Source organism: Ascaphus truei, chromosome 3, assembly GCF_040206685.1.
Source record: "Ascaphus truei isolate aAscTru1 chromosome 3, aAscTru1.hap1, whole genome shotgun sequence".
In the NCBI taxonomy this organism is placed as follows: Eukaryota; Metazoa; Chordata; class Amphibia; order Anura; family Ascaphidae; genus Ascaphus; species Ascaphus truei.
The window spans coordinates 330,003,457-330,075,545 of record NC_134485.1 but is presented as its reverse complement, the minus strand read 5'-3'; the positions used below and the strand labels follow the sequence as shown (position 1 = coordinate 330,075,545).

At 42.6% G+C, this 72,089-nt stretch overlaps 1 protein-coding gene across 2 annotated transcripts; it reads left to right on the top strand.

The window, feature by feature from the left end:
- Nucleotides 1-22,794: 22,794 nt before the first annotated feature.
- Nucleotides 22,795-60,927, top strand: TAC3 (tachykinin precursor 3). 2 transcript variants are annotated; one of them, XM_075591478.1, is made up of 7 exons: nt 22,795-22,884; nt 28,202-28,384; nt 50,029-50,128; nt 52,377-52,409; nt 52,932-52,985; nt 57,237-57,300; nt 59,827-60,927. In XM_075591478.1, the coding sequence occupies exons 2-7, from the start codon at nt 28,274-28,276 to the stop codon at nt 59,843-59,845; spliced, it is 381 nt and encodes a 126-aa protein (XP_075447593.1). In that variant the 5' UTR covers nt 22,795-22,884; nt 28,202-28,273; the 3' UTR covers nt 59,846-60,927. The 2 variants fall into 2 exon arrangements, with proteins under 2 accessions (XP_075447593.1, XP_075447592.1); XM_075591477.1 differs by having other exon boundaries at nt 50,026-50,128.
- The last annotated feature ends 11,162 nt before the right edge of the window (nt 60,928-72,089 follow it).

Below are 72,089 nucleotides of genomic sequence, written 5' to 3'. Positions count from 1 at the left end.
TAAAGTAACCAGCTACTCAGTGCACCTCTCTGCCCATTGTTTTCTCTGTCTTTGTGAGACCCTGCAAAGGAGGTCACTCTATTTAGGGGGTTGTGGAGTCCCCTTGGCAGACGGCTGCAAGAGGGCTGAATTTACACAGTACAACATTGTGACGCACCAACGCGGAGCAACATTTCTTCTACTTTTGTGTATATCAATGTGTTTATGATGGGCATGTATCAGTGTATGTGTTTATATGTGAATGTATATACAGTATGTGTGTGTCAGTGTTTATATATGAGTTCATCAGCCTATACATTTGAGTGTAGAGTAAATATGTGTGCATGAGAGGGGAGGCGTGTATAAATGTGTGCATTTAGGGGATATATCTGAACACCTGTGTATAATAACGGATATACAGTATGTGTGTAAATGTGTATCTGTCTATATATTTATTTTGGAACCTCTTACAAATACACCACGACATATTTTTATGATGAAATATACAAAAACAAATAAAATCAGTAAGACACTGTCCTCCTGGGTAGTTATGGGCTGTCAATGAGGTGACTACAGCCTGTGACTCCTCGTTGCGGTGTCTCGCAGATTTGAGTGCCCCAGGTTGACTTTTCTGTTTGGATCTTGTGTTGTTTTCTGACAACTTTACCACAGTGAACTCCTGATAAATGAATCTCAATTGGTAATAAAATTAATAATAAGCTTAAGTAATTTTTTAACATTTTTTTTTTAAACTGGTTGCTTGTACTAAACATTGGTAAAAGTGTGCACATCACTGGCGAAAAATATCTGAAACCACAAACTTGCGAATATTTTATTTATCATAACGTATATGTGTGTAAACTTTCACCAGTATTTTGTGGAGAATGTTCAGAGAATATTGGTAAATATTGGCAATTGTTACACATTTTTGCATAAATAAATTGATAATTGCACATGTTTGGACCCAGTATATTAGAAAATAGACGTTGATTGAATGTTTCATGGTTTGGCGAATCTTATAAAAATAAATACAGGAGCCATTTGCACATCCCTAGCCTTGACCTTGGAGCCTACGAGGAAGCGCCCCCTTCCCCCCTCCCCCCGTACACCGCTGTAACGTTACATATAAATAAATAAACACACAATGTAGGTCTGGAGGTACAAAGGCCACGGCTTTTTATTAAAACAGATGCTGTACCCCAATAAGTGCCAACCCTGCCAGCATGCTCAAGGTAAAGGCAGATGGTACCAAACCATGACCTGCAAGACCCAACGAGCCGGGGACCTCACCGGTCTGACCATTAACGAGACTGGGCCCCAGAGAATCACGCACAAATGAGCCCTGCCCACTCGCCACGCCCAGCCACCACAGGGCTTTTCTGCACCATAGAGTTCCTGTCTGGCGAGGTTAAAGAGCACTTACTCCCCCCAACAGCTGCCACGATAAAGGCAACAACATGGCCTGAAATGCCCACCTCAAACATGCGAGACATCAAAGTCTTTCCTGCATTTCTTTCTCTTTTTTTTTTTAAACATCAAATACAAACATGAACAGTATAACAGTAACAGTATCACACATAAAAAAAGGGACGGGTGAGCGGGAACTGTTCTGGCAGGGAGTGGACTGTTTTCCCCGCTCCTGTCCATGATTTAAATAGACTCCCCCGGTCCCTCCCCATCACCCACTGACGCGGTGAGGGGAGAGGGGAGAGGGGGGAGGCAGAACGTGGACCAGGCAGCAGGGATAAAGGTGAGGGGGGAGCCTAGCCCCAGCGGTCATGTGCCCTGTCGCTTACGGAGTTCAGGACTGCTTTCCATCTATTATATTGTGAAATCCGGTATCAGTATTCCTATTTTAGAGATATTCCCACTGTAAATAAATGATAATGATAAAATAAAGAAACACACAAAATCCCAGCAAGCTCAAGAAACCCCAAAACCCACCACATTATATATATATATATATATATATATATATATATATATATATATATATATATATATATATATACCATAATATTGAGTTAAGTTATGGTGAGTAAAAAAAGTGACAAAAACCCTCCACAGGAAAGCAAATATGCAAATACAAATGTATGCTCATATATATATATATAAAACAAACAAATTGGAGTAGTGCCTTAGGAAGCTTGATTAGGATAAATCAGTTGTGTAAATCATATAGAGTTAGCAAGGCTATTGACCAAAGAATCCCCAAAAAGGCGTTTCCCGCAGGATTGGGCTTTTCTGTCTTTTGTTCTATTTATTCAGCCACATTCAGTAGCACACACACACGCACGCACGCACGCAGGCACACAAACACACACACACACACAATGTGGTGGGTTTCGGGGTTTCTTGAGCTTGCTGGGACCAAATAGAGGTAAATAAGAATTTTAATCAGAATTTTAATTAGGTAGTGTTAGGACCTGCTACTTGTCATGCCGTGATGTGGCTTGCAGGCTTATAATGCTTTGGCCAAAGGGTTTAACTAAATGACCCTTTTTCAAGAGAATATATAAGTATTTTCACTGTGTATTTTTAACGGGTGCTCGCCACAAACAGGACAAAATCGCAAGGCTGAGGTGGGGATTTAGAATAGACCAATCTGCAGCTGCAAGACTGCGTCTGGTGTGTAGATCCGTAGTCGTGTGGCCAGGTCAGGGTAGGACAAGTAGGATAGTGTTGATACTTGCCCGTGGTCTAGGGTTGAAGATGTAGAATAGTCGATGTGCGTAGCCGAGGTCGAGGTATAGAGATGGTGGGAGTCTAGGTAGAAGCCAAGGTCGTGGATAAGAGAAGGCGGGGGTCCAGGTACAAGCCGAGGTTATGGATACGAGAAGGCGGGGGTCCAGGTACAAGCCAAGGTCGTGGATAAGAGAAGGCGGGGGTCCTGGTACAAGCCAAGGTCATGGATAAGAGAAGGCGGGGGTCCAGGTACAAGCCAAGGTCGTGGATAAGAGAAGGCGGGGGTCCAGGTACAAGCCAAGGTCGTGGATAAGAGAAGGCGGGGGTCCAGGTACAAGCCAAGGTCGTGGATAAGAGAAGGTGGGGGTCCAGGTACAAGCCAAGGTCGTGGATAAGAGAAGGCGGGGGTCCAGGTACAAGCCGAGGTTGTGGATACGAGAAGGCGGGGGTCCAGGTACAAGCCGAAGTCGAGGATACTAGGAGACAAGATAAGGTTTGCAGAATTGCACAAGGCAAAGCAGGACACAGCAAGCTGGGTGCTTGTAGTTAGCGCTTCGTCGCAGGTTAAGACTACTATGCTTAGCCAATTAGGAGCAGGGATCGGTGAGCGTATAAAGGACTGAAAGCCAATCAGGGGAAAGGCACAAGGCTGAAAGTCTCTGATAGCAGAACCAATCCATGCTCAGTTGTACGGCTGTGATTGCTGATTGCCATCCGCCCACTCAATCTATAGGGGGCGGAGTAAGCACTGCAGGTAAAGTAGATGAGATGGTTATCCTGCTGTCAGTGTTAACACCTGGTTGAGTCCTTTGCCTGACAACAGTAGAACGACACCTATGCACAATCCTGTCAGTGTGAGGCACATCATCAGTGGCATCATGGGGCACGTCACAGAGGCAGGACTTAAGACCGATCCTAAAAGTACCCCCCCACCCTTCAGAAGCGACCTCCGGGCGCATCAAGTATGGCTTTGAGGGATACCTCCGGTGGAATGCCCGGACAAGCCTAGGGGTGTGTAGTTTGTCTCTGGAGATCTAGGAACGCTCTTCAGGGCCGAAACCTCTCCAGTGGACCAGGTACAGGAGCTTCCCTCATCAACCTGGAATCCAGGATGTTCTGAACCTCAATTTCCTGTTGTCCTTCTACTAGGACAGGTTCAGGAGGGAATACAATGAAGCAGGAGACAAAGAATCCTGTACAAATGGTATGAGAAGGGAAGTGTGACATACTGATGGAATTCTCATGGATACTGTCAGACGTAGCCGGTAGGCCACCGGATTGACCTTCTCAATGATGGTAAACGGACCAATCTATCTAGGTGCCAGTTTTGCTGTGGGTGTCTTTAGTCGGATATTTTTTATGGACAGCCATACTTTTTCACCTGGATTGTATGCTGGTGTTTCACGACGATCCCAGTATGCCTGTTCTTTCTACATAGTCACTGCTTTTCAGAGATTCTCACTAACTATTTCCCATGACTCCTGCAGCTGTTGAATCCTGCTATTCAGTGCTGGAACCCCAGATCTGGGTCCTGTAGCAGGAAGGGTGAAACCCATAATTAGTAAAGAATAGTTATTCCTGTACTGACTCACTTCGCAGATTAATGTGCAAGAGTTCGGCCCCAGGCAAAAGCTCTGTCCAGTTGTCCTCAGTGTCTGAAATGAAACATCAGATGAATTGTTCCAGTGACTGATTTGTTGCGCCGTCTGACCATTCATTTGTGGATGATAAGCGGAAGAGAAGTGAAGAGATACTCCCAATTGCTGACAAAAGGGCCACCAGAATGTGGAGATACATTGGGACCCCCGCTCTGATACAATAACTTGTGGAACTCCATGAAGTCGAAATACTTCTTTAATGAATATCTCCGATAACTTGACGGCATTAGGTAGTCCCTTAATGAGAATGAAATGTGCTTGTTTCGAAAACCGGTCCACAACCACCAGGATGGTGTTCATACCTTTGGATACTGGAAACTCTACAAACAAATCAATAGATACTGTATGTACGTCCATGGCCGATCTAGGATCGGAAGTGGTTGCAGCAACCCTGTGGGCCTATTACGGGGAGTTTTATTTTAAGCACATATTGGACATGCTGTGACAAAATCTTTTACCTCATTTCGCATCTTTGGCCACCAAAATGTCAGTTCCAGAAGATCGATAGTTCTTCTTCTACCAGGATGTCCAGAGCTTTTGGAACAGTGACCCCAATCCAGTACCTTCCTTCAATATGCTGGTGCTGTGAATAGGTGTCCTTCCGGAACCTCGAGACCCTCTTCTGACCTTGCAAGATGTCCTCAAAGAAATCGAATGTTGCAGCGGAGATTATACGAGATGGAGGAAGTATGGTTTCCTCTCGGCCCTCAGTTTTGTCCTCTACCAGGAATTGTCGTGAAAGGGCGTCCGCCTTCACATTCTTAGAACCTGGTATATAAGAAATAACAAAATTATACTGAGAGAAAAATAATGATCACGCGTTTGTCGTGACCCTAAATGTTGAGCGCCCTCAATATATAGGAGGTTCTTGTGTTATTTTAGGATGGCAACTGGGTTTTCGGTACCCTCGAACAAATGTCTCCATTCCTCTAATGCCATTTTGATGGCCAAAAGTTCACGGTTGCCTACATCGTAATTTTGTTCGGCTGACGAGAATTTTGTAGAAAAAAAAAGCACACGGATTTAGCTTGGTTTTAGAATCCTTCCTTTGGGACAATACTGCTCCTGCCCTGACGTCCAAACCGTCCACCTCAAGGGTAAATGGTAATCCAAGATCAGGATGCACCAGAACGCGAGCTGAAACAAAGGCTGTTTTAAGACTTTCAAATGCCTGAATAAACTCTGGAGACCGCAGGTAATAGGACACAGTGTTCCCAGGTTTAATGCTCAGCTGTGGGGAATCAGTATCAACATAAATATAACGATGTCTTGAGTAATAAATCAAAGTGATAATGAACCTTTTGGAATCCACTCTCTTGAGTAATACTTAATCCAATGTCTCAATGATACACTCCTAAAATGTGGGGGACCTGTGTTGAAAGGTGTGGGTCAGCTATAAATGCCTGACCCCCTAATGTCACAGTAATGAACGTCCCCCTGGAGAAAGACACGATTGATAATGAAGACCCAATCCGTAATGTTCGGAGTGGGGTACTCACGGTTGAGAGCTGGTAGGTCCGTTGGCATGCATCACGTATAGCAGGCCTGCACAACTCGTAACGTGAGAAAGGCCGAACTGTTCCAAGGAAAAAAAATTGGGCCACACGGGTAAAATCATCATCATCATCATCATCATCATCATCTCTCCTCCAGCACCTCATCATCATCATCCTCATATATCTCCCCCAGCACCCCTCATCATCATCCTCATATCTCCCCCAGAACCCCTCACTATCAACCTTTGCGATACTCCCTACCTATCTCTCGTACCCCCATCTCTCCCCCTCACCAACACACATAGTACTCCCCCTCCACATCAAACACACAATACCCCCCTGCACACCACACATATCCCACCCTTCCTGCACCTCACATCACTCTCCCCCCCTGCACCTCACATCACTCTCCCCCCCTGCACCTCACATCAACTCCCCCTGCACCTCACATCAGGTACTGGACATTTCCCACGTACCAGATAAATATTATTTCTTTCAGCGAATCCCTGATTAATGAAATTCCCACCTGACCCGGAATAGAGAAAGGCCTGTGTAGTGGTTTTGAAGGTTTCACCGGTTAATATGACTCCCCCAAAGCAAGGAGAACAAACCCTCATATAAATACATGGAGAGCTTTATTTGACAAAGGAAATATATATTTTTGTAATTGTTTTTATCAAATTAATTATTAATTATTAAAAAATTTTTTTTATTTTTTTTAACTATTTATATTTATATTATCTGTTATTTATTCGATTACCACATGTATTACTACTGTGAAGCGCTATATACATTAATGGCGCTATATAAATAAAGACATACATACATACATAGATATTTAGACCCTCGTTGGCATTTTAAGACGAGAAGAAAGTAATGTTCCCAGTGTGATTCTCCCGGTTCTCACTGGGTTTTTGCATTTCCTGATTTATTGGGGCAAACAAGTACCTTGTGTCCAGCGTTACCGTAATACAGGCAGAGTCCGGAATTGGGTCTGCATTGTATTTCTCTGACCGATAGCTTGTTGCCTCCGAGCTGCATGGCTTCTTCAGGTTCCGGAGGTGGAGGGGTGTCTGTGTAATGATTATGAAGAGACTGCATAGCTTGCTTGTGCTGAGTTTCTTCGGCTTTTCTCTCCTGTAATCTCTGATCCATCCAACTGCATAAGATGATGGGACGATCCTGCGCGGCAAGTTCGTCTTTAAGATTTTCAGTCAGGCCTTGCCAGAATACTGCTACCAACGCCTTATCATTCCATCTGGCTTCAGAAGCTACCGTCCGAAATTCGACCGCATGCCGGGCCACTGTATGACTATCTTGGGATATATGTCGAAGCGAGGAAGAAGAAGTTACCTTGCGTCCGGGTGTGTCGAATACTCTGCGGAACTCCTTGGTGAATTGTGCTATGTTGCTGGTGAGGTCCGGTCTTTGTTCCCAGATGGATGAAGCCCACGCCAAAGCGTCATCAATCAACACAGATACAATCTATGCCACCTTAGATCGCTGTGATACAAAATGGGACGGAGTCATTTCAAATTGTATAAAGCATTAGTTAAGGAACCCGAGGCAGCCAAGAGGATCACTGCTGTATCGATTGGGTGTAGGAAGTCACGGTTCTGAAGCTGCGGTTATTGGAATAGGTTCTGGGACAGCCACAGCTGGGGAAACTTAAATTAAATGAGGTACGCTGTGCCTGATCTGTGGTGGATTGAACCGTCACTTGGAGTTACTAGGAGACAAGATAAGGTTAGCAGAATTGCACAAGGCAAAGCAGGACATGGCAAGCTGGGTGCTTGTGGTAAGCCCTTCGTCGCAGGTTTGGATTAATATGCTCAGACGATTAGGAGCAGGGATCGTTGAGCATATAAAGGACTGTAAGATAATCAGGGGAAAGGTACAAGGCTGAAAATTATGATTGTCTCTGATAGCAGAACCAATCCACACTGACTTGTATGGCTGTGAATGCTGATTGCCATCCGCGCAATCAATCGTCAGGGGGCGGAGTAAATAACGCAGGTGAAGTAGATGAGATGGTTATCCTGCTGTCAGTGAATACTCCTGGTTGAGTCTTTGCCTGACAACAGTAGAATGATGCCTATGCACAATCCTGTCAGTATGAGGTGCGTCACCAATGGCGTCATGAGGCACATCACGGAGGCGGGACCTAAGACCGATCCTCACAGTATTTTTGTCACATTGGATGTAGCATTGGGCTTTTCTGTCTTTTGTTGTACAATTATAAAATAATAACAATTTCCCAAATAAATATAGATATTTTCAGAAATCAAGGATGACCTATTGTTTTATTAACAGTTTTTCCAATCTCCACTTATGTATTACATTGGTATCACTGCAGTATTTCCCTTGCTAGTTATGAGCCTAGAATGAAGAAGCTATATGATAGATATAGTCCAGAAGTGTTTTTTATCATCTACAGTATGTCTTCGTTGGCGAACTTCAGATGGGCAGCAATGTTCTTTTTAGAAAGCAGTGGATTCCTCCTGGCTATCCTCCCATAAACACCATTCCTGTACAGTTTGTTTTGATTGAGTCATTAACACGCACATTAGCCAATGTGAGAGTAGCCTGCAAATCCTTGGATGTCACCCAGGGGTTCTTTGTGACTTCCTGGATGATTTGCTGGTTTGTTCATGGAGAGACTTTGGTAAGACGACCACTCCTGGGCATGGCCACAGACAGCTTTCCCGGGGCCCAGGAGTAACATTTTCACCAGTGCCCCCCACCTACGTGTCGGCGGCCTTGCGAGAACCACCTCCCCCACTATTTTCTCTTACACTCGCTCCTTCTCACACGCCTCCTCACTCTCACCCCTGTCACCCTTTCCTTTCCCCCCAATATTATAATGTATTAGTCACGAGAATGTCACGGCTGCTCACCATAAACCAGAATGGACCGCGAGGCCGAGGTGGGGATACAGGTAAACCACCGTCCTACAGCCGTGTGGGCGGGTCCAGTAAGCAGAGTAGTTGTGGATAGCCTGGGTAAGGGTAAGAGAGTGTCGGATCGTAGAGGTACTTGCCGGTATCAAGGTTGGAGAGGTCAAGAGTAGTTGAAGTCCAATGCCAGGGGTCGAGGAGAGGAGAAGGTAGAAGTCCGATAAGCGAGCCAGGGTTCAAGGGTGCCAGAAGTCAGGAGTCTGGATACAGAGCAGGAGCTAGTAGAAGGAGACAGGAACAGACTGCGAAGTGGCTTGTAGCAAGCACAACCAAAGACTGACTATGCTCAGCAACCAGCTCAGGGCTGATTGCACTATATACTGAGAAGAGCCAATGGGGAACTACCAGCAGTGAGGTCAGACGTAGGTAGAGCGCTGGTAGGCTGAGACTGGGTGTAGAAGAAGTGTGAGAGGCTGCAGGTAATTGGAAACCACAGGGATGGCCATACACGCGGGCGAGCGACACCCGCCGGGGGCGGGATTGTGATGCAGCGTGAAATAGGAAAAAGGAGAAAAAGTAGAGCACTGCCAGTGAGAAGGCGGCTGACAGGCGTCGGCGCGCGTGGGGGTCTGCCCCGGCGGCGTGCACGACCTGCAGGAGATGCACGTGCAGCCGTACGGAGAGAGAGGGAGATGCGGGACCGGGTGCTGTGTGCCTCGGCGGTGGAAGTGGTGAGCAGCGGGGAGCCGTGACGGGACGCCGCGGGAGGTTGGAGACGCGGCCTCCTTACAGTATTATATAATAATACAAAAAACTATATAATAATAAATAAATATAAATATATATATCTTTTGAACATGGCAAGACGTGTTTCCATTCAGCTGTGTGGTCTAACTACAAACCTGTCTATCGGGCTTATTCAACATACAGTAGTCCAGAGCAGCTGATCACACTGTGATCGGCTGAAAACTCCTTTTCAAGTCAATGGAAGTTTTCATTTCAGACTATGTAGAATTAGCCCTTATATCCTTTAAAATATTCAGTTGAGTCCAGAGCCCCAATTGTAACATAAATGATTCCTTAGGCTTACACAGTTTATATGAATATGTATCAATACAATTTGCTCTTTCAATAGGTGCAAGCATTTTCTTGTGTGTTAATGTATGCCGGGGTTAAATGTATCTAACGTGTTTTTGCATATAATCCTGGCGCAGAGGTTAATGCAAATTTAATGACGCACAAAAAGCAGTTTCCAAATGCCATTATTTTTGTATTATCTAGACAGATGCTGCAGTCTTACTTTTTTGTAACTGGGAATTACAGGAACAATTCAGGTGTGTGGGAAATGTAAATGATTTGGAATGTTGCTGTAACATGCCGCATCCCTGTGTTGATAGCTGGTGCCGATCAGTGCCCACTTTTATTCCTAAACTGAGGGATCACTAGTTACAGGAAACAGTTGTTGTGCTCTGTAGGATCCCCCAGTTCAAGTAAGAATAATATACTGTATATTTATTTCTTTTTTATCGTGCTGGGGAATACTTCTTTAAAAGGTGTAGTCTATGAAAAATACAGTTTCTCCCTCTCTTAGTGCTTCCAACTAATGGGTATGAATGACTGTATAACTCTCAACATATTCTCCCTTATTCGCTAAGTCATTACAATCCTATCTGAAATATCTCAGTTGCCCCCATAGACTTCAACATATCACCCTGTATTTGACAGGACCATTCTTTTACATGTTTCAATTGTTCCCAAACGATGGCGTAGCAGTTATGTATGCGTCATATTTGCATTAGATTTACAAGAAATGCTTTCGATTCAAGAGAAAAGTAATGTAATTGCTGAAAAAAGAGCCACGAACTCCTAAACTGTGACACACATTTGCTATAAGAAAAGATGCAAATGATATATATATGCATTTGTAGGACTTCAACCCCTATCCCCCATTCTGACATTTTATTGCCATTCACAAGAGCACCTACGAGAGCATATCAGAGAAAGTACATTTGAACATAAAATAAGGGACCATCTCTAGAAACTAATTGATGATTGGATGCCAACAGCTGGTGTGAGGTGTTTATGCTGATATGCGGGTGTTTGGTTTTCGCCAAACGTGGCGCTGTGCATTATGGCCAAACATCTTCACTTTGTTCTCGCCTGTCCAAAGGACATTGTTCCAGAAATCTTGTGGTTTGTTCAGATGCAATTTTGCAAACCTAAACCGTGCTACCATGTACCAACACACACCTGAATGCTCCAGATCAGCAAACTGCTAAAACTTCGCTACTTAGCATCTTAATTCCTATGGAAGCAGTACGGGTGTACTTAGTTTTTCACACATAGCTTCTCTATTTTGGCTTTATTTTTGTTAAATAAATCATGACACGGTGTAATATGTCATGTGTTGTTGTTCATCTGTTGTTCATGTGTTGTTGTTCATGTATTTACCTAATTTTAAGACATGCTAAGGAACAGATGATTGTTATTATGTCCTGATATATAAAACCATGGAATTCAAAGAGGATGTACAGTACTTCCTTTTTCACACTGTACGTGCCATTTTTGTATATTCAATACTACAGTATTTCTATTATGACGTGACTTGATGTAACCAATGTAAAGATACATTTCTTATGTACTTTATACATGTATTAAAAATCAGTGTTCATCAATGATCTTCCTAAAGCTTGTAAGGGAGCTTCAATACACCTGTATGCAGATGGCACAATCTTGTATGTACACAGCCCTAGCCTCTCCGACCTTCAACACATACTTCAATCTGACTTTTTGAGACTTGAAAATTGGATTTCACAAAACAAACTGTTTTTAAACACTGACAAGACTGTAACAATGGTATTTGGGACCAAGGCTAAATTTCTAAAGCTTCCAATGACTGAGCTCCAGATCAGAACCAACGCTAATACAACCCTAGCCCTTGCTACTAGTATTAAATACTTGGGCATATGGTTTGACTCCCATTTAACATTTGGGATGCACATTGATACCCTGACATCCAAAACCTATGCCAAACAAGGTGTACTTTATAGGAACAAATCCTCCCTAAGTCTGCTGGTCAGAAAGAGTATCGCACAGCAGATTCTAATGCCAATTATCGGCTATGGGGACATAGTGCACGGCTTGACACCCCAAACCCACCTTAGCAAACTTGATATCCTCTACAATTCAATATGCCATTTTGTTTTCCAATGCAACTATAACACACATCACTGCGAAATGCTCAAAGAACTAGCTTCGTCATCACTTGAGTCTCGGCGCAATGTTCATCTCTACTGTCTTGCCTTCAAATACTTTCTGGGCAAACTACCCATCTATCTGAACAAGCTCCTCACCCCTACCACATGCAGCACTTATCATCTGAGATCTGACTCCAAAAGACTGTTCATGGTCCCAAGGTTCAACAAAGTATCCGGATGCCCCTCCTTCTCTTACCGTGCACCCCATAACTGGAACAATCTACCGGAGACTCACATCCACCACCAGTCTAAGTTCTTTCAAAACTAAAGCTGTCTCACATTTTAATCTGGTCTGTAACTGTTATATACGCCTATAATATATATTATCTTTAACTGTGCATGCAATGTCTTGTATACAGTATAATGTATACCCTGTTCACTTAATGTAACTATGTATTTGTAACCATGTACTATTTGTCATCGTAACTCTGTGCCCAGGACATGCTTGAAAATGAGAGGCAGGGCCATTTTAAGACCTTCGTAGGCCCTAGGCACTTTTATTTCTAGAGGCCCGTGTGTCCGATATTTGTACTCATTTTTAAGCTAATTTCATCGTTTGCTTGTTTCTTTAGATACTAACGATATTTGGCATCGATATTTAAAGGTATCGATACTTCGAAGGCATTTTAAATGAAAATTTGCTGTTTTCTCTTATTTTGTGATTTTCTTTGTTTAGGTATTTTTTCAAGTGAAATATTGTAGGCCCTAGGCCCTAGGCACTGTGCCTAGTCGGCCTAATGTATAAAGCGACCATGACGAGAGGTACGTAACTCTCAATGTATTACTTCCTGGTAAAACATTTTATAAATAAAGAAATAAAATAAAATGAGATTTAAAACAATGTATCTTCTGTGGGTTCACATTGAAAACAGTATTGGAAAAGGCCATTAAAAGAGTACTTGGCAGTGTGTCTGATTTCAGGAACGGCTTTTGGGCTCTATTAAAAAAAATTGTTAAGTCCTAGTTATACATTGTAGTTATATGTTTCTTTACAAATTATGTAAATGTATTGGTCTGTACATTAAACACAGTAGGGGAACAGTATGAAACCTTTCGACGCCAGAATGGGACCTTTTGCCACGGCCGTCGCTACTCCGCTACTCCACTTCAGCCGTCAAGGACAGTCAGACATGGGCCGTTTCACATCCAAGATCAGCAATAAGCATTAGGGGTTAACTTTAAGGGTTTTAGGGTAAGGGGTTAAGCTTTTTAAGGTAAGAGGCAAGGTTAGGGGGTTAGCGTAAGGGGTTAAGGTTAGGGGTTTTAGGGTAAGGGGTTAATGGCTGAGGGTAATGAGTTAAGGTTAGGGGGTTTTAGGGTAAGATTAGGGGGTTACAGTATACATTACCTTGGGACTAAAATGTCCATTGGCTAAATGTCCCGGTGATTAAACAGCGACGGATAAACAGCGACGGGAGAGTGCCTGGGGTGAAAGGTCCCAGACACTGCCCCATCAAACCATAAAATACTATGAGAAGTCATGACGAAGCTAAAATACAATTACTGTGCTCAAGTGCATGAAAAACGTAGGATCTGTGTGTTAAACCATGAGGTAGTTGGGAGAGTGGAACAAGCTTTGAAGTGTCGGTGATAATCCTAAAAAAAAATGTTTTTACAGACTTTCATCTAACGTCGCCTCAAACATCATTAAATCCTCTCCTCTACTAGCATTACAGAGGAAAGATTTTCTGACTTCTCTACATTTTATAATACTACTGTATCTTTTTATATCTATATTTATGTTTTCAAGTTTTCCTTGCTTTCAGGGTAGAGGAGGGAAGGTGGGGTGGGGGGCAGAGGGGCAATACCCCGCATCATACATGTAATAGAAACCTATATTAAATTATTTAATCATTGTGGGTTCAAAACAATTAATGGCAAATTCTGAAAGCTGCGAGATCGCTGAACAGTGTCAGACTGTATGGAAGTCCCAATAACTTCAATGAGGTTTGCCTGTCAGACCACACCGATCAGGGATTTCAGAGTTGATAGAATACTAGCTGATATACCCGGCGTTGCCCGGGATGTAAATCCGTAATAGGTATTATTAGTTATAAATAGGGGAACAATAGGTTGACTATTTGGTGGAAAGGTTGTATAATGATGTTGAAAAGAAACATGGAAGAAAATGTAATACGATGTTGTTGTTTAAAAATGGTTTATTGTAAGCACACCACAGTACAATGTATATTTTGGTGACATAAGTGATGTAAAAATGTGAAGTGTGTGTCCCGCTAGGGTGTAAGCGGGTGTGAAGCGGCGGGTGGGTGTTCAGTACGGGTGGCGGGTGGGTAGTGAGTGCTGACTTTGGGTGGGGCTCCCGCTAGGGTGTGAGCGGGTGTGAGGCGGCGGGTGTCTGGTGAGTGCATGCGGCGGCTGGTCAGTGATGTCGGTGCGTAGGGGCGGGAGGCGGCAGGTGTGTGTCGAGTGTGGCGGGTGGATGAGAGGCAGCAGGTGTCTGTTGAGTACGAGCGGCGGCTGTGGGGCGCAGGGGTGTGAGGCGGCGGGTGGGTGAAAGGGGGAGGCGGCGGGAGTGCGGGCAGCGGGTGGGTGAAAGGCAGAGGCGGATGGTGGCGGGTGGGTGAAAGGCAGAGGCGAGAGGGCAGGCGTCGGGTGGGTGAAAGGCAAAGGTGGGTGGGTTAGGGGCGGCAGGTGGTGAAAGGCATGTGCAGGGGGGGGAAAGGCAGGTACGGGGGAGAGGCAAGGGCGGGGGGGAAGGCAGGGGCAGGGGTGGAGGGGAAGTCAGGGGTTGGGGGAGGGAAGGCGTGGGGGAAGGCGCGGGTGGGGGGGGGGAAGGCAGGATCGGGGGGAAAGGCAGGGGCGGGGGGAAAGGGGGGAAAGGAAGGGGTGGGGGGAAATGGGGGGGAAAGGAAGGGGCAGGGGGAATGGGGGGGGAAGGCAGGGGCGGAAGGGGGGTGTCAGTGTGTGTGTCACTGTGTGTATCAGTGTGTCTGTCACTATGTGTGTCACTGTGTCTGTCACTATGTGTGTGTCACTGTGTCTGTCACTGTGTGTGTGTCACTGTGTCTATCACTGTGTGTGTGTGTGTGTGTGTTTGGGGGGGGTCAAAAACGGAGCTGGGGGGGAGGGGCAAAAACGGAGATGGGGGGTCAAAAACGGAGCTGGGGGGGTCAAAAACGGAGCTGGGGGGGAGGGGCAAAAATGGAGCTGGGGGGAAGGGCAAAAACGGAGCTGGGGCGGACAGCCGTTGAGGAGGGCCTGAGGGTGATAGTGGGGGAGGGGGGGCAAGTCCGGAGGGGTGAGAGGGGGGAGTGTTGTACTTACTTTTGGTGTCGTGGTCAGCATCTCCAGGGGTGTGTGTGTGTGTTTGTTACAGATGTAATCCGTAGGGTAGGCTCACAAATCTCAGGGCTCACACAGTATGAGGAAGCTTCTGGGGTGTGAGCTGTCTACACGGGCGGTAGAGAGTGTGGTGTGTGAGTGGAACAGTGGCTTAGAGTAGATCGGCCAATGAGAGCCGTGGGGGGGCGGCCATCGGGGGGGGAGGGCGAGACACCGGCCAATGAGAGCCGTGGGAGGGCGGGCGGACCGACAGACCAATCAAATGGTCTCCAGACACTCACAACCAAGATTTTCAAATTTATATATATATATATAGATACACCTTAATGATAGAACATGATACATTATTCTCAGGTGGAAGTTCAGTTGACTGAAGACCCATAAAATGTTAAACCGTCTTTTTGTAGTTAATTTTAATTTAAGTACTAATTAGGATTACAAATTCATACAACTGATGGAAATAAGGACCTGATCTGATTTCCATAGCACAATACAGGACTTGTGCATTAAACATAGTGACTCCAAACGGTTGCATCTCCAGGTAGCCCAGGGGTGCACTAACTAGGGGGCGCGCGGCACTTAAGGAGGCCCTACGCTCTTCCCCACAATATTTAAATAATATGCTGGGGGAGTGCGCGAGGCCTCTGTACTCTATGTCTCTTATCTTCTCTCCTGCGGCTCCTAGCGACACGATGCCATTGCATAACAACGTCTTATGATGCCAGAGGAAAGGTAAGGGGTCGTCGAGCATGAGCAGGCAGGGGGTGCAAACAAAAAAGTTTGTGCACCCCTGATGTTGCCCAACAGTTATTCAATGCTCCCTCCTCTAGCATTTGAACCAAACCAAGTCTCTTAGAAAGGCATGTTTAACAACCTCCACCAGTCATATCACACAAGAAGAGAAATGATGGCTAGAAACACAGAGAATTATGCATACCAAATGTATTGCAAGAGTCCCCTCTCCTACATTTTAGCTATTTACATTGTGCATGGAGGAGACATGCGCAGAAGTACAACCAGGGAGACAGATTTGGGGAAATTAAACCATGGCTTTTATTCAGTCCGTCACTTTAAACACTACAGTTTAAGGAAACATTAAAATAAATAAACATCCGATCCCTTTGTAAGCGGTAACTCACTTTCCCAGTCCCTATCTGCAGGGCTGGGAGGAAAAGCCTCTTTCCAACCTATGACCCAAAGTCCAAAGAAGTACTGTACCTGTCAGCAGGGGGCACTTTATGTCAGCCTCTGGGCCTGGATTGGGGTCCGTTGAGGGGCCACCTTCTGGTGGGTTCCAGGGTCAGCTGTGCCCTGGAATAGATGTCTGATTCCTGACGTCTGACAGGCAGCACAGTCCTGTGCTCAAGACAATGTTTCTGTGAATCTCTTTCTGGTAACACAGTTTCCTCTATGCTCAAGAGATCCCCTGTAGTTCAAGTATGTTGCTTTTTTACCTGTCTGATGAGCCAGGTGGAGACTGGTTAATTGTCTCTAGCTGCAATAAACCAGCTCCCTGCTGGATTCCTAAGACCAATACAGACATTCTATTGAAGCCCTTTTAGACAGTGGTTAAGGCCCTGTTACAGAGAATGCAAGCTAGGGTAGTACAACCAAGACCAGTGCAAATTCCCCTAAATATCAATGTTAGATCTTTGCTCTTATAAAATATTGCTTTGATATCATTTTGTTCAAATCCTGGAACAACAACGTGCCCAGCCTAAGAGCTTTAGACATGAGCGTATCAGAGGGCTTGACCGTCTACAAACACTTATACAAATAACAAGGATTGTTACCAGGAGGTGCATGAGTAATATGGGAGAGAAAACCATAAATAATCTTTTCATGGTGGTTTGTGAGGAAAATATAGGATATCTCTTCATCTTCCATTGACTTACATCATGAAGACAAAATATTTTTTTCCAGCAAATTATGAGGGAGTCTTAAATACAAAAAAGATAGAGTTTGCTAGTGTGAAGTTTAAAAGGAAGTTCAAAAGAAGTGAAGAAGTGAACACCCCAACTGGCCCTGATTCCTGCATTTGAACTACGCTGGAAAGGAGGAAATCATCTATACCAGAATGCATCATTACTGCTGTGATGCTGCCTTTACCATTTATATTTGCTGTGACTTCACTTCTTCTCAAAGTATGCACTTCTTTCTACCAGCCTCAGTATGTCTCAAACTCTATTCATATATCTCCATCTCTCCTTCCTTCCCCACTTCTCAGTTCACATGAACTCCTTTCTTACCTGCGTCCTCTGACACCACACAGCTATATCCCCTGCACTAAAAAACACCCCTACAAATCATCCTCACACATCCTCTTTCTATCCATGCTTCTCCTCCTTGCTTCTGGGGATATCTCTCCCAATCCTGGTCCCTGCCTTATTCATACATGTGCTCGTCCTCGCCTGCCAAATGCAACCTCTACTCCTTCTGGTGTCAACCCCTCCAACCTCATACCCATCCCCTGCCACCCTCCCTCCTCTCTCCCTTTCTCCTGTGCCCTTTGGAATGCTCGCTCCCTTTCTAACAAGTTCCTCTCTGTACATGACTTTTTTCTCTCTCACTCTCTGCTCCTATTTGCTATAACTGAGACCTGGCTCACTCAGTCTGACACTGCTCTGGAAGCTGCCCTCTCCTATGGTGGCCTTTCCTTCTCCCACACTCCGCGCACTGATGGCAGGGGTGGAGGCGTGGGGCTCCTGCTCTCCCCCCTCTGCCGTTACCGAACCCTTCCTATTCCTCCATCTCTTGCTTTTCCCTCCTTTGAGGCTCACACTGTCCAGATCTTCTCTCCTCTCCCTGTCCATGTGGCGGTCATCTATCACCCACCTACCTCTACTCATCCCCCTTCTGCCTTTCTCACTTTGAATCCTGGCTTTCTTTTTTCTCTCCTCAGACTCCCCTGTTCTTCTCCTTGGGGACTTCAATTGCCACATTGATGACCCCTCTCTCCCTTCGGCTTCCCGCTTTCTTTCTCTAACCTCTTCTTTTGGCCTTCAACAGTGGACTGCAGCCAGCACCCACAAGGATGGCCACTACTTAGACTTGGTTTACACTAAAAACTTCTCTCTCTCCAATTTCTCCATTTCCCCTTTTCCTCTCTCTGACCATCATCTCATCTCATTCTCCCTATCTCGCTTCTCCCCTTCTCCACCTCCATCTACCCCCCGGTTCTGCAGAAACCTGCGCTCTATTCACTTACCTGACTTTGAGTCCACTTTAAGCTCCTCCCTCTCCTCTCTCAGCTCTGCTACAGACCCTGACAACCTGGTCAGGAACTACAACTCTGTCTTCTCCTCGTCTCTTGATCTACATGCCCCGCTTTCTCTCTGCCGCACTCGCCCTTCTAACCTTAGACCCTGGCTAAATTCCCACACGTGCATGCTGCGTTCCTCCACTCGTTCCTCTTACACTCTCGCAGACTTCCTTCACTAAAAATTTATGCTATCCTGTTTCAACTCTGCCCTCTTGCAAGCAAAACAAGCCTACTTTTCTTCACTAATCAACATGCACAAGTCTAACCCACGCTGACTGTTCTCTGTCTTTGATACTCTACTCAAACCACCCTCAGCTGCCTCTCCTTCCTCCATCTCCGCTCAGGACTTTGCTGACTATTTTAAGGAAAAGGTGGAATCCATACGGCAGAACATCCCCTCTGTTTCTTCCTCCCATCCTACACCTCTTCCTAACTCTCCTCCTGCCTTCCTTGACTCTTTTTCCACTGTCTCAGAGGAGGATGTGTCACTGTAGATCGCCTCTTCTCCCTCTACCACTTGCCCTCTTGATCCCATTCCCTCCCATCTACTAAAACCTTTTGCTCCTACTATAATCCCAACGCTCACACACATTTTTAACTCCTCCCTCTGCTCTGGAACCTTTCCATCCTCCTTCAAACATGCAACAGTCATACCATTACTCAAAAACAGCAAGCTTGACCCTACCTGTCTTTCTAACTATCGACCTGTCTCCCTCCTGCCTTTTGCCTCAAAACTCCTTGAACGTCTTGTATTCTCTCGCTTGCTCCATTTTCTCAACACCTATTCTCTCCTAGACCCTCTACAATCTGGCTTCTGCACTGCTCACTCCACGGAGCAGCCCTCACTAAAATAACTGACGACCTCCATGCTGCCAAAGACAGAGGTCATTACACTCTGCTCATATTACGCGACCTCTCTGCAGCATTTGACACAGTGGACCACCCTCTTCTCCTCCACAATCTCCATACTCTTGGTATTCGTATATCCCATCGTACTTTCAGTGTCTCTTCTGCTAACACCTCCTCCTCTATTGATCTCTCTGTGGGGGTACCCCAGGGCTCTGTCCTGGGACCTCTTCTCTTTTCTCTGTACACACTCTCTCTAGGGGACCTAATAACATATTTTGGGTTTATTATCACCTCTATGCCGACGACACACAAATATACTTTTCAACACCTGACCTTACACCTGCTGTACAAACCAAAGTTTCTGAATATCTCTCTGCTATATCATCCTGGATGGCCCTCCGACGCCTTAAACTCAACATGGCTAAAACAGAGCTCCTCATACTTCCTCCCAAACCTGGCCCTACTACCTCCTTCCACATTACTGTTGGAACTACAATCATTCACCCAGTAGCCCAAGCACGCTGCCTAGGGGTCACACTCGACTCCTCTCTCGCATTCGTCCCTCACATTCAAAACATTTCTAAAACTTGTCGCTTTTTCCTTCCGCAATATAACAAAGATACGCCCTTTCCTCTGTTGCTCGACTGCTAAAACTCTGACTCAGGCCCTCATTCTCTCCCGTCTTGATTACTGTAACCTCCTGCTGTCCGGCCTTCCTGCCTCTCACCTGTCTCCCCTACAATCTATCCTAAATGCTGTTGCCAGAATCACTCTACTCTTTCCTAGATCTGTCTCAGCATCTCCCCTCATGAAATCCCTCTCCTGGCTTCCGATCAAATCCCGCATCTCACACTACATTCTTCTACTCACTTTTAAAGCTTTACATTCTTCTGCCCCTCCTGACATCTCATCCCTAATTTCTAGTTATGCACCATCCAGACTCTTGCGTTCTTCTCAAGGATGTCTTCTTTCTACCCCCTTTGTATCTAAAGCCCTCTCCCGCCTTAAACCTTTTTCACTGACTGCCCCACACCTCTGGAATGCCCTTCCCCTCAGTACCCGACTTGCACCCTCTCTATCCACCTTTAAGACCCAATTTAAGACACACTTGCTTAAAGAAGCATATGAATAGCACTGTGGATATTCTGAACACATGATACATAAAGCTTGCCCCCCTGCAGAAGCACTTACCAGAACTCCCTCCTACTGTCTCTGTACGTTCTACCTACCTACCAATTAGACTGTAAGCTCCTCGGGGCAAAAGTAAAATGTTACTTTTATGTCTAAAGCACTTATTCCCATGATCTGTTATTTATATTATTTGTTATTTATTTGATTACCACATGTATTACTACTGTGAAGCGCTATGTACATTAATGGCGCTATATAAATAAAGACATACAATACAATACAATGATGGGGAGATATCAGGTATATTAGAGTGAGGTGAGAAATTCTGGAAGAGATATGCATTTCAAGTTCTAGACTCTAGAGTGTTCATCATTTATTGTCACACAATGCACTTACTCAACCTCTCAGTGGTCTCAAGCTCCCATTGCTTTCTATAACTGAGGTATTCGTTGTCCCATCAAAGTATAATTAGAGCTGTACTGTAAGAGTAATAAAAAAAAGTGGTGGCTTGCTTGGTTGTAGAAAAACAGTCACTTTAAACAAGAGGACGACTATTTTAGGATGTTTAGAGTGCATTTCTGTTAGGATAAAAAAAATGAGAGACTGATTCCTCCAAGTTGAAAAGTAGGCTTGCAAATAGAAAAACAGTGATATTCTACTTGTTTTATCTTATTCTGTCTCAAGCTGTAAACCTAGAGAGGGAGTGGGGAGTGGGGAGTGGGGAGTGGCTCAGTGACTGGCACTGAGAGTTCCCAGTGTCGGCTCCTTGTGACCTTGGGCAAGTCACCTTATCTCCCTGTGCCTCAGGCACAAAAACATAGATTGTAAACTCTATGGGGCAGGGACTTGTGCCTGCAAAATGTCTCTGTAAAGCACTACATAAAACTAGCAGCGCTAATCATATTATTATATTACTAGAGATGGGTAAATGTTTTGCAGAAATTCAATTTCGCAAGTTACTTTCATCCGTGGATTTCAGCGGATCTGTCTCAAAAAGGCAGATTCGTTTTTTTTTCCTATCACTGATAATCCGCAGATGGTTTTGGGTATAAAAAAAAACCCCCACATCCGTTTGTGGATTCCAAGCCCTGTAATATGGGTTTTGCAGGAGGGAGAGAGCGAGAATACATTGGAGCACCTGTATCTAATCCGGCTATTAACATATCTCCCAGATGTGCTCCTTTCTGTGCACGAGGCACACTGAACTAGCAACCAAGAAGTGGAAGTGGTTTGTTTTAAAAGGAAGTCAGGGGGCAAAAGATATGAGCAGTGTGCTGTAGAGCTCAAGAGTATGTTGTAACAGTGGATCTACCCAGCGGCTGGTTTAATTTACTGCTAGAACTGCTGCCCCAAATAGCAGAAGTTAGGGGTTCTGATCCTGTTGGGCCTGACACCAGTACCCCCTTCCTCACAAGGTGCCTTAGACTAGTTGATATAGCTCTTATGTAAATATTTTTAGGAAGTCTGGGGTGTGAGTTATTTAAATACACTTTGCATATGTCATTAGCATATCTCCCAGGTATCTATGGTGTACTCGTTTTGGGGCACAAGTGTCTATCCATATGTTATTTGGAGGGAGGGTTGAGGGGATCTATATCTATCTATAGGACTTGGGACTCTAAGAGAATAGGTATGTCTCTCTCTCTCCTCTGCTCTCCCATTTTTCAGGGTCCGATGCAGAATAGGATATATCCGCCCGAATTTATTAGTGACCAATCCACCATTGGATTTCCATGTGCGGATCGGGTTCTAGTGAAAACTCTACAGATCAGATTGTGACAAGTTTTCCCATCTCCATGTACCACGAAGACTATAAGAATGATGGGGCAGTGACTTGTTGCTCCTTCAAAACTCTGTGAGAGATGCAATGTACAGCACAGTGCAGTGTTATAAATGAACATATTGTTAGCTAAAGGAGAGTAATCATGTCACAAATGTGCCTCCAAGAAAGAAACTACAGTATGTTCATAAAGGAAATAAAACAGAAGTGTGAAGGAATACAATTGTGTATGAAGGGGTGAAAGAGAGAGTTGGATGGGAAGGGTACGGAATAGAACGGTAGGAGGGAATGTGACTAAAGGGTTAAAATGATAAGAAGAAATGATTCATGATTAACTCTTAAAAAAAAAAGAAAGGATGCGAGACAGAGACCGGGAAGGAGAGTGGGAGGGAGCAAGAACAGATGAGTTAGACAAAAAAAAAAAAAAAAACACCGGGAGAAAAGGATTGAGTGACAGGAACATCTCATTGCCAAGGATTCGTGTCTGTATTTAAAGGCTCGGATCGCAGCTCAGACTCCTGAAGGCAGCTCACAGCTCTCTACCAACACAGAGGAGCAGAGGAGCAGCGTGACACCAGCACACACAGGTACAGTAAGCAGCTTGAACTCCGCTCATTCCGTATCTAGGAGGGCTGTTGCGGAGCAATAACTTTAGCCACTGCTCTCATTTAAAGAGTATCCTTTGACTCATTGCTAGAGCAACCAGCCAGCAAACTGTTTCTCACCTTTTATACAGAAACACCAAGTGGGGCATTTGCTGAGCCATGATCGGGGCATACTTAAGTAATGTGCTCTACATTGTCATGTAAATCCCCTATACCTACTGAAAATGTGTTGATAAAGAGGCACACCTCCAAAAGCACTCCCATTTAGTTTTTGCAGAGCTGATTGCACCTGTGTAAATAATCAGCACGGAAAAATATCACCCTATCTCCCGACAAAAGAGCGATGAATGCAATTCAGCATTCTCTGGCAGTGAAAAAAGTTATGATGTGTACTGTGTAAAAATCTTGTCTATAAGCACCCATGCTTTGCAATGTGTTGCATGCACACTTTGTGCTGAGAGGGTTAATTAACTATCACAAATAGGCTTTTTAATGTCAAAGTATTTACATGTATTCAGTATGATAACAAATATCTGAAATATTCCTGTATTTCTTAATAAGCACGTTGGCATCCTTTCTTTATTGTTTTAAAAAGCTAACGTGCTTTCCTTGTATCAAATGGCTTTGCAAATTGTATTTACTCTTCCTTCAGTATCTTGCCTGAGGACTGCAAACCTCTGCCCCTAACATGGAACATCTCTATTCTTCAGAAAAATAGCATTTGTATTTCCTTAGGGGAGAGGGGGTTGTCTTCTTGTACAGTACTAAATGTTTTGCAAACTTTATCATTCTTCAATAGCAAGACATACTGCTAAAGCTAGTGCTCAACAACGTTTTAAGTAAAGTGTCAGATTCATTTTAGCTTTAGCATTTGACAGACAACCTGTGGAACCGAAATAATATCATATATGATAATAGAAGAGAGATAGATAGATTAGATAGATAGATAGACAGATAGATAAATTAGATAGATAGATAGATAGATAGATAGATAGATAGATAGATAGATAGACAGACAGAGGAAAGATATAGATAGATAGGATAGAGAGGTGGAGAGATGAGAGATATAGATAGATAGATAGATAGATAGATAGATAGATAGATAGATAGATAGATAGATAGATAGATAGATAGATAGACAGACAGACAGACAGACAGACAGACAGACAGACAGATGAAAGATATAGATAGAAAGGATAGAGAGGTAGATAAATGAGAGAGAGAGATGAGAGAGATTAGATAGATAGATAGACAGACAGACAGACAGACAGACAGACATGCACATATTGGGAAGCACCATTAAAATGAAAGATCAGTTGATAGAAAAGGGGAGAGAGAATGAGCATAGGAGAGCAAAAGAAGAAAGAAATTAGGAGAAAAGAAAAAGTGAAAGGGATTCAAATAAATTACATTAAATGGGTAAAGAGAGCCTGAAAAGAAAAGCCAAAATGTTGAGCAAGCACAGGTAGAAACCATTCTTATTAAAGCAGCAGCCCAAGCTGCGCATTTTTTTTGTTCCCTTTAATATGTGCATCAATACAATACACACAATGATCAGTAATTAGCTAAGTTGCCGATTGATCCATTCTCCTGTGATCAATCGGCGAAGATTCGGCTCAGGGGCTCATTAAATGACTGCAGAGGAGTATTCTGTTTCAGAAGAGGAAGGGGTTGTGATCTTGTAAATGGCTGCTATAGAAACAAAAAAGGCTGGTTACATTATAATACATTAAAAATGTAATTCAGAGTTGTTAAAAAAAATGCTACAAGTATTTTCTCATAGCATAGAACTGATTTATTTAAAAATGAAAAAAAAAACACTCATGTACAGATGCAGCGGCCATAATTTTCCGAAATCACGCGGTTTATACCTTGGAATACCAATGTGATGGCGCGGGATTACTTCCAACCGTACCGCCTTAAGACGCGAGTGCAGGCGAGTGCAGAAAATGGCATTTTAGTGTTCCGGCTTTTAAACACCTGAAATTGACACAGTAGCACAGTACTGTACACATTACAATTCATTCATTTCATTGCATCTAATTGCACACAATCCATAAAATTCAAACAAAGCAACCGCGATAAACGCGCATGCCTGGGGCGATTGCCTGCGCTCATGCCGCGTGGAGTACAGCAGCGCACACGAAAACGGCGCCGTGATGCCTTAAAATAACGGCCACTGCATCTGTACTGTAGGATATTGCATTGTGCAGCTTTAACGCACCAGAAAGAAAGGAAAAGGTATAAATTAAATATGAACAGCCCATTTAAAGGATAGATGCCGTTTAAGATGCACGGAGAAATAGAGAGTAGAATGGAGAGATAGCAAACCCGAAAACACAAGCAAAAGCAAAAATGGAAAGAATTGAAAAATGTAATATATAAAAAAAATAGGAATAATGGAAAGTCTAAATAAAAGCGCGGGTGAAAAGAAGGGAAGGGAGATAATAACAAAATGAATAAAAGAACGATAAATGCAGAGGCTGGATAAACGTACAGTATTATTTATGTGTTCATGTAGTTTATTACTGGTTTTGGGATGAATTGCATTACAATATTATCTGGAACAGGTCTAGACAAGCAAGTAACTAATGCAGGCTGCAAACACTAAATGTAACTACAAGTGCCAACAACGAAGTTTAACTTTTGTACTACTGGAGCATTTAATATCTCTTCAGTACCGATACATTGATGATCCTTCCCTTTGCACAGTGTGAGCCGCACAGAGGGAGTGTGAAGAAGAGATGGGGTGATAGTTTTTTTTGCTATCTCCATCCCTATGTGGAAGAGATAGATGTAAGGACACAGAACGAAAGAAAATGCATACAACAAATTGTAATAAGATGGAGAGACATAAGAGAGAAGGTGACGCGGAAAACAAGAAAGTGATAGAGAGAAAGAGTGAGGAAATAAATGAAAGGGGGTATTATTGGTGACAATGTGAGTGACATAAGAGGAAAAATGGCATAGTGCCTTTGCTTGTAATATTTTCCTTGCTGATAATGTATATGGGATTAATAAGCTGTTTTCCCTGCTCTAGTGACAGTTAAACATGCTGAAAAGTGCAAAGCAAACTTCTGCCTTAATCTATTTCCCTTTATTTAATAAACCTCAGTGGTAATCACTGCACTGTGGGAGAACCTCAATTTCTTGTGTTATGTCTGTTCATCTAATTAAAAATGACTGAAAAACAATAAGTACATTGAATTAAAAAAAAAACAAATACAATGTTATTATTTCCTTCCTTAATACCCTAAATAGCCTCCATAATTAAACCATAAAAAAAGTGAATAAAACAAAAGAAAATCAAAAGCGCTACATACTTGATGTTGCTACATACTGTAAGTAACTTGGTTAAGTTATTTATAAAAGGCTTCTGGCTGCACTAGATTTGTTGAAGAAAAAAACCCTCATTGCTCTTTAAACAGTATGTTTGTATGCCCTGTATCCCTTCTGCTGCCAGAGAAGCCTGTAAAGCGTTGCAGGACCTTATGGCAGCAAAAGAGTGAATTGGTTTCATGTTATTATTTGGCTCCAGTCTTGTACAGTAGCTAGCAGACTTTGATAAGCAATTCTTTCGCTTTCTCTCTTTTCTAACTTTTTATTCTGCATGCTGTATAAATAGAATACAAGTGTAAAGAACACACCATAGCTAGTATTGCCAAATAAAAATAATTGCACTCACAAAGTGAAAAATCAAATGGATCTATAGCACTTTAGCTTATGTGGAACATTGTTAGTACTTCTGAGTTACCCCATGTTTTGTCTCGGTCAGTGCTGCTGTTTGTGCTGCCCACTAACTACAAGGAAGCTCAGTGTAGAAAGACGCAGCACCAAACGCAATTGTACAGGGGTAATTGTTTGACTATTACAGCACACTGAGTGGCAATCAGAGCAAACTGCAACTGGCCCAAGAACATCTAATGAAGTGGAGCACCACGAAACTCATTGGGCCAGTTGCAGTTCGCTCTGATTGCCACTTAGTGTGCTGTGTGCTGTAATAGTCACGCAATTGCCCCTGTACGATTGCGCGCGGTGCTTTCACATTCTACACCAAGCTTCATTGAATAAAAACTGACACAGTAGATCTTTTTACTGTTCTTTACTTTGCGTGCAATTCTTTCCCCAGTATTACCTTATAGTCTATCTTTTTGTGCTCTCTGTTTCTCTATTTATACAGCTGGGTTTTTTTTTAAAGCTGCAAACACAAGGGGAGTTTCACTACATAAAGGACTCGACAAGGACTATTTATTAACTCACATTATTTTAGTCCCACTTTGTCTATATTGTGTGCTTTTTCATGTTTTTGATTGTGATTGGTTAGCTTTCCCTTATTACGTATACAAGTGTTGGATAGCTTTTAGTTTAGAAATTTTACTCACTCCATGTCCATTTTTCTTTACACAAAGTTAATTTTAATTTCCACACATTGTGACTACATCACATCAAGTTATTTATTGTTCTATTTTCTTATGAATGTGTCTGCGTCCAATGTAACCTGTTTCTTATTTCTTAACTTTGATGCTTGAGATGTTAAGGCGAAGACCTGATGAGAAAAAAGGGAGAAACATTTCAGCTCAAGACACAGCTACTGACACATCCACTTGTAATATGCAAGTACAGTACAGTTTTTATCAGGGAAACATTGTTGTGCATTGATACTTGGACATAAAGAGAGGCTTGACACAAATGACTCTGTTGGTACTTTGTCACAGCTTAACCATTAGATTCCATTTTTGTTGGCTGTTTTTTAGCATTGATTGACCTGAGATTTTTATGCAATGGAGATGTTCCATCCTTACATGGATGTATAACTGTCAGGAGCCATAGCAGGCAATGTAGACAATTACTGGTGCATATACAACTCATGCAGTGCGCCAAGAATCTTAGTCTTTAAAGTGATCCATTTTTCTCATACAAATAAGGTAGTATTTATATATTATGCATGTAACCTGTATTGTATTAACATGAAACTACTTGTATAGACTTGTGTTCATAGCGTGTTCTTTGTTTGTTTTATGTCATATAAGTTATCGTACTAATCTTAAATAACAATCATTTTATACATAGTCTTCTTCTTCTTCTTCTTCTTCTTCTTCTTCTTCTTCTTCTTCTTCTTCCTATGTTCAATGCTAGGTATTCAATGTAAAAAATGTTTTATCCTGAAGAACTTACAATCTAATTTTGGTTGAAAGCTGCAAAGTGACATTGCCCAGGTCTCATAGAGACGATTTCAAGCACATATTTTATGGCCATAACCAGCAGGGACACTCAACCCCTCTCTTTCTATGATCCCCAGTGACTTCCTCAGCTGCATCCTATAAAAGGTACAAGAAATAAGTTTTGTCAATACCCCAGCACCTGTAAGAGAATGAGGAGTTCTGCTATTGGCCTCACAATCCTTTTCCTGATGGTGGTGAGCACGTGCCACGGAAACTGCGGAGAGCCCCAGGAGACAGAGGGCTCAGATGCACAGCTCAAGGTAGGATGCAAGGCATGGCACTACTAACACTATTTACTAGCCTTTTTTTAAAATATGCTATGAATTAAATGAAGCCAAATGAATGGAACTCAGACGCTTCCTAACATGGAGAAGTGACTTTAAAGCATAGTGAAAAAGAGCCAGTTGCAGCGGGGCCAGTAATGTTGACTCCTTTGTCAGTGAAAGGGTCAAACAGCTATCTGACCTAGAAACATATATTGAATTTTAAATAAAATAAATGCACATGGCATGTGACACCTTCTGTAGTGCTTGAACATTTTGTTAATTATATTAAATATGTTCAGTGTTTTGTTGGAAGTCAAACTGCTGAAAACATAGGAACTAATCTGACTTTCGCATACCATTATACTGCATTGTAAGGCGTATTAAGTGTCTCATGTCTAACTTACTGTAAGAAAGAATGCAGAAACAATTCTAAAGCTGAAGTTACCACAGCTAAGTTATAAAGAAGTGGGATCATTCCAACAGCAGGCATTTTTAAAAACCCTACAAAAATGTTTTTACACCCTTATTTCTACAAAACAGATTATCGATGGAGGATTTACTATGAATTATGTGAATATGTTAAAGGCAAGCAAAGTCTAATTGTAATAGAAAAACATGAGCAAGCTAAACTGGTGGGGTTAGTTATCAAAGTTTCTTGGCTGCAAATTTTATAATGAGAATTGTGCCGCCAACATCATTGAATGTAGCGATGGAGATTTTATGCTTTTTATTGCCCTAGTTTTGCAGTCAAGAGACTTTGATACATGAACAGGAATAAGAGAACTGAGATACAAAATAATCAGGTGTACACCGTTCATTTTTTGAAGAACTGCCTACCCTGATTGGTTAAAGGAGACTACAGTATAATGTACACCTTGGTAATAACAACAGAAGTGCCATGACTGACAATGTATTATTAGCTATGGCAGTGTCTGCTTTAGATCCCCCAAATCTACCATTACCACTGAAGATGATCACTCTGTAATAATCAATTCACTGCCTTGAAGAATACGACAGACTTTGATCCCCTCACAACATACAAAATACAGTACAATCTCCTGGGATAAAGTTCAAACACAACAAAGTGTATAAAAGTCCTTTAACTCACAACCATGTTGATGGTGTCCGGCAGTAGTGTGCTCCGTGCTCACAATTGCGAACCGGAAAATGGAATCCAGTGGTGGAAGAAAAAGGCAGTGCACTGCTGAAAAAAGAGTGATCTTTGATAAAGCGCACACATGCGTGAAACGCATCAGAGTTCTTTCTGCTAGTTCTCATTTTTTATAATGTTGCCTACTGCCCAATAAATACATTTTTAATTGACCTCTGAGCGATCCAGCCTTATTTTCAGCAGTGATCGTCTATTTCTTCCCCCACTGGATTCCATTTCCAGTGTGGTAGTGTTTTAGTGTGGTTGGTGTGGTTAATCTGTTGGTGTGGTGCGTTGGTATGTTGGTGTGGTTGGTATGTTGGTGTGGTTGGTGTGTTGGTGTGGTTGGTATGTTGGTGTGGTTGGTGTGTTGGTGTGTTGGTGTGGTTGGTGTGTTGGTGTGGTTGGTATGTTGGTGTGGTTGGTATGTTGGTGTGTTGGTGTGGTTGGTGTGGTTGGTATGTTGGTGTGGTTGGTATGTTGGTGTGGTTGGTATGTTGGTGTGGTTGGTGTGTTCTTGTGGTTGGTGTGGTTGGTATGTTGGTGTGGTTGGTATGTTGGTGTGGTTGGTGTGTTGGTGTGGTTGGCACATTCACTGAGGATCTTTAGATTGAGTCATTATATTTATTTAAAGAGCTCAACAACCAGATCTACCCACAGAAACTGTTATAAAACTTACCAAATTCATGCTTATGCACAATTACTGCTCAATTGGGGAAGACACCTGCATCACAAATATGGCATCCCAATAACCAAATCTGTTCATGGCAAAGATAGAAAATAATTTCTTGTTTACCTGCACACCAGATCCCTCAAACCCTTGTCTCATGCAACACATCAGAATTTCTTTGGTGCAATTCTCATCCAACAAAACTGCACAGAACCAAAAAAAATCACATTTCAGTTTTGTTACTTGAAATATTGTGTTATTGCCTCAGCACTGCATTAGTTATGCACCAGGAAATCTACATAATAGATACATAATTTACTCAATATATGGATATCTCTGTGACTTAATTTGATAGGCCAAAGTCCATTTTCTCATTGAACTGAAATTTGTGGCTGGATGTCAAAATAAAAAAAAAATGGCAATTTGTCTTTTACGATTTTTTTTTTTTTTTAATCACCGACATTCAAATCCGCGGATTCCACAATCCGCTGGTGGATTTTAGCAATGTGATCCACAGATACGCAATCCGCTGGTGGATTTTAAGAATCCAATCCGCAGATTCACATTGCTGAATCCGCAGCTTGGATTCTTAAAATGCACTAGCAGACTGTGTCCAAATGGCGGTTTTGGATTCATGCGCACGGATTTAAGCTGGAACAATCCGGCGACAGATTTGACACCGCAGAACGGATTTTTGAACGGAAAGCTCAGGGATTTACAGGAAACGGATTTTTACAGTTTCACCCATCTGTAGTAAAGAGGAACCCGTTTTAAAACGGATGTCTCTCTAAAATTGACAACTACCAGATGATTTCACAATCCAGTAATTGAAAAGACATGTAACTGCAATTTAGACAATTATTTATTTTTTCTTGGAACCGTTATGTTTGAGTACACCTTAAAAGGATACAAGTTAGAGCAGGGGTGCGCAAACTGGGGGGCAGAAGATTTTTCGGGTTGGGGGGGGGGGGGCGGCACCGACAGTTGCAGAGATCCCGTGCTCTTCCCCAAGGCTTTTAAATTAAATGCAGGGGGATCGCGTGAGGCCTCTGCAACGTCCCTTACCTTATCTTCGGCGACGCGTTGCCATGGCAACGTAACGTCACATGACCCACAGTGTCATTTGACGCTGAAGACAAGGTAAGGAGGGGAATGTGAGCATGGAGGGGGATGTGAGCAGGGAGGGGGGAGGGGGTGGAAGAACAGGCAGGGGGGCACAGCGGGGAAAGTTTGCGCACCCGTGAGTTAGAGGATAATCCTGACCTGTAGTTACCATTTGATTTGAAATAGAGGAGTGCACCTGCCCCTCATGAGACCCTAATTTGCACCACTCTCAGTGGAAACACACATACAGTATAAAATGGTAAATAACTATTCAAGGTTTTTTTTTTTGTTTTTTTTACTGTTTAATTGACTACAGATGTATCAGATGCATTGTTCTCGCTTGTGTGATATGTTGGGATAAAAAATGTCTCTGCGTCTGTACATAATAATAACCATGTATGTGATGAAATAGTGTAAAACAAATTTCAAAAAAGCCTTCCAGCTTTTTTTTCCATTTAGGGCCATATTTACTAAGCAGTGTGACTCCATAAGATGCATCTTGGTACCAGAAGATACAGTACGTTACAATCCTTTAACTGAAATGGGTGACTTATGGAATATCACCGCTTAAGAAATATATCCCATTGCTCATGGTGGTCTCATTATGGAACCAGTGACTTTGTGTACCATCACAATGTAAGAAACAAGATATTTTTATTCAGGTTTTAATAATTTATGGAAAAATTGCTATTACGTTTGCACTTCCTGTAGAATATAAAACATGTGATTGGCAATTTAAATCCGTGGGCTGTTTTGACTAATTCTGTCCTCTGCACCAATGTCTGTCTGTGGGTACTTATAAATCTGTCATTGAATACAATCCAGGATTGATAAAAAAGCCGAATTTGGATTAATATGAGAGAAACTTTCAATATAGTAGTGTCTCCAGTTCCACACGTCCTAAAAGGATTTTCATGTCAACTATATAGAGTTGATAAGCCTAAGGCACCAACCTAATTACTTCAATGGTGTCAGACCAAACAGGACTAGAACCCACAACTTATTTTCTAGGCCGCAGATTTAGCAGTGTGAGCTAAGCAAGGGGATGGGGTACAGTGCATACTGTCTACTAACAGAATTCCGCCAAAGGATGTTTATTTTGTTGATTGTAACCTTGAAAGGGCTTCAAACACAAAGTAATAATATGTACTGAGGGCTATAGGGCCAATTTATTAAGCTTCGATACGTGCATTAATGCTGGTTAAGTGCTCTTTTAGAGCAATATTGCATGTGCAGCTATTCACAAAGCAGTAGAGGTGAAGGGGGGAAAGGAGACAGTTTTGGGTGGAGCGCAGAGGACAAGCAGGGGAATGAAAAGTGAGAAATCAGAGCTGATATGTAGGGAGGAGCAAACTAATGAAGAGACTTGAAGTTAAGGAGGAGAACTTTGTGGTTGATCCAAAACGTGAAGGAATGCCAAGAGACAGATTTAAGGAGAGGACATGAGCAAAGACTGGTTTGGGTTTTGATTATAACAGAGGTTGTGTGGGATCAACTTCTGATCTTGTTGGGTCTGACACCATATCCCAATCCTCATAAGGTGCCTTAGACTTAGACCAAATAACACGTTGTGTGCTGTTGGAAGCCAACGGAATCACTTCCTGCAGTTTGCAGAGTTTTATTTATTTTAAAATAAAGTATTTCAGCTCCGTATGTGTCTGGCACTCTGGCAGATGGCACAGTGAATATTTGTGTCACCGTTCTGTCATACCGTAGCCATTTTGTGCATATACATCGTATACAGTAGCACCAAAACGAGCGTTGATTCCTGTATACTTCCTAGTCGACAGTTTAATGTTCCTTGTGGACCACACCAGAGATACCTGCGAGATATGCTAATAGCTAGATTAGCTACATGTGTGAGCAGTGAGCAGCTCAAAAGTATGATGTGACAGTGATGCTATAAGGGATCTGTCTGATCATTCAGGATGAATGCTGACAGGAAGAGACATCATCTGGTCTGAAGCCACCATGGCCATTTTGCTTCCTGGCAAATCCTGACCATACTCCCCTGACAGGAAATCAGCCTGCCTGAGCTCTCCCTTGCCTTTGGTTGACCTGCTGCCTGCCTCGACCTCGGAACCGGACCTGACTACCCTTTGCCTGCCACCTGCCTCGACCTCGGAACCGGACCTGAGTACCCTTTGCCTTCCACCTGCCTTGACTTCTGAACCAGACCTGATACCTGCATCCCTGATACCCCTGCATCCCAGGCCTCTGATCCCAGGCCAAGGTCGGTGTATTATTCCCTACCTCTGCTCTGCGGGTCTGTATCCTGTCTTGCAGCCAGGAACATTACACGTTGCACGAGCCACGCAATGGACCCCGCAGAGGTAGCAAATGCCGTTTCCTATCAGGGCCAGCTTCCGGGAACCCATTCCATCCATCTAGCTTTGCTGGATCAGAAACTGGATTCAATCTCCGCTATGCTGCAGACCCTGTGCAGCCACCTCAGTACCCCAGCATGACCCCATCTATGCTCGCGCCTTTAGCTCATGACGCTGCACCAGTATCTGTGGTCCTAAGGGAGCCCCGGATCCTGACCAATGCTTGGGCATCACCTCTCCCTTGTTGGAGATTTCGTCGCTTTCATGCAAACCTTCCGGACAATCTTTGATACCCCCGGCCGTGCGGCTTCCGCTGAATTTGCACTACTACAGTTAAAACGAGGCTCTTGCACTATGGAGCAATATACTATTGAGTTTAGAACCCTGGCAGCGGAGACCGATTGGAACGAGGGGGCTTTGAAGGCTGCTTTCCATCAGGGCATTGAGGAGAAGCTGAAGGATGAATTGACGTACCTGACCCAGCAGGACAGTGGCACTGGGAGCTGGCGAGCTACCTGTCTCTCACAATTGACCGGTCGGAGACCCCTATGTTAGAACAATCACGCTGTGTATGTTTGTTTATCTAACAGTACTACTGTATATGTCGAGAGGGGGGGGCGGGTCAAGTCTAAACAAAATGATGCAACAATATATACAAAAGGCCCCCAGCACACAAATGAGGAAAAGCAGACAAACTTGTCAAAAATAGAATCTAATGATATATTTGTGAATAAAGCAGCTACAAAGTCAATCCCAGCACAGGCAAGGAGAGTACATCTCATGGAACAAGCTAACAATGAAGGGAGAGGAGGGAAGGAGGGAAAACAAAGGGAAACGTAACAAAAAAACAACAAAAAAGCACAGTACACAAGAATAAATTGAGGTGATATAGGGCACCCCCCTATGTTTGTTACATTTCCTTTTGTTTTCCCTCCTTCCCTCCTCTCCCTTCATTGTTGTTAGCTTGTTCCATGAGATGTACTCTCCTTGCCTGTGCTGGGATTGACTTTGTATCTGCTTTATTCACAAATATATCATTAGATTCTATTTTTGACAAGTTTGTCTGCTTTTCCTCATTTGTGTGCTCGGGGCGTTTTGTATATATTGTTGCTTCCTTTTTGGGGGATATGAGGTGCCTCCTTGCTCCCGTGCACCACTCAGTTTTCTATTAATTGCTATTTACCAATATTTTTTTTGGGTGGAGTGCTACCTAACACACATTCTTTTTTTTAAACAAAATGATGGTTTACCAAGAAAATGTTCCGGGCATTAATAATCCAAGAATGACTGCAATTTTATAAACCATATTAAAATATATATATATATATGTATATATATATATATGTATTTATATAGCGCCAACAATGTACACATCACTTTACAACGTTTTAATACAAAGTAAATGTATTACAAACAATCGGGATAAGTGTAACAGGTAAATGATAACATAAGGCAAAGGGAGAATGTGCCACAAGGATCTTACAATCTAAAAAAGGAAGCTATTTTAAAGAAAATAAAAAGTTATATTAAACCATGCAGCACTATATTAAATAGAAAAATATATGTAAATATCTTAAACCGGCACCCAATTGATCTAACTGCAGCTCCTGGGAACTGACTATCTCACAACTCACCTAAAGGCCTCCGACAGATCAAGCCTTGCTCCGCCCCTCCTCCGAAGCCCACAGAGATTTCAAGGCCTGCTCCACCCATTATGCAGACCTCTCTATATCTTCATGGACTGCTAGCTTGAGTCACAGAGACTTTCGGAGGAGGAAGGCAGATCTACCACGGAAGCTTTTGCTAGATGCAGCGGATCTGCAAATTCAGTTATTATGGAGGCCTTTGAAGAGGGCGAGGGGGGTGGGGGGGGGGGGGGAGCTGGGTGTTGTCGTAACTTGAGCCACAAAGGCCTTCAGAGGCAGGCCCTTGAAAATTTATTTAGACTAATTTCTATGGGCTCCATATACAGGAACCATTGTATTAAACATTGGAGAACGAACACAGTAACATTTCTCAACTAAAATGGACTGTTTCTCATCCATTCATTGAAAAAAGCTTCTAACGCACCAAATGTAATAATGATAATAAAATGTACCCTAGAATAGTAATAATACCCTCAGGACAGAGCATTACCTGGCCATTAATGCCCCGGGTGGCTTAAATAGGGCAGTAATGCCCTGTCCTGAATGGATTATTGCTTAAAATAAATATACCCATAGATCAGTGTAGGTGTGGCATTTACACACACTTCAGGTGGAGAGGATGAACCAGTCCAGGTTTTCATTATTTAATTTTCTCATTAGAACAAAGGGGCTGAGATTCCAGAATTAACTGAAAAAGGAGACACCCACCACCCACATCCCTACCTTTAGCAACTCTAGGCTTGTCCACTGAGGGGATAGAGAGATGCAGTGTACAACCAATGCAAAAAAAAATGCTAAGAGAGTGAAGTCCAATAAAAGAAATAAAAATTAAAAAATGTATTCAGTCATGTAAAAAATGGAGGTAAAAACAGAACACCTACGCATTTCGCACCGAGGTGCTTTATAAAGGTGTAAATGCAAACTGTGACTGAGCATATTTAATGCTTTCAGGTCCGGTAGCGTTGAGAGACTGCGTCATGCGTGACGATACCCTGCATAGCGTAACACATCATCCCGCACATCGCGCATCACAAGAAACAAGTGCAACTTTATTAAACAAAACTATATAAAATAAACAAAATATGAATAATTACTTTAATCACACTGCTAAAAATGTTTACATTTATTAAAACATGCTTGTTGATGTACCTTTAATATAAAAGCCTGATAAATATCAGAGACTTAACTAAATCTATCCCCAGTGGCAGATTTCCCATTTAGACCATTAAGGTGGCAACATTTTGGGGTAACAAAAATGTCCACCCCCATATACATTTGCCACGCTCTCTGGCCTAACGGGCCTGAGTGGAAGGCACTTAACTTTGGTGGCCGCCGCCTTGCTGCCGCCCTCCCCCTTTCGAATTGCAGCGTTAAATGATATCGCGTGTGTCACCAACATGACATCACACGGTGTCTCGTTGCCATAGCAACGCGGTGTTGCAGCGTCAAATAACATCATGACGTCGTGTTAGAATGGCAGCGTGATGCCGTGCGATGTTACGTTGATGACGTCCATGGCGTAATTTGACGCTACGATTCAGAAGGAGAAGGAGGGTGGCAGCAAGGAGGTGGCTGCCACAGCTAAGTGCCAAAGGGCGGCAGATTTTCAAATATCCCTACATAATAAAGGGATTCTATTAGGACATTATGTTCTTGTAAATAGATTTTAGACTTGCGGATCTGCACACCAAAGACTTCCTTATGACACGCAGAGCAAGCGGCAAGACTCTTAATGCATGCGAGTGTTATGCCATTTAAAAGACTTATTCCTGGACTGCTCATAGATGCAAAGCTGTGTTACATTATATATATATTTGAAGAAATCTATGACGCTGCTATTCCTGGTTGCTGTGCCTTTTCTTTGATGAAAGTCGCAGTTAGGTGCTATCTTCAGTACACAGGCCTTTGTATTTATTGGTGGTCATTAATACTGTACATGGGAACTCTTTCATTTATCTACATGAAAAATCAGTAAATGTCCCGTATTCTTTCTAGAGCACCATATTTCTACTCAGGACTATTTCTGATCCACTGAGGGGGTTGCCAGGCCCGGCAGGGGAGGGGGCATGGGGATACAGGGCTGACTTTCCCTACTGCTGATAATCCTGACCCTATGTTACTGACCTGTTCCCTCAATGTGGTGATCTGGGACCACATTGGGAAGGAGTTAGAAAGAAGTGTGGTGATTGTCAGTCTTGTTTGCCACATGCCACATTCCAATGATAAGATAATCACATCTATGACCAAATAGCAAAGGGGTCTGAATAATGCTGAGATAAGTTAAAGCCACCTTAACTTTGAACCTTGCAAGGTGTACTTTGAAAAATGAAATATGTAGATAATTATTGTGGGGAACTATTAGGGGCTTATTCTATATTAGCGAACGATTGGGCTGTTTTCATCTGAAGTCAATGGGAAATTTCAATCTGTAATATACAATAAACCCTCACAGTTCACTATGGTCCTAAGAGTGACTGCACAATCAATATCTTCACTACCAGACCCCACTGACAGCAATGGGGTTAAAAACTGAAGTGATGCTGAATATTTTTAAGAGGGCTTTAGATTTTGCTAATAGTAAAGAAAGGTTTCAATTGACGCCGGACACATAACGTCCAAATATAGAGAATACCTTCTACATATTTTATTACAGCATCACACCATACAGTAAGGTGCACTTCAGAGGAACTAACCCTCTTTGTCAGGATAGCCTGGGGGTGTCATGTAATGGCGTGACCACTTGCATCTAATACATAGGTCACTGGAAAAATGTGTCTTTACACCACCACCTAATGTGTCTTTACTCCACCAACCGGAATAGCGCTTGGGACCTCAGACTGCCAGGGAATAGACTGCCAGACTGCACTGGTTACATGAAAAATGCATACAAAAATGCAAAACCACAAGGTACTACAGTGTGCATCAAACTGTGACCACCAATAAGGCTACCCAGGAGCACAGCCCAGGTCTCTGCTGTCTGTAGTACCATCTGCTCCTATCACTGGGGTACCCCAGCCGTTACCAAAAACACATTGTGGTTTCTGGGGTCGATGGGGCCTGCACTAAGATATGGGTCACAGAGCTCCTGGAGCACCCACCAAAAAATGTACCAACAAAAACCTTACAATATAAATGAAATAAAATGCTGCAGGCACAAACCTCAAAAGTATCAGTAAATGCAGTGAGTAGCTTCATCAAGCCCGTGAGCTTACAATCAGCCAGGTAATAGAGCTATAAAACTACTGTGTTTAATATACAATGTTAAAAGTACAGAAATTGCTAACAATACAGTCAACAACAATAAACAAAAAGGGATTGCACAGGAAAATCTAAAGAAAGTATGAAAAAGGAGGGCCACATGAAGCTTGGTTCCTCCAGACAGAGATCATAGCTGTCACAAACCCAAGGTGTCTGAAGCAAGAGAGGATCTCAGTGGCCGGTACAGAGAGGCAAACGGGTCACTAGCAGAGGTCAGGGCAGGTGGCGAAGTAAGTAGGAACAGGAACAGTACTGAAACAAGGAGCAGAACTGGGACAAGCCAAACTATAGGGAAGGACCTTTAATCACAAATTACTAAATATAACCCAAACAGATTCAGGACAAACAAGGGACAGACAGAAATCACACATGAGTCGGGCAAGAATGGGTAGGTAGCAATCAAAACAATGGCAAAGACAAGAAAGAAACAGGAAACTATAAAGCAGGGAATCAGGCAGAAAGGCGCAGAAAGGATACTAATAGAGAGCAAGAGGAAACAGCAGGGGGGATCCCAGTCAGGGCAGGAGCTGAAGCATTCCCGATGCAGGTGTAGGGGAACTGCAGACCAGAACATATCAGGATGAACCTGACAATAGGCCTTGGTGTAGTAAGGGTGTGTCAACGCTTCACCCCATCCAGACAAGCATTCAAAATTAACCAATAGGGAGGGTCTGGGGCTTTAACTGTGCAGCCAAACGGTAAGCATTCCTGCTAACCAATCAGAAATGGCCAATGATCCCTTAAACTGACTAATCATCACACGGCATACCCAGGCAGATCGGGGATGTAACGCTCCGATGCAACTTCCACGATGGCTATGCGGACTTCTCCAACAATAAGGCAGGACGTGCAGCACTTCACAGCCGTTCTGGTGATGGGGTGCACCAGGTGGGGAAGTGTGACAAAGCAAGGTGGCAGGTGGCCACTTAAATTACTCATGCCACCTGCCGCCAAGGGACATTTTAAAGACAAAGTACCCATTTACACAATACAATACAAAAATGAGCTACCTGTATAACACACTGAAGTACATAAAAATAAAGTGAAAACTAAACCATGTATAGAGGGAGATGGGCTCCCTTACACAAACCATATGGTATTAAAGGAACTATAATGCACAAATGGAGGTAGGAGGCTACAATACTGTACATTGCAGTGTACCTTGCAAAGGGGCTACACAATACCCAGTATAAAGGAGGAGTGGGTCTGGGCTGATGGGGATTTGGGCAGCAGGCTGGGCTTAACCTTTATTGAGAAGCCCCATTCCTTTATCTCCAGGCATTCGAGTTTTTCAATTTCTAGCCAAAGAATGGTCTGAAATTTACCTCTGGCAGTGAAGGGATTAATCACAGAGTCATTTCTATCAACTAACAGATTTACCGAGCACATTTCTAGAAATAACTGCACAACTTAACTTCTATTGCTCTGGCTCTGGTGTGATAGCGTGTTGTCATAAACAAGTAAGCTACTTAACCCAGTCTTTGCTATCTAAACAAAGCATCCATGTATCTCACATGGCTTAAAGTATTGGCTTTTCTAGATAGCATTATTTTACCCCTGTGCATGCGTCAAGAAGCAGTTACATATTTGCAATAAGAATCTCTAGGAACATTGAGAATGTAATAATATTTAGAATGAAAAACAATGGTAACAAATACAAGGCTATACTTACTATATGAACAAAACATTACTTGATAGAGAGAACACTTTGCCCACTCTTTGCCAAGCTAAAATTGTGTTTGTCCAAAGGGGAAGAGTTTATCAAAGCATAAAATCCAATTGTTTTTAATGGGATTACATTGAGCAATCTGGCACTGTTATTTTGCTCCAAATTTCCCTTAGATTTGTAGCTGGCCAACTTCTGTAAATATACCACACATATGATGTGAGGGTGGGTTTTAGGGTTCTTGAGCTTGCTGGGTTATTGCAATTATTGTTGTTTGGAGGTGTGGCCCCTCCTCCCAGGGTTTAAGCTCGCCCCGCCCCACTTTCCAATTAGCAGTTTTTATCATGTCCCTGTGTATAAAAAACCTAGTACGGTCTTTCTCCCTCAAGCAAAAAAAAAAAAGCGGTACATGAGAATTTTACCAGGTAATGTTAGGACCTGCAAATTGGTTATGCCTTGATGTTGGCTGCAGGCTTACAACGCTTTGGCCAAAGGGTTTAACTAAATGACACTTACTCATGAGCATATTAGCACTGAAGTATTGTACTATATGTTGTGTCACTTTGGATGTTGCGCTGGGCATTTCTGTTTTTGTTATTACTTGATAGAGTACATCACTTTGCCAAGTTAAAATTGTGTTTGTCAAAAGGTGGATAGTTTATCAAAGCATAAAATCCAATTGCTTTGAAAGGGATTTCTTTGAGCAATCGGGCACTGTTGTTTTGCTCCATATTTCCCCTAGATTTGCAGCTGGCCAACTTATGTAAATATACCACATATTTTCCAGATCAGGTAACTGCTCGGTGAGAGAGAGTTGAAGCTGACTTTTATATCCTAACTTCTCTATTTGTGATAGTAGTTAGAGTAACAATGATTTCTATAGTTGCACAGAAACAAAAAAACCTGACCTCAGATTTAAAGCACATTCCCCCTTTTTTTCTTATTACTTTTATATGTAAAGCATGTGACAATGTACAATGCTACATTCTTACCTAAGGTGGCAATCATTTGGTGCTTCTGTTATACATCTGTAAAAATCCTGATTGTGTGCCTAACGTAATGGCTGCCTTTCAGCTTCCATCAATCTGTCAGTCAGTGTAACTCAGCAGCTACATTCTATCCTTATATTACTAAGGTAACATTATCTATCATTACAGTATACAGCTCAAACCGCTGGGATCATTGGCAATAAATGATCACAAACAGGAAAGTGTTACAAAGACCTTGTACTACTGGGCATGTGGGCTAAAACCTGCTATATAAATCAAAGGATGCTTTAAAACTCATTAAAAATAACATTAAGAGTTGAATAAAAGACAGGGGGAAAAAACAGTCACTATTATCTAATACTACAGATTTTTTTTAAAAACCTACATAAGATTTCACGTTTTGCTGCTTCAACAGAAGTTATTTCTACATAATAATCTCAGATGACATTAGGTACCTATGTTCCTATGCACCAGATTAATCAAGGAAAAAGAAACAACATTGATTCAAAGTACTGTAGATATTTTTCTTACATAAATCTGGTGCAGATTTGCATGACTTTTTGTGACCAGTTTGCCTCAGATTTGGATAAACAATACCCAATAAAAAAAAAGAAGAAGAAATTGTCAACAAAGTTTTGTGAGCTTTAATATAAAAAAATATGGAGTCTGTTTATCTAAGACTGCAAAACAGATGTATATAGCATCTATAGCATACAACAAAACAATATTTATTATGGAAAAGGAATCCCATTAAAAGCAATGGAATGATTTGGCACTTGTTTTGGTTCAATGATGCTGTCAGAAAGCTTAGATAAATAGATCCAATATGGTAATTTAGATAAGGTAGAAGGAGTAATTTAGAGCCTCATTCTATATATACCCAGGCGGCCGTTTAGGTGGTTTTCGGATGAAATTCTCCTTATACTACAATGTGGATTTTGAGCAAAAAACAGCTCGAACTGTTGCCTTGGCATACTGTATATAAAATTACTCCATTAGCCTCTCAACTGCAAAACTGGGGCAAAAAAAATGCCACCAGAATTATTAAGGAAAAACAGTTTAATTGAAAACAATGGGGGAGATGTTTTAAAACAAATCTGGGGCTAAATTGACAAAATGCAAATACAGGCATACCCCGCATTAACGTACGCAATGGGACCGGAGCATGTATGTAAAGTGAAAATGTACTTAAAGTGAAGCACTACCTTTTTTTTCCAATTATTGATGCATGTACTGTACTGTAATCATCATATACGTGCATAACTGATGTAAATAGTGCATTTGTAACAGGCTCTATAGTCTCCCCGCTTGCTCACAGCTTCGGTATAGGTAGGGAGCTGGTATTGCTGTTCAGGACGTGCTTACAGGCGCATACGTGATATGCCGTTTGCCTATTGGGCGATATGTCCTTACTCGTGAGTGTACTTAAAGTGAGTGTCCTTAAAGCAAGGTATGCCTGTAGTCCTTCCTCCATGTATTGCACCAGCTTATTAGGGAGCGTCAGCAGGAGGAGATAGGGAGGGGTTATGTGACGTACAGATTATGAGCAAGTGCATCAAACGATGCGTCTCTTTTCTATCGTATACCTGCATTTAAAAAAATCACCAAGTCTGAAGTGGTGTACTGTAATAAACTTATTTGACCAGCAGTTTGCATCACGTATAAGAAACACTTTAGCATTTAAGCAAACGCAAGCAGAAAATGGAGCAATGTGTCAAAAACAATCTTCTGCTCACACTTTGTTTTACGTTGTTACTGTACATACCTCCCAATGCTATTTTCTTTTGTGATAGCTCTGGTGCAGTGTACTGGGTTGACCCAGGTTTTGGACAGTTTGATAAATGAACCCCTAATATGCACAAATAGGTTGTACTGCTTCTAATGCACATTAACGGGTTCAATGCTATTTAATGTATTTTGACATTAAAAGGAACTGTACAATACATGTTGCAGACCACTTGAACTTGGATAGGTTCAGGTTCATTTTTCAGAGCTTTCAAACTACTGTACAATTCTGGGGAATATATTTAGGCACATACTTGTCTACCAGTTATAACTCCATTGCACATTTTCAGAATACACTGTATATAATCAAAGTCTATCAAGATTCAGTTCTTAATTAGATTTGTTATGATCAGTTTAATGGGTCCAACACAAATGTATACTTTGTACATTATTTCCGATCCAATCATATCTTTTTCTTGAATAGGCAATGGCTATTCCATATGGTTCACATAGCATATGTCCTTAACATAGCAGCACAATTTTGGATAAAATGATAAATATAAAGCTAGACAATATAAGCACGGAAGGGCAGATTTAACAAGTGTCAGCACAGGTTAGCACACCGGATCTGATGTTACATACTATTGACTTGAATAGGTGCTTGATCGGGTGTGCTAACTGCTAACCCGTACCATTGCTTCTTAAGTTTGCCCTATAATGCCATCATAAGGATCAGTATCACACAGAAAATGTCACCTAAGAAACAAAACTGAAAATATTAAGATAACTCGTCATGTTTGGTTTGACAAGCACTTGATTGTATAAAGTGGACCTACTTTAGGTCACTTTGACTTGCAGTTCTGACAAAGCTACATCTGAGTATTTATCTACAGTACCATACCGTAAGTTCGTTTTCAGCTAAGATGTCCATTCTACTCAAATAAATTGTCTTCTAAAAGATACAATTGCTGGATGTCCGTGCAAGTAGGTTTGCGCAATTGGGAAAATTGACTTTTATGGCGCATCACAAAAATGAAGCGTGAATTCAAACCCAACGTGAGCTGGAATCCTGGGAAATCTTATCTGCTGTGGGATTTTCTTCCATAGATCATGATGGTATCACGCATGCAAGGGAACAAACAAAAGTGCACACACAGTGCATTATCTCAGGTGGTTACATATTTAAATTGCTTGGGATAATATTATCCAATGATCGAACAATCAAAAATGTAACTGGAAATTCCCTGGTATGAACCGGAAATGTGTTGAGAAGACACAATAAAAAATGTTTAATAAAAGCTGATTAAAAACAAAAGTATGTGGACACAGTAAAAAAAAACAGAAATAACATAGTTAATAATTAAATATTCTTTTCTTGATATTAACGACGATGAATAAAATTTGAATCCTACTCACGAGAAGTTGCTTGGTCATGAGCCAGGTAAGCAGAAGTTTGCGGTGTATGTGTGGAGTCCTAGCCATTTTGTTTCCTTTGCTGCAGACGCGCTGTGTTACAGTAGAGGCAACGTTTATTCTAACATTTGCCGTAAACTAGCCGGGTTACATTCTGGGTATGTGCTGGGTATGTGCTGGGTATGTGCTGGGTATGTGCTGGGTATGTTCTGGGCTAGTTTGAGGCACGTTTAAGGCATTTCTGCATTGACTAACGACCCATAGGATTAACACAGCAGGGTTCCCTGGCAGTCCAATTCAGTTTGAATGGGACTGCCAGGGACCCCCGCTGTTAATCTGATAGGCCATTAATCAATGCAGAAATGCTGGGGCTAGTTTAAGGAAAGTTTAAGGCATGTATTCAGAATGTACCTGGGTGTTTCCTGGGTTTTTTGGGGAATTGCCACTGGTTTTTGTTCGAATAAGAGTTGCCTCTACTGTAGCTTCTCCTCGCTGGTTGCGTTCAAAGACCGACCTCCCCGGATCTGGGCAATCTTCACGCTTTAGCATTGGGGCATTAGCCCTTCACGCTACGCGTTTCATGAATCAGTGTCGCTTCCCCATTTTCAAATTATTAAAATGTGCGGGAACAAAAATGGAGAGCACAGCAGCAAAGAAAAGCAGCCCGACTGGACAAAAAGTAAATTAATAGGATAACTGTATTCAGCCACAGCCAAGTGCAGAGGCAAGAAAAAACCTCGGACGCGTTTCACACCTAACACGGGGGCTCTGTCAGCGAGTTAAAATGTGCATGTCTCCCAGGTATCTCAGGCGTGTTCACAGGTCTCTCCACATATTGTATAAAGGAGTGTTTTGGGAGATACAGAAGTAGCATCCAACATTATGGTGAATCCGTGTTAACCTTACACACATCTGTGTGCGCAGGCGTTGTTAGAGGAATCACCTCTCCTGCATATAATTATCACCATCGTCTGTTATAGTTGACGCAGTTTCCTTTCCCATTCAGCTTTAAAGATATACGTTAAAGCATAAAGTGACATTGGCTCACTTAACAAAGCTATGTGAATCTAGGCCTTTGTTGGTAGTAAAGTATGACACATTTTTCTGACCATTATTCCACATTATGGAAGCATAGGTGGTGACCACAGAATTGGGCCCATCCACCATTTTCAGACTACAATATAATGTGCTATTGATATACAGTGTATACCCGCAGTAAGATCTTATTTTAAAGACATATATAATTAGAGACATGCATCCTCTACGGTCAGTTTCCTTTTTCATTTATTCATTGTTCAATTACAGGTGGCCAACCAAGCTCAGTGAAAATGCTGCTCCTTTTCACACAAGATCATCCTTAATTTAGCGGAAAACACATGCCTATGTTTTATTAACTCGAATATGTTGTTCTTTTCCAGGAGAATAAATTCTATTTTTCAGAGCATAGTCCCAGAAAAACAGTGGCACTCACACATAACGGAGCGATTTCTTCTATATGGCATAAAATAGGGCATCATAAATAAGCAGTTCAAGCTGCCAGGTTTTTTTCTTTTCAAATTCCCCCCCCCCCCTCCCCCCTCCCCACCCCCCACCCTCCACCCCACCCCACCACCCTCCCCTTTAATATGTGCAGCAATACAATCCACACAATGATAACTAATTAGCTAAGTTGCTGATTGATTCCTTCTCCTGTGAGCGATCAGAGATGATTCGGCGCAGGGGTTCACTAAATGGCTGTCAGTGCAGCCCAAGAGGAGCAGAGATGCAAAGTTCTGTGGGGAAGATCATGTGACCCGACAGTCACTAGATACAATTGGTGCACTGCTAGAGAGGGAGCAGGGCTCAAAAAAAGGGTGTGGAAGAGCCTGTTTCAGAAGAGGAAGGGGATGTGACTGCAAATGGTTGCTATAGAAACATAGGGCTTGTTACTTTATAATACATTGAAAATGCCATTCAGAGTTGTTTTTTCTTCTTTTTTTTTTTTTAAATGCTACAATTATCTGTATTTTCTCATAGTACAGAACTGATTATTTAAAATAAAAACACACATGTTAGATATTGCTTGGTCTGCAGCTTTAAGAACAGCAGAAGCTTCTTATTAGACTATCTTGTTTCCCCCAAAATGTGCGTGCCAGTTTTGCAGTCTGCAGACATTCATAAACAGGCCCCATTGTACCCATAGTAAGTCTAATAACAAATGGTAATGTATTGATATATAGGGATCTCTATTTCTCTCTCACATTTGGGGTCTCTAAATCAAAGTCTCCCATCTGCAAAACGGAGGCAAAACCAGAGCAAAAAAATAAATGGACTAGATTAACCAGAGGAAAAAGGTATGATTCATACTCTTTGCTCCCCTTTTCTCCCAGCTTTGCAGCTGAGAGACTTTGCTATATAAGCCCAACTGTGTGAATTCTATTTCCCAATGTGTGAGTGATTTGGTCTCTCTCAGGTTAAATCTGCCCAATCTCTTTTTTTTTCTTTCTGTAGCGAAATCATAGTTTCAATTGTAATGGTTCAATGATTCGTTTTCCTTTAACTCTCTTTAGAAATAATGGATTGCACACTTACTTGGCAATTTTCCCAAATTTGCTTTGAACCAAAGTACCTTGAGAGTGAGACATGAGAATTATTTTCCCAGCTCTAAACTCAATGTATTCATGCTGGATTCTGTCTGCACACTCCACAAGGACGATTACCGATTTAAAGTATATTTAGTGACCCTACACCTGAGCATCTTATTGCTAGCAACATAATCATTTCCAAAATATGAGCAGCAAAAGCCTTTCACATTCACTTCCCTTGTGTGTTCATAGGAAAGTCTGTGAGAAATAGTGTATGTTTCAGTCTTCAAGCAGTCTTCATCAAATGCAACTGAGGCAAATTGATTATTTTTCTGGGACACATAGTCAGATTATATCTGTATCACAGAAAACAATAGCCCCATTGTTGGAAACAATGCTTTTTTTTGCACCATTTTTGCAGCAGTGAAGTTTTGAAGATGAATGATCTCATCAAGACGTTGGATATCATTTAAAAAGTAGGAGCTACAAACATTGAGAGGGTTATTTACTGAAGTCTCCTGGCTGCAAAACCAGTGAAAAAAATTCTACTGGTCTATTTATACATTTCTCCCACCTCCATGCTTTTTGACTAACTGTACTGTTAGTTATTGTCTGGCTGCCAGTATTTTTTTTATATTTTCACCTTATAATTAATTAGGTAAATATTTCACGTTTGTTCTGTAGCGCTGTTTTGCACCGTCTTTTTTTGTTGTAAGTGTGCATGGAGAAACTGGAGATGCTCCACCGATACTAAAATAAGACTTTATATATTGTTCCCTGCTATTGTTTTATATGTTTTGGGACTGGGAACTGGCCTATCCAGCAAGTCAGAGAGTTAGAGCCTGTCCTGTTTAGTCAGTCTCCAAAAAGGAGTAGGTGTTTGTTTTATGCTTTGTTTTTTGCCTTAAAAGGACAGTAGCTCCAATGTTTTCTTGTAGTTTGAAATGCATCTTGTGGACTCTTAACTGACCTCGCCTACAGGCTGCTCTGTCACAGGGGGTCATTAACTTGAATGGCTGTAAGGCATCTTCTAGCACCAGAAGGTGTTTTATGGTCAACTATCATTTGGTAAATATGGCCCAAAGGGCCGAGGTCACAAGGAGAGCTGACACTGGGATTCGAACCAGGTTCACCTGCTTTACTGATTGTGTTCTTACTATAAGTTTTGCTAGTCTAGAGCATGGGTGATCAACTCCAGTTTTCAAGGAACCCCCAATAGGTCTGGTTTTCAGGATATCCCAGCTTCAGCACAGGTGGCTCCATCAGTGGGTCAGTTGAAGACTGTACAAGATTACCCTGTATCTACCTGTGGCTCATGTGGCCAGAAAGCTATGGGTTAAACATAATAATGTATAAGTAACATCTTTATGCAGTGTATGTTGTACCATGTTTAACTGTAAAATGTATTCCTTTATTCCCTGGACATGCCAGGCTGGTAATCCACTTACCCAGCCTGCCCGTCCAGAAATGTGGGTTTAACTGGTACCCTGAGAATGTTGGAGACAATGGAGGATGAGGATGGGAGGGATGGGAAGTCCTCCTATATGGGAGGTGTTGGCCCGAAGAATGGAGCTATTGTCTGCCCAGACAGGCACCTCTCTGTCTCATTATTAGAGCAAGCCAGCACCGAGAACAGGGGGAGGTAGGCACCGTTCTCATTTGCTGGTTCGTAATTCCCACCCTCCTTGCCTCTGCCTCCCCATCACAACCCCAGCCCGTATTGGCTGACACAGGTGATCCCTCGCACTGGGATTGGCCCAAAACACAGCCTCCGTTCCGCGATTTTCCGCTACCCCGTTCTCCATGTTTTTCTATGGAGAGGGAAAATGTAGAAAAACAGCGGTCGATCTGAGTTTCACAGATCTCTCATAGACTGGCGTGCAGGCGGACAACATGGTGGCTCTGAGGTTGTGCCAGAGATTTGGCAAGATCTCACCTGTGTTCAAAGTACTGTGTTCAGTTCTACAGGCCAGATCTCTGCAACTACACAAACTAAATAGAGGTGTGGTGCAAAGCAGAGTAACTAATAAAATGAGGCACAGTTTGCCTCTCAAAACCTTTCAGGAAAAATTAAACAAAATCAACATGTACAGCATGGAAGAACAGAGGGGGAGGGGGCATATCATAGAAAAAAATATACTCATCAGGGGTATTAAAAAAGGTACAAGAGGAAATTAGTTTTCAGATAAAGAGGAATGATGCAGAAAGATATCACACTCTGAATCTGGAATGTGATAGCAAAGTGAAGAAGTACTGAAAAGGGAGTGAATCAATTAAACATACTCTCTAAAGAGGTGGTGAAGATTAATTTAGTGAAGAGATTGAAAACATGTTTTGATAGACACATGGATAACATAAATGTAGAAACAAGCCAAAGATTAAATTAGTTCTGGGGCTGTATAGCAGGTAGGAAATGGGCAGACTTGATGGGCCAGGTGGTGCTCATCTGCTGTCAGTTTCAATGTTATTCAGTGTTTCTGCAAAGCCATTTCCGTAAACCCTGGGATGCAGGATCTTCGCTGATCGGTCACAGGAGAACCAATCGATCAACAGCATAGGCAATTCGTTTTCAATAAAGATCATCAATGGCCTGCATATATTAAAACAAAAACAAAAAAGGTAAATATATACTGTATATTTTTTTTAAGTGCCGCTCGAACTGCCTCTTTAATGCTCTAAAGCAAATCTGTCTTCATTTTATATTTACAAAAGACAAAAAGGCCTAGTGTAATCTAACTTCCTGCTATACAATATTCACCCTGATTAAGCTGAGATGCTCAAATTAGTGAATTTCAATCTCGCAGTAGGGGAGTCCAAGGCTTGAAGCAGTTTGTAGGAAAGCCCTACTTGCTGGAGAAAAATAATAATTAGGCAGCCACAAAATGTATAGGTGACGCTCCAATTTACATAAGAGTTTACTTCCGATGCACTCTATAAGAGAAAAAAAAGTATATCTAAATGTTCTGCACAGGAGCTTGATACATAGCTCCATACCTTAGAAGTGGTGTGAAATATTTGAAGCTAATGGCTAATTACATTTTTTATTTCCTTGTTATTGTTTTTTCCCCCTTGTAATTTAACTAATCTGAATTTTCCCCATGTCTTTTTTTTTTTTCTTACCAGAAGAATTCAGATATCTACAAACTTCCTACTTCCCTCCTGAAGAGGTTTTATGATGAAGATTCCTACGATGGTTTTGTCGGCCTCATGGGAAGAAGGAACTCTGGTAATGTATAATATACCTAGCTATTAACTTTTAATAAGTCTCAGGGGAGAAAACGCTTCAGGACTCCCATGACTCCTCCTACAGTATGTCTCTTGTATGCACCAGAAATTAAATTGATAGGGCCGACCTTTTTCGTATGCTTGCAAATTATGCAGCTTATTTGTTTTATTTATGATGGGACAGTCACACTGACAAAAGAATGAGTCAGGACAGAGTGGTATAAAGGGAAGGTTTTTCACCTGTGTTCTGTTGAACCCTATGGGTTTTTACCAGGGGTTTCCTAAGAACATTTTTTGTTATTTTATTCTTCAAGACACCATTTTATTTTGTATATGTATTTGTCATATTTATAATGTAATAATGTAAAAAGGTTATTCAACTATTGCAATGGTATCATTTAAATATAATATAGAGGCCAGTATATAAATATCTACATATATGCCATTCTACTAAAATAGTATTTTAAAATAAATAGGGTGCCCCAGTTCTTAAAGGTTGAAAAACACTGGTGTTGAGGATCAGTGCTATTATGGTAAATTGAGTTAAATTGGATTGTGAAGCTTTTAGACCTCAATCCTAACGTTTTACTTGGATGGTGTAAAATAAGCTTGAATATTGTCGGATTATCAGAATACCTGTCTGTTCCCTCTTCCTCTACAAACTGCACTCCGACATGTTAACTTCAAAGTTGGTAAAAAATATAAAAGATAACTTTACAATCTGGTTGTAGAACCTTATCAGAACTTTAAAGTGTGCTGGACCATTGTATGTTGTCCATCTGATACCCCAAGCTGGTACTAAAAAGACTACTGTAGCTACATTTTTCTAATTATTACACTCACTTTATATTTACAGTTAATACGCTTATGTTATTCTGATAATTTTATTGCAAAGGTTTATTTATGACATACACTATTGAATTGTAATTAAACAAGTAGTAACTCATGAACAAAAATACATGTGAAAATATTCAACAGAGACTAGTAGCGAATCCTGAGCTTGCGTGCCCTGATTTCTGTGATTGAATTACTGTTTGATTTCAAGTGCTGTTTGTATAAGTGTGGAGTTAGAACCAGATATATTTTTAAAACCTTAAAAAAACAGCCAGTTTTTTGAACATATCTATTGTATCTGCCATCACAGTCTCCATGGGTAATGTATTCCACAGTTTAACTGCCCTTACTGTAAGGAACCTTGTCCTTTGTTGCTGGTGAAATCTCATTTTCTCCAACCTTAAGGGATTACCCAGTGTCGTTTGTACTGTCTTTTGGATGAATAGTTCTTTTGAAAGCTCCTTGTATTGTCCCCGCATATATTTGTATATAGTTATCATATCCCCACTTAGATGCCTCTTGTCTAATGTAAACATAGCTAATTTAGCTAGCCTCTCCTCATAAATTAGATTATCCATCCCCTTTATTAATTTGGGGGCCATTTCTCTAGTTCCATAATGTTCATAGTATCTGTCATCTAAATTTAGCATAGGTTGAACTTGATGGACGTATGTCTTTTTGCAACCTTATCTACTATGTAACTACTATGTAACTAACTACTTGGGACTGGACGTTGCACAGTGCTTTGGAAGCAATTTGCAAATAAGAGAAAATAATCAAAGTTTTCATCAATAGATTTAGTAGGTACTAGAAGAAAACATTAAGAAAAAGGAATTGTAGGTGAACTGCAGTTTTGAGCTACGGCAGCATAACAGGTTTAGAAGGGACTTGTTTAGATCATACAGTCCCATAATTATATTGTATGCCCAAGTTCTTCATATTTTAAACATGTTCCCCTTCATCACATTGGGCCAGAGATGTGAAGTAAAGAAATCCTGCCATTGCTACTAAATGTTTTTTTATAAGCCTGCACAAAGCACAAACACGAGTGTCCTGGCTGAAACATAATCCATTTGTTATTAATAGAATTTATTTTTGGTTTATTTATGAAGTACCAACAGATTCTTCGGTACAGTGCAACGGTGCATAGAAGTACAATACAGTACAAGAAACATTGATAAATAATAGATACAGTTTGTATTTAGTAGACATGAGTGGGGTTACCGTTTCAGCAGTAAATTGCAACTACAGTATCAACAGCAGCTGAGGGTGGGAAAAGAACGAACAGTGATAAGATAGGAATGAGTTTTTCTTTAGATGTGACTTCATGACCAGGTGCCTTCATTTGCCATCTGATTATAATATCCAGTGTCCTGTTCCCTGATTGTAACCCAAATTATGTTGCCTTAATCTAGATTCCAAGGAGTTCTCTTCTTTGCCTTTGAAACGTAAGTGAGAAATTTGGGCTTGTGCTGGGCCAGCCAAACCCTGATCATAAAGACTCAACATGTGGCTTTGGTCCATTAACTTGTTACATCAGAAATCTGCTGCACCTCAATTTGTTCAAGTGGCAAACATTTGTCTGCCAAGGAACCTCAGGCCTTGCTGAGCTCTGTTACAGTATTGTTGATTCTCTTACTTGTAATTAGCTATATTATTGTACCTACAGTACATTCTGTACAACCACCCTTCTCAGCCACTATCAGTACATATGTACATGTAACACCAAGCTAATCTGCTTTATCACACAGCATATGTAAATGGTTCACCAGAATATATTCACAAAACAAATCCACATCTACATCCAATAAAATATATACTTTTCTTTGACTACTCTAGCCGCATTCCTACTCTAAGACACAGTAAACGGTGAATGTGGATGTTGCGGTGGGATGATTGAGCCTACCTTTCCTTTTACAATATAGGTTTGTGTTTGCATATGAATTAATGCTATTAATAATGTCTTATAGGAGATATGCACGACTTCTTTGTTGGATTAATGGGCAAGAGGAATTTTCAAACAGGTAGGTGTTAATATTGACATTATTTCCATTACTTGTACTTTATCTCTTTATTTCCAAAGAAGTACAGCATTTGAGAAAGTTACTTTATAGTTATTTATTGTTTAATATATATACAGCTCAACCCCGTTATAGCGCGATCCGCTATAACGCAGATCCGCTGGTACCGCAATTTGAGCGTGGAACCCGAATATTTAAAAAAAAATTTTTTTACACATTGCACACACTGTACACAATTCACACACTCTGCACACACACTGCACACCCACTGCACCAGCACACACTGCACACACTGCACACAGCACACACACAGCACACACTCACTGCACACTGCACACGCAGCACCGGCACACACTGCACACAGCACACACTGCACACAGCACACACACTGCACCAGCACATACAGCACACACTCAGTGCACACACTCAGTGCACACACTGCACACACTGCACAAGCAGCACCAGCACACACACTGCACACACACTGCACACACACTGCACACACACTGCACCAGCACACTGCACACACTCACTGCACACGCACACACACTGCACACACACTGCACACACAGCACACACTCACAGCAGCAGCACACACACAGCACACACTCATTGCACACATTGCACACTGCACACACACTAAACAGCACACAGCACCAGCACACACACTCACTGCACACTGCACACAGACTACACTGCACACAGCACCATCACACACAGCACACACTCACTGCACACTGCACCCACATCACCAGCACACACTGCACACAGCACACTGCACACACTCACAGCACACTGCACACACACTGCACACACAGCACATAGCACACACTCAGTACTCACTGCACACAGCACACACTACACTGCACACAGCACCAGCACACCCACAGCACATACAGCACACACTCACAGCACACTGCACACACTCACTACTCACTGCATACAGCACACACAGCACACTAGACACACTCACTGCACACTGCACACTGCACACACAGCACCAGCACACAAACAGCACACACACAGGGTGTGACCTGGCTCCGGATGAGCCAGTCACAGTGATGGGCGGTACCTTGGCTTGGCGCTGAATAGCTTGTAACTGAGTTTGCAGAAAATAGCTTGCAACTTGTTGCAAGCCCATGCGGACCCATTTTTCTGGCAGGAGCACCATTTTGACAACACAGTCCATGATGGCAAAAGGGACACAGGGTCCCCAGGAACAACTCAGGGGCCCGTTCCTTAGGTAGAATTTGCAATAAATTAATGGTACATGTTCCCTGGAAGATCCCACAGGGTACGCCCCAACAAGCACAATTTTTAGGCAGTTAGAAGGGTTTCCACGCTCCCTGGACATTTCCCACAAGGTACACCCCAACCACTGGTCTGGATTGAACGAAGGGTACATGCTCCCTGGACATTTCCCACAGGGTACGCCCCAACAATTTATTTTTCCTCTTATGAAGGGTATCCACGTTCCCTGGAACAATTCCCACAGGGTACGCTCCAACACAGTCCTTATTTTTGGTAAGGGTCTAGGCAACCCCCTCCCTGGTGTTGCCTCAGAGAGAGGTTCCCCCCTTCCTTAACTTGAAATGGATGCCCAGGGTCCCTGGTGAAGCATCAAAGGCCCGGCCCCTGCTTCTTCTGTGCTGACTGCCCTGGAAGCCTGCCCTGTTCTGCATCTCAGCAGCGCCTCCAATTGCAGCACTGCTTCCCTTCCCACCCCACCCCCCTTCCTCTGGTAGATCTTGCTAAAGCTACAGGTGTCATGGTGCTTGTTACCTGTGAGGTTCAGGAGAGATGAGTGTCTGCTATGGTAAGGGGAAACAGGACAGGATTTTGGTGATCCTTCAGGCTCTTCTCATGGTGTCAGTGCCTTCAGTCATGGTAGGCTGCAGGGTTACTGGAGACAGTCCCCACCATGACAGTCATACTTCATAACCTTACCCAATAGACTGTAACTTAGGCAAGGGTATATAAAACAGAATTCTTTATAGTAGCATCCACTGCTAATGTTATTACAGCGAATGCATGGGTTTTTAGAATAGGTCCCAGACCTTTGGATGGTACCGACCTTCTCGCAGTCTTGAGGCCTGGTACTCTGTTCAGATCTTTGCCTGCAGTCAGCCCCAGAAGGGAGAGACTAGAACTGCATGTCTCTACCCCAAGAGGGGGAGACCTGGAACTGACTATAATTTAGAATACTTCCTCCCTAAAGAACACAGGGGGAGGGTACAAGCACTGCATGTTGATTGGCTGTACGCAGACCCAGTTCACCTCCACCCCGGTCACTCAAAGTGGCAGCATGAGAGCGGGGGAGGGGGGGTAAACACCACAGGATAGCCTGCCACTGCCTGTAGCTAAAAACAGAATAAACCAGGCGCTTACCCCAAGTCACGAATCAGAGGTGAAAAACAAATTAAAATAAATAATAAAACCAGCAAATGTGATCTCCAAAATACCGAGAGACAACCTTTAATCCCCTCTGCTTCAACCCAATGGAGGGATCATCCAAATCCCTTACAGAAACATGGAAAACAGAAAAAATAGGGGAGAAAGGGGTTAACACTTTCCAGCTAAAAACATACGAATAGTGAAAAACCACAACAGGGCTAATCCGCTCTGGTAAGGGACCAATGGAACTGATGTGATAATGATAATAATAATGAATTTACACGGCCTTGTGTAAGTGCAGATGTTGATTGGTATCTGTAGTGTATACCCCAGTCTGTTCAGAAGAAGGGGTAAGGGGTAAAATAGAATAATGTTATGATATCAGAATACTTACACGGCCCAGTGTAAGTAAAGGTGTGGTATAATGGTCTGTGGGGTTCAGCTTAACCCTTCCAGCTTGTCGACAAAATTAGGGCACCAGCGTGTGTTCTTAAATCAAAACTGCAGCCGGGACTCCCCTCTTTAGTGCCTGGGATCAGGCAACTTTTTCCTTCTCCCCGGTTCAGCAGTTAAAGGGTAAGTGAGGCACGGTTTCAGTATGGAGTTTTTTTACAAGACATTTATTAGTATAAAACATCTGCACAACCGGACATACACATTACACTCACATAGAACGACACTCAGGCTCGCCGCCGTGCAACAGTGTAAACTTCTAGCCGCAAATGCTGCTTTGCCTCCGCGTCCAAAGTGCATGGAGATGACGCGCCTCTGCTCAGTAGCAACTGCGACTGTCAGTACTGCCTGTAGCTACTAGAACTTGCGTGACAGGGGGCAGAAAGTATAACCTGGACCAGCCATGGCTACATATATATGTCAACTATTGAGCTATAATAACATGAACATGGTAAAATAAATGAGGAGTATAACAGTAATAACATTTGTGGGGACTAGATGTTGTAGACTAGAGATCATTGCAGTAAAATGATTTAGAACACAAGCAAAAACAAGCGATTGCACTTGAAGAATAGCAGAGAAAAACATTGCAAAACATTAAAAAGTAATAGACATGTCTAGATAATACTTACAGCCTTTATTGGACGACCTGACGAAGGGCCTTCCTTGGGAGGCCCAAAATGTTGTCCTGTGGAGGCACCCCAAAATAAAGGCAATAAGCATTATCTAGACATGTCTGTATGCTTTTTCATCTTTTGCAATAAGTTTTTCTCAACTGCGTAATGATCAGTATGGCCACGCTGGATTGGGACACTGTACATTGTTTTCAACTGTGACCTCTAGGGCTATATTTACTAATGCAGTAAAACTACTAAAGGAAATAGCCATGCTGGATGAGGGTCTTCTCCAGGAACAACAGTAACACTCATTACTAAATTTAATAGGATCTGTTTGTCATCTGACCACAGTTACCCTATTGCCCGGTAAATGAGGTACTCCAGTGAGAGTGAATATAAATATATCCATTTACTGAGTGGGAAAGCTAACAGCTGTCCTAAACAGTGGCCACATTGACTACAAAATGTGGCAGCATTGTGCCTCACTTATTAAACACTGGGGCATAGTATTTAAAAAAAAAAAAAGATTTTGGCAATATTTATTCTGTAAAAAACGTAAGTGGTAAGGCTTTGTTTAAAAAAAAGTCCCCCTTTCTTTAAAACCAAATTGTAAGTTTGTCAATTACACAGTAGTAGTACTCTGGATGTGAGAATAACAAAAGTTGACCACTGATCCAAATATGCTTTACTCACACAAAATTATTCGCCCTTCTTATTTGTGCTACGAAAGATTACATGCATGTAATATGTTGGCACCAGTAAACAATAAACCTCTTGACTCTTTCTCCAGGGAATCCTACAAACGGAGATAAGGAAACCCAACCTGACAGATACCCCACAAAGTGCAGAATGAGGTGAGATGAGAAGGAAACTCTGCACAGTTAAATGTCTCAGGGGACAAATGCAGAGATACTGTATAAATGTTGGCATCTTGAGGGCTGGAATGCTCAGGGTAACATGGAACCTCCAGAGATAAGGGATTTAAGTGACACATATAGAGGTGCATGCGCCCCTGACGAAGCTCTGCCTGGAGAGAAACGTGTAGGGCTTAATGAAGCAGTGCGGTCACATCAAATGGTGCATGCGGATCCAGTTTGCTGCTGTGTGAACACCTCTCTGCCTAAGGTCGCGCTTATAGTCCCGTCGACGGTGATGCGACGACGCGTCAAAACAAATGTATTGAATCCGTCACGTGCGCTTATAGTAGAGCGGCACGACAGAGCGACTGCTTGGTTGCAATCGCTGGAAGTCAATTCAATTTGATTTTTTCAGCGACAGCAGCGTGATGTCTGCGTCGCTGTCGCGTCGCCGTTGCCGTAGCAAGGACTATAAGCACGCCCAAAGGCTACGGCCATGCTGCCGCTGAGCTCGCTCAAGCTTGAGAGCGGTGACGTCAGCTGTCCTGCAATAATTTTAGGGCAGGAGCAGGGGGGGCATGGCTATTAAGGGAGGGGGTGTGTCATGTGTCATTGGCTGGATTGGGGCTATGTGTGTGTCTCTGTGTCTGTGTGTGTGTCTCTGTGTGTGTCCCTCCATTCTCTCTCTCCCCCCTTCCCTCTATTCTCTCCCGCCCCCTCTTCCCTACTCTCTCTCCCCCCCTTCCCTCCTCTCTCTCTCCCCCCTTCCCTCATCTCTCTCCCCCTCCCTCCTCTCTCTTCCCCGTGCCCTCTTCTCTCTCCCCCCATACCCTCCTCTCTTTCCCCCTCCCCTCCATTCTCTCCATTCCCCCTCCCCTCCTCTCTCTCCTTTCCCCCTTCCCTCCTCTCTCTCCCCCTTCCCTCCTCTCTCTCCCCCCTTCCCTCCCCTCTCTCCCTCCTTCTCTACTTTCTCTGCATTCTATCCCCCCTTCCACCTCTCTCTGATTCCCCCCTTCCACCTCTCTCCGCCCCCCCTTTCCACCTCTCTCTGCTCCCCCTTTCCACCTCTCTCTGCTCCCTCCCACTTCCACCTCTCTCCGCTCAGCCCCCCTTCCACCTCTCTCCACTCAGCCCCCCCCTTTCACCTCTCTCTGCTCAGCCCCCTCCCTTCCACCTCTCTCCACTCAGCCCCCCCTCCCTTCTACCTCTCTCCACTTAGCCTATACGCCTCTCTCTCCCCATTGGTCAGGGCAGGGACATGTGAAAGTCAAATTTAACTGTCTCCCCAAGCACCAAGCTTGGGAGAGCGTATGTGCATGCGCATAAAGCGCACGCACACTGCGTGAGCGGGGACATGAAGATAAAGATTACAAGAAGTAAACTTGGCAAGTGTCGCACACCAAGCGCGCTCAGCGCTAGCATGGACGCAGCCTAAACCTCCAGGCGCTACATTGTAGCTAAGTATATTGCACTGATATTCATAGCATGTGGACACAAATGTTGCAGACTTTGGGATAACTCAGACACTTTGATTTGAGGAACATGGTAAAAATTATGCAGCGATGTTAGAACTGCACTGTTTAGAATACAGCATTTATAAAGCAGCTTAGATAATTCAATGTCCCATCCTACACAATTAGTGTCAACTGCTAACATTTTTGCCATTACCAATGTTATCAAGGCAAGTGATCACTATCTAAGCCTTAGGTTGTGGGCTCATTTGCAGGCAGATTGCTACAGCTGATAGTGTACAGCCCCCAATTGGACATGTTTCATCAGAGTTTCGCCTATTTGTAGGCAACAGAGTTAATATCATGTGGTTCATTCATCCTGGAGAATATATATGTGTAGCTTGATTACTGCCTTACTGCTGGAGCTTATAGCAAACTCTAGTTGCAATCAACATTTATTATAATTGATAGTTACACACTTTACATTTATATGGCAGGTGTCAATCTATGTTATATAGATTGTAGGGAAGATAGCAATATAAACACTACTATATCTTACTAAAGGTTTTAGGGAATATGTCATCCTTTCACCATAATAGAGACACATATCTCTTCCAGCAGACTGCTACAGAAATAGCAGCACCACTTGGTATTTTAATATTTCTATTTTTATTCACTTATTTCACTTCATGTAGTCATTATATGTAAATATTATTAAATATTTAAATTAACCTAGGAATGCACCAATTAAATGTACTTTCTTTTGATGATTCACTGACCTTGTGTTAGTTATTAATCTATTTGGTATCTATACCTTGAGTACATAGGTTGCCCCCATTAACATCTCTGGGCAATGCGGCATCACTTATCAATTGATTAATCATTTTTCAATTGGAATCTAGTGAGGGGTGTGATCTTTGGTTTGTTACTCTGTCTGGGATACACTGCAGACCATAGACTGCCACCCCAATAAATAAATACTAATTGGTGCATAAATGCCAAGATTGGAGAAGGGATAAAAAGCCTAGTACTTTCAAAAATTATATTTAAATACATTTTCTCTCTTGTGCAGGTTCAGGCGTTCAGTTTAGGACAAAGAGTGACAGTCATCTGGACCTCAACATTCCCCAACCGTCTGATGCCAAACACGCTGGAATTCGTCTTTTGTACCACAGATAAAAGCCCCACCTGCCTTGCGAGTTATCACACTATCCTCACCTTTGTCCAGCTGTGTGGCCATTATGCTAAGTCATTACAACACCATGTATTAAATAGATGGGCAAGTGACACGAATGGATGACTACTTAAATTAATTCTCCCCTCTGCAACTACTCTCTCGCTCCCCCATTGTTTTCCTTCTGCTGTCATACTGTACTTACTTTCCTTGTAACCTGTCCTTTTCTTTTATCATTTCCCCCTATCATCCCTTCCGCTCCTTTGACCCTTGCACCATCCTTTCTAATTTGCATGAGTAACACTTCCATACTCAACCACTCCAGGTCTACAGTTAGATAGTGATCCAGTATTGATTTGTATTGATATTTGCCTGGGTATAATAGAATAACAACTTAAGAACGCCTGGCCTGGATCATTGACCTGGAGACAGGTATGCAGCTGTAGAGACTGCAGTGAAACAGTCTGGTAATGGTACTGGTAACCATGGAGTAGGCAAGTGGACTTGGATTTTGATGAGATTATGAGGGAAGGAATCCTCTTGTGCCCTGCTCTCTAAGTTTCGTCCTTGGTAGTGATCACCCATAATGCGTTGGCTCTGTAATTCTCACCCATGCTTAAGTCCCGTGTAGCTTCAAGATACAGTAATACAGATCACATTCAATAATAATATTTTTACATACAATCTCTTGTGTTTTTGTCTTTTTCTCTTCCTTTGTGTAATGTAATGCTTCCAGTATACACCATGTTACACACAATAGCACTATACAGAAACAATGAACATTTACCTCAAAAGGTTTTGTGTTCACTCATGGGGTGAGAAAGAGACGTGATTGACCAAAAACTGGCAAACTGAAATCTTTATTTGGGATATGAGTTTTAGCTGATGAAGGAAGGTTGATTTACAGCTACAATGCAGAGGTGTGTTGGGGATGTATTTATTAGCTGGGGAGGAGCCAATCCTACCATTAGCCCAATAAATATCTATTTTTTGCTCTGAGATTCTTTTCTTGTTTGTAGACTACATAAAGTTAATTTAATGAATTGTGGAGACTTACAATTGCACTAACAAACTGCTATGTACCGTATTTTCAAAACACTGTATAAAACACTGAAGCTCCACCTGCTTGATCAAATTTCGATAGAGGGCAAAGTTAATTGCACTAAAAGTCACATGACAAAGTTAGTAGAGATAGATCCACTAAATGTTGGATTTGAGGACATAAGTTTCAGCTATATCATATTATTATTTATTTAGTTGCATTTTTCCACATGGAATGACAAAGTATTTATATTCAGTGCTATGCATTCCATTTTCATTCAAATGAACTGCTCAAGTGGTACCATTAGCCGACCAGTTCAGCCACCATGTCCTGTGTCTTGCCCTCCTAGATTGCTTTCTTTCACATTTGTTCTGTAGAACATTTCTGACAGTGCTTCCTGACTGAGCAGACACTGCTGTACAGTACACTAATGGCACAGTAGCTGCTACCATGGATGGATTACTTTAAAAGGATTTTGTGTTTCCAATTACTGCCTTGTAGCAAGGTTCACCAACAGACGGTATATAACCATGGGGACTGTTGTTGGTTCCAGATTGAACGTTAACGTTCTGATTTAACACTAACTTCCTTTAAAATGAATTTGTCGTCACTGATAAGTCAGTAGTGGAGATGTATAAATCCAGAAAAAGATACAATATGTTTTGGTGCAGTGCCCCTTTTTTTATATACGTAAGAAGCTCTTTAGTCAAGTACCTTACATCTGCAGCAGGTTATTAAACAGACGGCACCTCAGACCAGATAGATGTTTTTAATGCAAATAGAAAGGAAAAAATAAAGCAAGATGGATTTCCCCTTCTCTCTCCCCCTTCCTCCTCGCCTCTTTCACTGCCCTCCACGTCTCTCTCTCACTGCCCTCCCCATCTCTCTCCCACTGCCCTACCCATCTCTATCACTCTCCCTGTCTCTCCCCTCCCATCTCTATCTCTCCCCTCTCCCTCCCTGTCTCCCCCCTCCCTCTCCCTCCCCATCACTCTCCCCCCTCCTTGTCTCTCCCCCTCCCTCCCTGTCTCTCCCCCACTCCCTCACTGTCTCTGTTCCCCCCGTCCCTCCGTCTCTCCCCCTCCCTCTCCATCTTCCTGTCTCCCCCATCCCCACACTCTGTCTTTGTCTCCTTTCCCCATCTCTCTCCCCCCATTTCCGCCCACTTCCCCCACCCCCCTGTCTCTATTCCCCCCTCCCTGTCTCTCTCAGAACATTTGTGAGCTTTACACATTTAAGCAGACAGTGTCATACCTTGCAAATACTGTAGATATATACAAATGATTTGCTTACAAAACAGGTGTAGTCATATTTTATGCTCACAATCCTCATGCAGCAAATAAAATCTATTTACTGCTACAGTACATAAGAGCAAAAAAGTAATTTTTTCATGTAAAAGAGCACATAAAGAGAATTCCCTAACAAAAGGGAAACAGAAACTCCTACAGTAGCTGCATTAACACAAATTCACACAAAAGTTATCTTTGAAATTCTCAGTTTGCCATTTGACATACAGTATCTATAAATCAGTGAGGGCTATTTACTAAACAGTTATAGATATTAGCATTCATTAACAGTCATTCCGATTCATTTACTAGTAAACAAAATGTGTAAATCCTGGACAGTCTTAATATGTACATGAGAGGCTCGGATGTTGCCCGTCTGAACTCATGCATCTCTTGTAGGAAGAGACTATCATGATAAGGGCAGCAGTCAATGGGACTAGTTATGAGTGATTGGTACTGTATTTCACAGGAGGGGCCAAGTACATACAAACATGTACTTATGATCCATGCAACCTTTTCCTTGAAGCTGCATTCATGTCCCAGAAGAGAGGCCCTAGGGTTACCTACTGACATTCAAACAAGGGAAGTAGAGGCACTTCCCTGCACTAATGATAGATTTCGTCTTTTAGCTTCTGCCTGGAGCAATCTGCCTTCTATACTTTTCCCTCTACCCACTATACTACTAAACTCCGCCTGCAATGTGCAAATATAAGGAATCCCTAAATGTGACCTGACTTGAGACATTCCCTACATATTTGAGACAGTCTTGCCATGATTGTTCGCAATCTAAGGGGGTCTCATATTACTCCTTTCTTAGTGGCATTTTCCTCTTATCTCACTCGAATAAATATCATCACCACCTTTCGTTTAAATTGTCATTTCTGGCCCATCTTTTAAGTGTTTTTGTTTTCTACATTTTTTTAATTGTATTACTTACCACCCCAGCACATCCAAACATTTGTGTTCCTCAGGACATTTGCTCAACAGCAAACCTTGATCCTATCCTGTTGCTACTGAAATAAAGCCGTTTACCTGCTTGACTACAGTATATAGTGCACTAAGCTCTGTGACATCAACCTCTGTGATGTCACCACTGTGTCATAGTGATCTAAGATCTGCAGAGTAGACATTCTGGGAACATTCATGTGAATGTATTGAGAAATGTGTGTGTTTCAGAAACGTTTGTTCGAGTATGTTTTGAAACTCTCTGATTTTGTGAAAAACTTGTTTAGTGTTTCTTTTTGTTTTCAATCACGAATCTTTGCTGCATTACTTTTCTCTGAAAAGGAATAATGTGAAACTTCCTATGAAAACCTCAGAATTTCACATGGTATGCCAATAAAGTTAAAATCACAGGTAATATTTCATTGATGAGTAATATTTTGGTATTTACCTATTTTATAATGAGTTTGCTATTGTCAGGACTGCTTTGTAAGTTGAGAAATACCAGCATTTCACCCATTTCTTTTTTACCACATGGAGCTCCAGCTAACGGCCAACATCACCCATATAAGCTATCTCATTAGACCAATGTATAATCCCCCCTTGCTTATGTGGCCAGAGAAAAGCTACTTTCTGTGGTGCCTTGTTGCCTGTATCCTGCTGCGGTATATTACATAATGATTTTCATAATTTCCCCAAAATTTGTGGGCCAACCCAGTTACTTGCCAACATCCAAATGTATACAACCTGAAGTGCTGGTAATGTCCCTTGTACCTCCTCTAATTCTCATTATACAAAACATAGATCTCAAAAATCAACCACTAACGCTCTTAACAATCTAACATAACCTTTAACCGCCCCGATGACCACCTCCTCAAATCCTTAATAGCTGCCTGTCCAGAGCCTAATCTAGCAGGCTTCAGACGTCACCCCAATTGTGAAGGAGTGGGACCTAATTATGAAGTCCCCAAAACCTTTCTACTGCTGAGCATTTATTCAAAACCCTTATAAAAATGCGAGACAAAGGAAGGGGCACCAGAGGCTCCCCCAGATCAGAACCATCTCTAATACCATCCTAGCCCCAGTTACTAGTTTTAAATATCTGGGCATATGGTTTGGCTCCCATTTAACATTTGGGTTGCACATTGATACCGTGACATCCATAACTTATGCCAAACTAGGTGTACTTTATAGGAATAAATCCTCCCTAAGCCTGCTGATCAGAAAGCGTATCGCATTGCAGATGCTAATGCCAATTATAGACTATGGGGACATCGTATATTCTTACAGCACCCCAAACTCACTTTAGCAAACTAGACAACCTCTACAATTCAATATGTCGCTTTGTCTTCCAATGTAATTACAACACATATTACTGCGGGATTCTCAAACAACAAGATTGGTCATTACTTGAGTCTAGGCGCAAAGTTCATCTTTGCTGTCTTGCCTTTGTGGATGTCAGCTTCTTCGCACACAGACAAGAGCCGGCACAAGTTCGATATAGAGTAATTTATTGATCAACTATACTGGAGGATCCTACCAGGAAAGTCGTTAGGCTCTGGTGAGTGCAGTTCTCGCAGAGCTCTTATACAAAATTGCATACATGTGTTAACTTTGGTTGCTAGGCAGATTACAATGACATCAGAGAAGCATTCCCTGTGCATGAGGGGATAATCCTTTTCTAAGCCAATCAAGTTACAGGTCATGTTATCTATCCCAGACTGACTTGACAGGTCATTTTATCTAGCCTAGACTGGTTCTACAGCTGACCACAACACTTGTGTGTGGAGCAACAAGGCATAGTCCATACCCCCCCCCCCCCCCCGAGCAAAGTTCATTCTTGCAACAACACGCATACTGACAGAAAAGGTTAAAGAAAAAGACAAGATGAATGCCTGTGAAACAAAATGGATTCCACTCTCCAGATTCCCCTCCCCCCCCCCCCCCCAGTCTATTTCAACACCTTCAAATACTTTCTAGGCAAGCTAGCAGCTCTTACCACCTGAGGTGTGATTCCAAATTATTGTTCGCGGTTCCAAGGTTCAACAAAGTAGCTGCCCGCTCCTTCTCTTACCATGCACCCCACAACTGGAACAGTCTACCTGAGCTGCCACCAGTCTAAATTCTTTCAAAACTAAAGATGTTACATTTTAATCTGGTCTGCAACAGTGTCATACTCCTAAAAGATAAAATATGTTAAACTGTGCATGCAATGTCTTGTATATAATGTATAACCCTGTTCAGTTAATTTAACCATGTATTTGTCATCACTACTCTGTGCCTGGGATATACTTGAAAATGAGAGGTAACTCTCAATGTATTACTTCCTGGTAAACATTTGTATAAATAAATACAATAAATAAATCAAGGATAAATAAAAATCAGAAAAGCTTCACTTAGTTCTTAAAGGTATGGAACCGCCTAGGAAATATTCACTGTGAATAATCCAAAATGGATGATGCCTAGCTCTCAAAAATAAAAAATAAATATATAGTTTGCTTAAATAATATAGTGATTCACAGGATTAATGGGTAATGTTGCAGAGTAAATGAATACTTCAGTATTAGGTGATACTTTTTTATTTGGACTAACAAATCATACTATAACACAAGAGTTCTCTCTCTTCCTCGTGTAGCCGGGTCCTCTTCTTAGCTCTGGGCAGGGAGATTGCGGCAGTGTACGGATGCTGAAGGAGGGACGACCGTGTCTCCGGGAGCTCTGAGGTGGGAATCCGATAGGGTGTCACCATTTTGGATATTCGCACATGCACATGGAAGGCTCGAGCAAGCACAATAGCTATTTAGTTGCGGTGGCCATGTTTGTACACCCTGTGCATGCGCAGATCAATTAGAGCAGTGGCCATGGCTCCAAACGGCTCAGCAAGAGATTACAAGTCCCATTAGCCTTAGGGACAGAGGCAGGGAGCTGGAATTAGATACATTTGGCGCTCTCAGCGGGACCACGCCATTCGGATCCAGGACAATGAAGGCGAAGGTAGGGTCTGAGTGTCAGTGGCACTCAGACTAGGCCAGAGTACCCCCCCTTTAGGTCCCAGATAGGCCCCATTCAAGTGAGCTTGTGGTTGCTTCAGGGTAGGCCCTAGATAGGGATGCTTCCCCATTACTGAGTAGTGTCAGGGACACAGAGGAAGAAGTTGCGTAGTGATTGCGACCGGTGGTCTTGGACCAGACCACCTCTAAGGACAGAGACTCTCAAAGGTGGGGACGACCACCTCTAAGTACAGAGACTCTTAGGTGGGGACCCTCTCTATCCACCTTTAAGACCCACCTTAAGACACACTTGCTTAAGGAAGCATACGAGTTGCAGCGTGGCTTATACTATACACAATACATAAAGCTTGGCCCCCTGCAGAAGCACTTACTTGAATGCCCTCCTACTGTCTCTGTACGTTCTCCCCACCAATTAGATTTTAAGCTCCTCGGAGCAAGGACTCCCCTCCCGAAATGTTACTTTTATGACGGAAGCACTTATTCCCATGATCTGTTATTTGTATTATTTATTATTTATATGATTGTCACGTGTATTACTAATGTGAAGAGCTATGTACACTAATGGTGCTATATAAATAAAGACATGCATACATACATACATATCCTCCTACCGGAGCTCACCCAGCGCAGAGGCGGACACCATTGTGGTCGACGACATCGCTGTTTCAGCGGCAAAGGAGGACATGGACGGTGATGAGGATGAAGACGACCTTCATTGTAGCAGCCTGACAGGGGTGAGTGCAAGATTTATTTATTTTATTTCTGCTTGTTAATGTTTTATTTTAAATGGCAAAGGCACTATTATCCATATCTGGATAATAGTAATTTTGCCCATTACGATACTGTATGTGTTAAGGGGGTGTATTTATTTCCCTTTTTTTTAAAGCACAGAATTGGTACCGCAGGCCAGCGGTGGCCCCTGGACACCCGCGGGGAGCACTCGAGGGCCCCCGTCGGCCTATAGTAACATTCCTATGCTTTAAAAAAAAATGTAATGTATGTTAGGAGGGTATAGGGGTTGTTGGGGGCACAGGGAGTGGGTGCCTAGTACATATTGCAAGGTTTATTGGGGGCAATTGCCACCAATAAAGCTGCTATTGGGCCTTAACACCTTAATTGCCTTAGCGGCTAGCCACTAAGGTAAGGAAGCTGCTGTAATGTATTTTTTTTAATAGTGTGCAGGGGCAGGGAGTCTCCTGAGCTGAACCTAATTGATTTCTGGCTCAGGGACCCCCTGCTTCCTGAGTTACAGGCCCCGGTATGGGGCATCAGATGCCAGTGTCGCCGCCATTTTTAAAGCGTCCCCGTCACATGACGCGGGACATTTTAAATAATTGTGGAGATACCGGAACACCATATCTGGGCCTGTAACTCGGGAAGCAGGGGGCCCCCGAGGCTGAAATCAACGCGGAAATCTACTCTGTGCCTGGGATATACTTGAAAATGAGAGGTAACTCTCAATGTATTACTTCCTGGTAAACATTTGTATAAATAAATACAATAAATAAATCAAGGATAAATAAAAATCAGAAAAGCTTCACTTAGTTCTTAAAGGTATGGAACCGCCTAGGAAATATTCACTGTGAATAATCCAAAATGGATGATGCCTAGCTCTCAAAAATAAAAAATAAATATATAGTTTGCTTAAATAATATAGTGATTCACAGGATTAATGGGTAATGTTGCAGAGTAAATGAATACTTCAGTATTAGGTGATACTTTTTTATTTGGACTAACAAATCATACTATAACACAAGAGTTCTCTCTCTTCCTCGTGTAGCCGGGTCCTCTTCTTAGCTCTGGGCAGGGAGATTGCGGCAGTGTACGGATGCTGAAGGAGGGACGACCGTGTCTCCGGGAGCTCTGAGGTGGGAATCCGATAGGGTGTCACCATTTTGGATATTCGCACATGCACATGGAAGGCTCGAGCAAGCACAATAGCTATTTAGTTGCGGTGGCCATGTTTGTACACCCTGTGCATGCGCAGATCAATTAGAGCAGTGGCCATGGCTCCAAACGGCTCAGCAAGAGATTACAAGTCCCATTAGCCTTAGGGACAGAGGCAGGGAGCTGGAATTAGATACATTTGGCGCTCTCAGCGGGACCACGCCATTCGGATCCAGGACAATGAAGGCGAAGGTAGGGTCTGAGTGTCAGTGGCACTCAGACTAGGCCAGAGTACCCCCCCTTTAGGTCCCAGATAGGCCCCATTCAAGTGAGCTTGTGGTTGCTTCAGGGTAGGCCCTAGATAGGGATGCTTCCCCATTACTGAGTAGTGTCAGGGACACAGAGGAAGAAGTTGCGTAGTGATTGCGACCGGTGGTCTTGGACCAGACCACCTCTAAGGACAGAGACTCTCAAAGGTGGGGACGACCACCTCTAAGTACAGAGACTCTTAGGTGGGGACCCTCTCTATCCACCTTTAAGACCCACCTTAAGACACACTTGCTTAAGGAAGCATACGAGTTGCAGCGTGGCTTATACTATACACAATACATAAAGCTTGGCCCCCTGCAGAAGCACTTACCTGAATGCCCTCCTACTGTCTCTGTACGTTCTCCCCACCAATTAGATTTTAAGCTCCTCGGAGCAAGGACTCCCCTCCCGAAATGTTACTTTTATGACGGAAGCACTTATTCCCATGATCTGTTATTTGTATTATTTATTATTTATATGATTGTCACGTGTATTACTAATGTGAAGAGCTATGTACACTAATGGTGCTATATAAATAAAGACATGCATACATACATACATATCCTCCTACCGGAGCTCACCCAGCGCAGAGGCGGACACCATTGTGGTCGACGACATCGCTGTTTCAGCGGCAAAGGAGGACATGGACGGTGATGAGGATGAAGACGACCTTCATTGTAGCAGCCTGACAGGGGTGAGTGCAAGATTTATTTATTTTATTTCTGCTTGTTAATGTTTTATTTTAAATGGCAAAGGCACTATTATCCATATCTGGATAATAGTAATTTTGCCCATTATGATACTGTATGTGTTAAGGGGGTGTATTTATTTCCCTTTTTTTTAAAGCACAGAATTGGTACCGCAGGCCAGCGGTGGCCCCTGGACACCCGCGGGGAGCACTCGAGGGCCCCCGTCGGCCTATAGTAACATTCCTATGCTTTAAAAAAAAATGTAATGTATGTTAGGAGGGTATAGGGGTTGTTGGGGGCACAGGGAGTGGGTGCCTAGTACATATTGCAAGGTTTATTGGGGGCAATTGCCACCAATAAAGCTGCTATTGGGCCTTAACACCTTAATTGCCTTAGCGGCTAGCCACTAAGGTAAGGAAGCTGCTGTAATGTATTTTTTTTAATAGTGTGCAGGGGCAGGGAGTCTCCTGAGCTGAACCTAATTGATTTCTGGCTCAGGGACCCCCTGCTTCCTGAGTTACAGGCCCCGGTATGGGGCATCAGATGCCAGTGTCGCCGCCATTTTTAAAGCGTCCCCGTCACATGACGCGGGACATTTTAAATAATTGTGGAGATACCGGAACACCATATCTGGGCCTGTAACTCGGGAAGCAGGGGGCCCCCGAGGCTGAAATCAACGCGGTTCATCTCGAGAGACCCCCGGCTCCCACACACTATTATTAAAAATGACATTAATGCAGCCTCATTACCATAGTGGCTAGCCGCTACGATAATGAATGATTTTTGATTGGTATGTGTGTTTTGATCATAGTGTACATGAGCAGATGGTCTCCTGAGCTGAACCGCATTGGTTTTATCCTCGGAGACCCCCTACTTCATGAGATTCAGTCCCCGTTATGGGGTGCCAGTATCCCCTGCAGGATTTAAATCCCCCGGTCACATGATGCGGGAGCTTTAAAAGCACAGGGGATACCAGCACCCCATAACGGGGCCTGTATCTCATGAAGTAGGGGGTTCTGAGGCTGAAACCGATGCGGTTCAGCTCAGTAGACCCCCTGCTCATGTACACTATGATCAATATCAATATTCTTAATGCATGATCGGCTGGAAGAGCTGTGCATGGAGACACAGCATCTCCATGCAGCTCTTACAGGCTGCTTTTTTTCTATCAGCTATCGCGCTTTAGATTTGTAAGCACGATAGCAGGGGGGGGGGGAAACAGCTTGCGCGATCTGGCATGTTTTTGCCCGCACCTAACCCAATGCGCTTCAATTCTTAGTGAATCCCGCGCCTGGCTTCATTTTTTATCATGGGATTACAAATTTCGCAATCAGGCGCAAAAGCTCACTGCTTAGTGAATCGCCCCCATAGTCCTCTCGTTTTAGTGTCAAAGTTGCAATTATTGCCAAGTGCTGTATGTAGATATAGAGTAAAAAATAAAGTGATCAGTCATCCACCCTCACTAATCACGAGGAATGTTGAAAATAAAAACTCAATTTATAAAAGACAAGCAGCACAAGATATTCACATGTTAAATTATAATGGCTCTGTCCTTCATTTTCGTTACGTTCCTTCTGATCTAACTGCGGGCAATTTCCACAAATTAGCTCTGAATAAAAGTACTGTACACTGTAAGCGAGAATTGTTTCCACAGCTCCAAACTCCTACTTTATATGCTAATCTGACTTCTGTCTGAACTCTCAGCACTGGGAGATCTGTGTATTCAGAATCAGCTGAAGTCACTTTACTCATGGGAAGTAAATGGTGCAGTCTTTCCTGGGACTATGGGCTGAACAGCAGTTTGCACATGCAATGCCCCCCCTTTCTTCCCCCATTATCTGGTATTGGCCCTCAGTTTCCAGAAGTTGAGTAAACAATTGACTGATATGTCCGTAGCTGCGAATAGAATCTGGAAATTCAAATATGATTTGGATTAAACATAATGTTGCCCTAAATATGAAAGAAGCCAAAGGATCTTATAGGGTCTGAGGTTTAACAACGGATAGGAAAATGGGCAGGCTGGGTTGGCCAAGATATACTTATCTGCAGTCACTTTCTATGTTTATGCTGTCGACAAAGACTCCCCCATTCATAGGCTCTGATTAAAATAAAATGTTTCCCTATTTCTAAAGAAATCAAAGCAGTCAAATATTTGCTTTAGGCCTGATTACATGGGTTTAAGGAAGACTATTACATTGTTAAGTTGTTTTCAAAATTTTGTGTAACCCCCTTTTGGGATTACCATGGCCTTTAGGGGTTAATTGTGTGGGCCCACACAGAGTAACACTCTTTTCCCATTACATGATGCTTGGAGTGACTCAGCAGATGTTCTGTTCTGCCCACATCTGCCAGGAGACAGTGATGTCACGGTTACAAACATACTGTACACATACATATACATACATATATATACATGTAGCCCTTGTTCCCCCGCACCAGGGAAGAAACTACCAATGCTGCTATTACCTGTCTGGCAACCAGGAGGCCTGAGCCTCCACCACTGGAAGCCTGGGGTGATTCAGGTTCGTCTCGGTGTAGTGCCTCCACCTGAAAGGGATCCCAACATGGTGGGATAAGCCCCTCACAGGAACAATACAATAATAACCACACACAGAGTATATAATAACAACCTTTACTGAACACACAATAACAGTACCCTGTACCACACAGTATAATAGGCCCAGCCCCGTACCACCAATGAGTGTCCCCAAAGTACAAAGGGTGCTTGGCACCAATACACTGATGTCCTTTCCCCCCAATGTCAGGTCCCCCCCCAAAGTGTAGGAGATAGCGCTATCCCGTGAAGTATTAGTGCACTTAGTTGGGTACCTGCCCGGGACTCCAGCACCCAGGTAATGCAGATTAACAAAAGGGATCCATCTGAACCAATGTTGTACTCGTCCGCGATGGCGTCCGCCTCCGCATGGGGTGAATTCCGGTGTGGATATTATCACCATACAGAGTCTCTTGCAACGGAGGTGGTCTGGTCCCAGAC

What these genes read in the sequence shown, in the direction of transcription:
- TAC3 (XM_075591477.1), top strand. Translation starts at nt 28,274, where the DNA reads ATGAGGAGTTCTGCTATTGGCCTCACAATCCTTTTCCTGATGGTGGTG. An exon ending in CTCTTCTTTGCCTTTGAAAC is followed by an intron (nt 52,410 to 52,931) that starts GTAAGTGAGAAA and finishes AATGTCTTATAG; the next exon opens with GAGATATGCACGACTTCTTT. An exon ending in CAAGAGGAATTTTCAAACAG is followed by an intron (nt 52,986 to 57,236) that starts GTAGGTGTTAAT and finishes CTCTTTCTCCAG; the next exon opens with GGAATCCTACAAACGGAGAT.